Raw genomic sequence first — 72089 nt, forward strand, 5'->3', positions numbered from 1 at the left:
TCAAGCTGGGTTTTGCACTGACAGTGGAAAAACAAAATACATGGTAATGACACTTTGCAATGATGCACAATGAGAACCTCTTGATGTTAATAATTAAGAGTTTGAAAGAGTGGCAAGCTTCAAATACATGGGATCTATTATCACCAAACAAAGAGATGCAAGCATGTATAAGCTGTGCTTACAGAAGCTATTGAAGCCAACAACATCTAATATGAGCAGGCGTCTTGGCAAGAAGAAGTGTGAACATTATATACAAAACTATTTTTTGTCCCAATGTCACCCAAAGATAAAATTCTTGCTTGTTGGTAATGCAAAGTATTGAGAAAATTCTACAAACATATACAGGAAAATTGTGTACTGTGATCTGTGATGTCAAACAAATGTTGAACTTTTATCACTTATGTAAGTATCTCCCTGTCCCTCTCCCAGACAAGACACGTCTACCTCCTCCATCATCTCTGAAGTAAACAGTGGACAGTTACAGCACATTGTATTGCCTACTAGAGATGGGCCAAACTGTTCTGCCAGCAAATAGTTTGTGGCGAACAAGCGGTGGTCGCGTTCACCCCCTTAGGCACACACAGGGCTCGATTCACAAAGCGGTGATAACCCAGTTATCACGCCTAAAAGACTTTAGGCGTGATGACCTTTTCACCACTGAGTTATCACCGATTTTTCCTGCTCTTCGCGCGAAGTTACCGCGCGTAAGCGCGTTCACGCGTACGCGCGTGAGAGCGCGCGCAAAGTCCCATAGGGCTTAATGGGAGCTTCGCGCGAAGCGTCGGGTGTTGCGCGCGCACTTCGCGCGAGTTTCTTCTTATCATGCCTAAAGTGACTTTAGGCGTGATAAGGGCCTTTTCACCATGGTGCTAACACTTTGCACCGCTTGGTGAATCGAGCCCACAGTGTTCGATTCGCCCCTAGACATTATTTTATTGTATTGCTCTTCTGTGGCCAGTGCACAAGTTAGCTGTTGGAGACAGGTCTGCTGGTCCTAGTAGTGCACCAACCATAACCCAATAATCCTTTACACCACTATTGGCATCTAGTATCCACTACTGCCTCCTGTATAAGGCCTCAGTGCAGAATCAGTGTTTTTTTGGTCACTTAACTGTCACTGAACTACCTCAGCTTGACAGAGGATGGGAAACTGCAATTGCCAGCATTACCATGATTGTGCGCACAAGCACGGCGCCCACTACACCACTACGCAAAGATTGCTGCCGAGAGGACTAACATTTATGTCTTGGGGGTGTCAACTAGTAAAAACAAAGATATACTCACTTGACGTAAGAACCTAAAGTGTTTGTGGTTATTTGCGGACTGTGGTGCATTAAACGCAGTGTTTCATCTGTCAGCGGGCATAACCCTTACACTACCTGATGGATGTGTACATATGCTGGACATTTTAATACACTTTATTCCACCAATTTACGAATGTAATGTGATTTCTGCCCTTTAGAGATGAAAACACGACTCTGCGTCAACTACATAACTTTTGGTGGGACTTTTGCCATGGACCCCCCTCCGGCATGCCACAGTCCAGGTGTTAGGCCCCTTGAAACAACTTTTCCATTACTTTTGTGGCCAGAAACAGTCCCTGTAGGTTTTACAATTCGCCTGCCCATTATAGTCTATGGCGAGTCGATGATTTGCCAGATTTGCAAACTTTTGCGGAAATTTGATGTTTGGCCTATTACTATTGGCCTCTTAGAGTGCATGATTAGTGATAGTGCGGGTATAGATTTCACTCATCAAAAACTGGAAAAAGGGAAACTGCCCATACAAAAAAGAATAAAAATAAAAATCAATTATTTATGTGGTGAAAGGCTTGTGTAAGCTTAAAGTAAGAGACTGAAAGAAGGAAGCCTGAGACCAATATGGTCAGCTGTGAATATTAGGAGAGCAGGCTTTTAGGGTAATGGTGGTGAAATGAAGTATAACTAGTAGTAATACATAACTGAGAACATTGTACAGTTAACATCACTGAATGTCTCTCTCTCAGCAAGGCTAACTATCTGTTATCTCTGTCACAGTGTGTGGACATGTTTGGGTTAGAGCCAATTAACCTTACAGTTTGGCTGGATAGTGTACTAGTTAAGGACACTGCCTTTGACATGTCTGACCAGGGTTTGAATCCTGGCTAGGGTCCGTATCTAAAACACTAAACACTGCAGGGTAGCTTCCTGAGCGCATCACAATGGCTGCAGCTCTTGAGCCCTGTACAAATGATTGTATTATTATTATTATTATTATTATATTCAGTATAACTACTTCTGTGGAGGAGGCACCCCACAAAAATATATATGTTACGGCCAGAACCCGAAGTTTGGCCAGAACTAGAAGTGGCCGGCCACTTCGGGTTCTGGCCGGCCAATGCGCGAACTGGCCGCTGCGCTGCGGCCAATGTGAGAAATGAAACAATTCCTGTAAGGTTTAATGTGATGTTGTGACCGCAGCGCAGCAGGGCAAATGTATCACATCTTTACTTTATTCAATGGCATTAAGCCGCCCGGCTTTTTCCTCTGCCTCTCTCTCCTCCCCCCCCCCCCGCCTCTCTCTCCCCTTCTCTTATGGGCACAGCCGGGCGGGGACACGCGTGTCCAGGAGAGTCGTTCCTCGCGGCAGGAGAGCAGAGCGGGGAGGCTGCAGACATTGCTTCTGCCAGCACCCGCTCTGCAAGAACGGCAGGATTCCCCTGCCGCGACGAACGACTCCGGAGGGACACGCGTGTCCCCGCCCGGCTGTGCCCATAAAGAGAAGGAGAGAGAGAGGCGGGGGGAGGAGAGAGAGGCAGAGGAAAAAGCCGGGCGGCTTAATGCCATTGAATAAAGTAAAGATGTGTGATACATTTTGCCCCGCTGCGCTGCGGCCACAACATCACATTAAACCTTACAGGAATTGTTTCATTTCTCACATTGGCCGCAGCGCAGCGGCCAGTTCGCGCATTGGCCGGCCAGAACCCGAAGTGGCCGGCCACTTCTAGTTCTGGCCAAACTTCGGGTTCTGGCCGTAACATATACAAAATATTTAAAAACTGTTTAAAATATAAGGTGATGCAGCGACTGAATAGTGTACTGGTTAAGGGCTTATGGTATCATTTCAGTTTCTGGATGTGTCTTTGATATTCAGATATGACTGTGCTCATTTAACTTTCATCTAAATATTGGCAGCAAAGATCATTTGGTCAACATAACTTATTTCATTTCAACAGTGGATATCTGTTTCTTGGAAGCAGTTCTCCCTGGTCTCCATCAGTGCACCAATTTCAAGTTATTTTGGATATTCCTTCAAAGTAATACCAGATAACATACAATTGCCCTTCTGCTCAAGCTGATATAAAAGTGGAACTTTCCAATCTGTATTACTACACAAAAATATGCAGTGGTCGATAGGTCAGATTGCAGTGGCCAACATGTAGTGATAGGTAGATTGTAGTGGGAGCAGATATTGATAGGTAGATTGTAGTAGTAGGCAGCGGGTTCAAACCCCAGCCAGAGCACTATCTGCACGCAGAGCCGGATTAAGGCTAAATGGGGCCCTAAGCAAAGTAACTGATTTGGGCCCCCCATCATGTCGTAATAGAATCAGAAGATGCAACTGCACAGCAACATGCTGCACACACCGGGGCAGCCGAGCTACTGGTTGCTATGGGCAACAGCCCACTTTTCTCTGTGGGTGCACAATGCAGGGAATAGCAGCGGCAAAATGCAGAGTGAGAGATGAATGGCTGGGACATTTGCACTCAGGGGCTGGGGCACCCCTGTGAAGAGGGCGCCAGATATCACAGCAGCAGCACTTTCCCCCTGCATCTCCAGCCTGGCAATAGCAGAAAGCTCTGGACACCACCAAACCGGAAGCCGTTCCCCAGACAGAATTACATAACCACCCTCGCCACCGAACAACCGATTTCCTCCCAAACTAGTCAGCCACCATGCAGCCTCCATACCAGTGAATACGATAGTCCAGTAGAGAAGGCATCCGCAGCGGGGGATAATGACAGCACCAGATGACTCACATTCACCTATTGCGATCCAAGCAATAGAGGTCCCGTCATCCAGAGCCCATCTGTCTCCTCAAGAGTGCTGCCGCTCTGTTACTACTACTATTACTACTTCCTACTTCCTGTCTGATCTGAGAATCAGGAAGTTCAGAGCAAGCGGCTGCACTGTAGAAGAGACAGATGGGTTTCAGATGACGGGATCTCTATTGCTTGGATCATGGATAGGTGAGTGAGCGTTTGCCATCTGCTGCTATCATTCTTGCTGCAGCTGTGGTTCTCTGTGGGAAGGGAAGGCGGAGTGGGCAGCGGCAGAGCGCACAGTAGCAGGAGGAGGACCTAGGAGGAGAGTCTGGCTCTGAAGACAATCAGCAGCACACGGCATCATTTGACAAGACAAATAACATTTATATCGTGTTTTTCTCCTGGCGGACTCAAAGCGCCAGAGCTGCAGCCACTAGGACGTGCCCTATAGGCAGTAGCAGTGTTAGAGAGACTTTCCTAAGGTCTCCTACTGAATAGGTGCTAACTTACTGAACAGGCAGAGCCGAGATTCGAACCCTGGTCTCCTGTGTCCGAGGCAGAGCCCTTAAAGGGACTCCGAGCAGTGCCTGTGGGTATGCCTTTAAGCATACCCACAACTAATTAATTACATCCTCACACCTACCAGCATGATGTTTGTAATTATATCCCCCTGGGTTCCTTATATTTCATTGCATTGTGCTGAATCAAGCTGCCGACTTTGGACAAAAGTCGTCCTGTGGCTGCAATTTCAATCGCGAAAATAGCAAAAACTAAAAGGCATAGAGCAGCCGTTTATATCTCATTGGAAAGAGGAGAAAGAGAGCTTTAAAATGATATCCATCTTTCCATAGTTACTGCATTGCTCAGAGTCCCTTTAACCATTATACCAACCAGCCACCGCTGACAGGATGGCGAGGGCTGGTTTATGTGCTGATGGGGCCCCTTTGACTCTGAATGGCGCCCCAAGCGACTGCTTTTGATGCCTGGTTGGTAATCCGGCCCTGATCTGCAGGGAGTTTATATGTTATCCCTGTGTCTGCTTGGGTTTCCTTTGGGTACTCCGGTTTCCTCCCATGCCCCAAAAACATACAGATACGTTTATTGGCTTCTCCCTAAATTCGCCCTAGACTATGATACATACACTACACAATACATACATAGACATATGACTATGGTAGAGAATAAATTGCGAGCCCCTCTGAGGGACAGTTAAGTGATACAGAAGACAAGATATACTAAGATGTTGGTGCTGTATAAATACTAAATAATAATAAAATTGTAATGGCCAGCAGGCAGGGATAGGCATATTGTAATGATCACCATGTACAATATGAAGAACAGAGAGAAAAGAGGTTGTGGAAAAATTGTCTGTACCACCAATGTTAAAAAGTCAGTGTCCTTTATTAAACAATGATCTTTATAACAAGTCATAACACAAAGTAACACAAATAATTTCAAATAGTGTGCTACGCACCAAACAAGCGGACTCCCCATACACATAGCTCTGCAGGGGAAATCAAACAAAAGCTGCCTCACCTGCCAAATGAAGTAGTCCCATGGTGGTCATGTGGACACGTGGACCCTGCCATGTGTGGCAGTGTTCTGTCTGCCTCCCTCCACCCTTACTTGCAACTGCTCTGATGTAGTCCTGAGATTCTGCCCAGGGGTATGTTACATTTTACAATTTTCACTGTGCATTATCAATTAAAGTAAACCTTAACCATGAGGGGAAAAAAGTTTCACTTACCTGGGGCTTCCACCAGCTCCCTGGAAACATACTGTGCTCGGGCCGTCTCTGCACAATCCTACGGTCCCTCACAGCCAGCTAGTTTAATTTTTGATGAATGGCCAGTGTGCCTGCACAACCCTGGCCTCATGCATCCCTCGATCGCGCTCCCGTTGCTGTGGCCATCCTGCTCATGTGCAGGTGTACTGCGCACGCGCAGGACTGCCACAGTGACGGGAGTGCGATTGACAGACACACTGGCCCCGCAGACCTTTTTTTTTTTCGTCTCGGTTAAGGTTCAGTTTAACCACTTCAGTCAACAGTGTTGTTCACTTTATGCATCCAAGCAACTTTCACCTCCCATTCATTTACCAATAACTTTATCAGTACTTATCACAATGAAATGATCTATATCTTGTTTTTCCGCCGCCATTAAGGCTTTCTTTGGGTGATACATTTTGATTTAGAATAAAATAATTAACAGGAAGATTAAGAAAGAAAGAAAAAAAATTCATTATTTCCAGTTAATACACCATTTAAATTATGTCCCTACCACAATTTATGGCGCCAATATTTTATTTGAAGATAAACGGTGCATTTTTTCAATTTGCGTCCATCAGTAATTACAAGCTTATAATTTTAAAAAAATATATATTAATATACTCTCGTGACATGCATATTTAAAAAGTTCAGATCTTAGGTAACTATTTATGGTTTTTTTTTGTTTGTTCGTTTTTTTATTGTAATTTTTTTTTACAATTACAAATTTTATTTGGGTAATTTTAGGTGTGGGAGTTAAACAGTTCATTTTAAATGTAATATAATCTGTTTATTTAATATAAAATGTATGTGGGCGTAGTTTTACTATTTGGCCACAAGATGGCCACAGTCAAAAAGTCCTGGAAGCGAACAATCTCGCTTTCAGGAACTAGAAAGAGGAAAGAAAACTTTTTTTTTAATGCAGAAAGACCATAGCCTCTGATAAGAGATAGAGATGGCCCGAACCTCAGATTTTCGGTTCGCGCCAGGTTTGCGAACTTCCGCAAAAGTCCGGTTTGCGTGAACTTTCGCGAACCGCAATAGACTTGGGGAGGCGAACTTTGAAAACTAGAAACACTTATGCTGGCCACAAAAGTGATGGAAAAGATGTTTCAAGGGGTCTAACATCTGAGTTTTTGCGTGGAGGAGTGGGATAGATGCCAAAAGTCCCAAGGTAAAATCTGGATTTGACGCAAAGCAGCATTTAGGGGCAGAAATCACATTGAATGCTAAATTGCAGGCCTAAAGTGCTTTAAAACATCTTGCATGTGTATAAATCAATCAGGGAGTGTAATTAGAGTACTGCTTCACACTGACAGACCAAACTCACTGCGTAACGCACCGCAAACAGCTGTTTGTGTAGTAACGGCCGTGCTGGACTGGTGCGTACCATGGCGAGAGTGTGGCCTTAAAAATTCAGGAATCCACCTGGAGTCCTGGACCCTGTTGGTAGTAGCGGAAAAGGCAGTCAAGCGGCGTGCGGGCAGAGGTGCTGTGTGGGGAGCGACTTAGTCTTGGGGCAGGCAGTCACACGGCGTGCAGGCAGAGATGCAGTGTGTGGGGACTGACTCAGTCTTGGGGCGGGCAGTAGGCCTCCGGGATCCATGCCCCATTCATTTTGATAAAGGTGAGGTACTGAACGCTTTTGTGACTTAGGCGACTTCTCTTCTCAGTGACAATGCCTCCAGCTGTGCTGAAGGTCTTTTCTGACAGGACGCTTGAGGCAGGGCAAGACAGAAGTTGAATAGCAAATTGGGACAGCTCTGGCCACAGGTCAAGCCTGTGCACCCAGTAGTCCAAGGGTTCATCGCTGCTCACAGTGTCTACATCCACACTTAAGGGCAGGTAGTTGGTTACCTGCCGGTCCAGGCATTGGTGGAGGGTGGATCTGGAAGGGCTAAGGTGAGGCGTTGGACTAAAGAATTTCCGCATATCCGACATCACCATGAGATCGCTGGAGCGTCCTGTCCTTGCCTGCGTGGACACGGGAGAAGGATTACTGGCAGTGGTACCTTTATTGCGTTGTGCTGTGATATCACCCTTAAATGCATTGTAAAGCACAGTTGCCAGCTTGTTCTGCAAGTGCTGCATCCTTTCGGCTTTCTGGTGATTTAGAAACATCTCGGCCACTTTGTGCCTATACCGAGGGTCTAGTAGCGTGGTCACCCAGTAATTGTCATTACTCTTGAGTTTTTTTATACGGGGGTCCGTCAACAGGCTGGACAGCATGAAAGATGCCATCTGCACAAAGTTGGATGCAGACGTACTATCCATCTCCTCTTGCTCTTCCTCAGTGATGTCAGGTAAGTCCTCCTACTCCCCCCAGCCACGAACAATACCACGGGAACGTCGAGAAGCACAAGCCCCCTGCGACGCCTGCTGTGGTTGTTCTTCTGCTGCCGCTTCTTCCTCCTCCAAAGAAACACCTTCCTCATCATCCGAGTCTGACTCCTCTTCCCCACACAACTCTTCCTCCTCCTCACCCCTCTGTGCTGCCGCAGGTGTTGAGGAAACATCGGATTCTGATGTAAATTGCTCCCACAACTGTTCCTGCCGTAACTGTTCCTGTTCATGCTCCTCCACAGCTTGATCCACCACTCTAAGCATGGCACGCTCCAGGAAGTAAGCGTACAGGATCAAGTCGCTGATGGTGCCTTCACTGCGACTCACCAGGTTGGTAACCTCCTCAAACGGCCGCATGAGCCTGCATGCATTTCGTATCAATGTCCAGTTGTTGGGCCACAACATCCCCATCTCCCCAGATTGTGTCCTTTTACTGTAATTGTAGAGGTACTGGGTGACGGGTTTCTCCTGTTCTAGCAGGCGAGAGAACATGACTAGGGTCAAATTCCAGCGAGTCGGGCTATCACATATCAAGCATCTCACCAGCAAGTTGTTTCTCCGCTGAATGTCCGCAAAGCGTGCTATGGCCGTGTAAGACTGCCTGAAATGCCCACAAAACTTCCTGGCCTGCTTCTAGCCTGGATATTTTGACGCAAATCTTTGAATGACTAGATTCAGCACATGTGCCATGCAAGGTACATGTGTCAGCTTTCCCAAATTCAAAGCGGAGATGAGATTGCTGCCGTTGTCACACACCATGTTGCCAATCTCCAGCTGGTGCGGGGTCAGCCACTGCTCCACCTGTTTGTTAAGAGCAGCCAGGAGAGCTGCTCCAGTATGACTCTCCGCTTTGAGGCAAAACATGTCTAAGATGGCGTGACATCATCGTACCTGGCATGCAGCATAGGCCCTGGGAAGCTGGGTCTGTGTAGCTGAGGAGGAGATCGCAGCACCAGTAGAGCTGAACTGCCTCTCAGCCAAGGAGGAGGCGGAGGACGACAGTGAAAAGGATGTAGCAGGAGGAGAGGAGGTGGCAGGAGGCCTGCCTGCAAGCCGTGGAGGTGTCACAAGTTGGTCCGCTGCACAGCCATGTACTCCCTGCTTGCCATCGGTCACCAGGTTGACCCAATGGGCTGTGTAAGTTATGTACCTGCCCTGACCGTGCTTGGCAGACCAGGCAACGCTGTGTGCCAGAGATGACACCACTTGCCTCTTAACTTCACGGTACAGTTTGGGTATCACCTTTTTAGAGAAATAATTGCAGCCTGGTATCTTCCACTGCGGTGTCCCAATGGCCACAAATTTGCGGAAGGCCTCAGAGTCCACCAGCTTGTATGGCAACATCTGGCAAGCTAACAGTTAAGCCACGCCAGCTGTCAGACGCCGGGCAAGGGGGTGACTGTCAGAAATTGGCTTCTTCCGCTCAAAGGTTTACTTCACAGACACCTGGCTGCTGTGGGCAGAGGAGCAGGAACCGCTCAAGGGCAGAGGCAGAGTGGAGGAGGGTGGCTGTGAAGGTGCAAGGGAGAAAGCGGCTGAAGACGCTGCACCTGAAGGAGGAAGAGGAGAAGGAGGGTGGCTTTTCTTTTGTGTGCTGCTTTTGCTCAGGTGTTCTTCCCATTGCAGTTTGTGCCTTTTCTGCATGTGCCTTCGTAAGGCACTTGTCCTTACGTGAGTGATGGCCTTTCCACAGCTCAATTTTTGGAGGCAGAGAGAACAGATGGCATTGCTCGAATCTGAGGCAGACACATTAAAACATGTTCAAACCGCTGAGCCCCCCTGGGGTGATGGCACTATGGTGGCATCAGCAGCTGACGTTGAAGGGCAGGTTGGCTGGCTGTACATAGGTGGCGATACATGCTGCCGAACACTGCCACAAGCTGTTTCTGACAATGAGCTCCCCCTGCTTCTTTCAGCAACTTGTCTCCTCCTCCTCCTCTCTGACTCCCCCTCTGAACTGTCCCCCTGTTCATCTCCTCTATTGGGAACATACGTGGGATCCGTATCATCATCATCATAATCATCCTGCCCAGCTTCGCTTGCCTCAGACACCTCCAAAACTGCACCAACAGCAGGTACTTCATCATCTTCACACGTTACGTCCATAGTGTCGCCGCCTAACTCAGACATATGAGGTGGTGCAACCTCCTTAGCGACTTCATCTGGTTGTAACAATAATCGCCGTGAATTAGTTAATTCCCCACCAATTAACTCCTGCGAAGTGTCAAATGCAACGGATGCGGTGCTTGTAGTAGCGCTGGTGGCTGCGAAAGATGAGTTGTTCTGTGTTAAATAGTCAACCACGTCCTGACAATCTTGGGAGTTGATGGGACGTGCCTTCTTCTGAGCACTGTACTTTAGGCCAGAGCCGCATGAAATCACATCAACACAACCTCGCACAGACCTGCTGGGTGGCCTTCCTCTGAGTCTGCCTCTACCTCTTCCTCTACTTGTTTTGTCCGTTTTGTCCATATCGGGGGATATGAAGCGAAAGGTATGCACTGACTTGACTAATACAATGTGCAGTCACACAGGTGCAGTTAACAGGTATGCACGGAGTGGTATATCACACTGCGTGCACTCACGTAGGTAGGTGGGTGCAGTGAACACAACAGGTAGGTATATGCAGTGATGAGGTGGGAGCACTGAACACAACAGGTAGGTTTATGCAGTGATGGGTATTACAATGTGCACCTGTCACACACAGACTGGTAGCAGACAGGCACAGTGACACTGCGTGAGCTCAAATTGCGTAAGTAGGTGGGTGCACTGTGAACAAAAGGTAGGTAGGTACAGTATATGCAGTACTGGGTATTACAATGTGCACCTGTCACACACAGACAGGTAGCGGACAGGCACAGTGACACTGCATGCGCTCAACTCGTGTAGGTAGGTGGGTGCACTGTGAACAAAAGCACCTGCTAGACTTACCAGTAGCGGTGTTTCTATCCTGAAGCTGGGACACGTCCTTCAGGAGTTTGGGCACGCCCAGACACCTGCTGAAACACATCAGAAAAGGATTAAATGCTCCCGCCCTCCCTCTAACCTCCAGTGTATAAAAAGTTGAAGACCGGACACACCAGGAAAGAAGAGAGGAGCGAAGCACCTCCTAGTGACCTCTAACAGGAACAGACGCCAGGAAAGTGCGCAGAAGGGTAGGGTAGCGGACAGTGTCCCAGCTTCAGGATAGAAACACCGCTACCGGTAAGTCTAGCAGGTGCTTTCTCCATCCCTCAGCTGGGACACGTCCTTCAGGAGAGATGGAAAAGTAAATGACCCACCTAGGGAGGGACTACAGCCTGTAGCACTTTCCTGCCAAACGACAAATCCTGTTGCGACAGCACATCCACTCTATAGTGTTTGACAAAGGTGGACGGACTTGCCCAGGTCGCCGCCTGACATATCTGCTGAACTGTAGCCCCCGCTCTTTCCGCCCATGATGTAGAAATGGCACGAGTTGAGTGGGCGTTAATACCCGTTGGTGGAGTGGAGTCTGAAATCTTCTAGGCCAAAGAAATCACCTCACAGATCCATTTAGCTATAGTCTGTCTAGATGCTTGGAGCCCACAATTTTTGGAACCATATAAAATGAATAAATGAGATGTCTTCCTAAACTCCCTAGTTCTTGTCAAATAGGCCAAAATAGCACGTCTTACATCTAAACAGTGAAACTCAGACTCTTTAGCACAAGAAGGTTTGTCACAAAAAGACGGAAGAATAATACTTTGTGATCTGTGAAAATCCGACGAGACTTTCGGTAAATAATTCGGATCAAGCCGGAGAACCACTTTGTCCGGAAAAATCGTCAAAAACGGATCCTTAATAGACAAGGCCTGAAGATCTCCCAGTCTTCTGGCCGACGTAATTGCAACTAAAAAGATAACTTTAAGCGTCAAAAATTTTAGATCGATTTCCTCAATGGGTTCAAAAGGGCTTTTGGTCAATATATTGAGGACCAGGGAAAGATCCCATTGTGGAACAATTTTTTGTTTGATAGGAGTGGATTTTTGTACTGCTCGAAAAAAATCTCTGATTAACCTTTCTTGTGCCCGAGGTCTATCTAGTAGAATAGACAACGCAGAACACTGCACTCTGAGCGTACTGAGGGACAATTTCATCTCCAGACCCTCCTGGAGAAAGTCCAGAATAGTACCAAGCTCAGATCGAATTCTATTATGCGACACGCACCATGAATCAAACACCTTCCACACCTTCCTATAAATTTTGTGCGTGATAGGTTTCCTACACTTCAATAATGTATCAATCACTTTCTCAGATATCCCCTTATTCCTAAGAATTAGCCTCTCAGGATCCAGGCCGAAAGATTGAACAGCTCCGGCCTGGGATGAAATACGGGCCCCTGTCGCAACAGATCCGACCTCAACGGGAGTGGTAATGGAGACTGAACTGACAGACTCAAGAGTGTGGCAAACCAAACCCTCTTGGGCCAGGCAGGTGCGATCAGAATCAAGTTTGCCTTCTCCTTTTGCACCTTCTCTAAGACTCGTGGAATTAACTTTAAGGGCGGAAAGGCATAGCCTAGATTGAATGTCCATGGTACTGACAGTGCGTCCAATCCCAGAGAGTTCGGACTGCTGTGGAGAGAGAAAAACTGAGCTATCTTTGCATTGATTGGAGAGGCGAAAAGATCGATCTCTGGAAAACCTAGTTTTCCTGTTATCCAGAGGAAAACCTCCTGATTCAATTCCCATTCCGACTGATCGAGTTCGTGGCGGCTCAAATAATCCGCCTCCACATTTAAGGATCCCTTTATGTGAATCGCTTCGACCGACAACAGATTTGCTTCTGCCCAGCAAAAAATCTCTGTGGACAAGAGGTACAGACTCACTGATCTGGTGCCCCCTTGCTTGTTGAGATACGCCACCGCGGAAACGTTGTCGGAAAACACCAGAACATGCCTGTTCCGTAAAATTTCCTGAAAAGCAAAAAAGGCCTCCAGCACTGCCCGAAGCTCTCTGAGATTGGACGGGCTTCTTGCCAGCTTTTTGGACCATGTCCCCTGTGCCTGGTAACCTAGGGTCGTGGCCCCCCAACCCCACGAACTTGCATCTGTGTGAACTCTGACTGGGTCTTCCTGTCTCCACACTCTGCCCTGAACTAGACTGGAAATGTCCAGCCACCAATGTAAGCTTTGCTTTACTTGACCCGGGATCTGCACTATCTTCTCTAGAGATTCCTGAGTCTTGTCCCAGATTGCTAGTAGCCACCTTTGCAGGCCCCGACTGTGGAACTGTGCCCAAGAGACCGCCGGGAGTGCTGCTGTCATCAAACCCAAAACTTTCATTATGTTTCTGATGGATGTTTCTTGTGACAGTAAAAGGTCTCTCAATACTGACTGTAATTTTTCTATCTTTACTGTGGGAAGGAAAATCCTGCCTGTTATCGAATCGATTACATAGCCCAAAAACACAATTGTCTGGGTTGGTGTCAAGTGGGATTTCTGAGTTTATTATCCATCCCAAATGTGTTAGAGTTTGGATTACTTGGTCTCTGTGCTGTATTAACGTCTGCTCTGTTTTGGCAAAAATTAGCAGGTCGTCTAAATAAGGAATTATCTCTATTCCTTGAAGCCTTAGAAACTTCATTACCTCGGCTAGCACTTTCGTGAAAATTCGAGGGGCTGTCGCAATTCCGAAGGGGAGTGCTTGAAACTGGTAATGGCGACACTGTCCCTGTGATTGAATTGCGAATCTCAGAAACCTCTGATGCGACTGGGCGATGGGGATGTGTAAATATGCGTCCTGTAAATCTATTGACACAAAGAACTCCTTCCCCTGCAGTAGGGCCTTTACTGAGGAGATGTTCTCCATTCTGAACCTCCTGTAGGTTAAATAAGGGTTTAGAGACTTCAGATTCAGAATGAATCTGAAATCCCCTGTACTCTTTGTCACCAAGAACACGTGGGAATAATACCCCTGGTACTCTTCCTTTTGGGGTACCGTAAGTATTACCTGCTTTGCAATTAATTTTGAAATTTCTGCTTGAAGACCGTCTGCCCTCCTCTGTTCTCGAGGAAGACTGTTCACATAGACCCTGGTGGGGGGTGGAACAAAAAATTGCGGACGATAACCGTCCCTTATAATTTTTAAAATAAAAGGATCTGGATTTATTTGACACCACTGGGAAACAAAATAAAGAAGCCTCCCCCCCACTGGCCGAGAGTCACTTATTTTCCTTGGGGTTGTTGGGTTTAGCAAGGGCAAATCCCCCTTTCCCCTTGCCTGCTGGAAAAGACCATTTCCTTTGTTGTGACTGAGATTTGGGCTGATCCTCGCCCCTTTGTCCAGGCCTTTTGAAAATTCCCTGTTTTTTAAATTGAAAAGGTTTACGTTTACTGGGGAATTGCTTACCCCTTTCAGCTGAACGGGAAAGAATATTCTCTAATTCACTCCCGAAAAGCAAATTCCCCTCAAAGGGAACCAAACATAATTTATTTTTAGATGTCAAGTCCCCCTCCCAGGTCTTGAGCCAAAGCGCTCTCCTGGCAGAATTGATAAGAGCTGTAGTGCGGGCCGAAACTCTAATAATTTCCACCGCCGCGTCTGCCAGAAAAGCCACCGACCTCAAAACCACCGGTAGAGACTTGACATATGTATTTAAGGCTTTACCTGAAGTAATATGTGAAATCAAATTCTCCATCCATACTTTTAAATTTCTGGATATACAAGTAGCTGCCACACTCGGTAAGAAGGCAAACGAGACAGATTCCCAAGCCTTCTTGAGTAATAAATCAATTCTTTTATCCATAACATCTTTAAGAACCCCAGCGTCCTCAAAGGAGAGGTCCGCATTTTTTGAATGTTTAGACAACGAAGCATCAATCTTTGGACATTTTGTAAATTTTTCCATGTCTGACTGAGCAAACGGATATTTCCTTTTCGCTAACTTTGGGATAAACAACCGTCGCTCCGGCTCCTGCCATTGCGATGCAATAATGTCTTTAAGAGCCTGGTGAAAAGGAAAAACTCTACCCGTTTGCTGCGCCAGACCGGAATAAACCTGATCCTGAACTGAAAGTTCCTTTTGAACCTCCATAATTTGTTCAGTGGTGTATACAGCCTTAAGTAGTTCATTAACCTCGTCTGTATTACACAAAAATCTTGCTGGCTTTTTACACTCTTCATCCGAGTCCTCCTCTGATTGATCATTTTCCCCCTCCTCAAGCTCAGAGAAATTACCCCTGCTCTCTAAATCCTCCCTCTCTTCCTCCTCCTCTTCATCCTCCCTCAGAGCCCCCCCAAAATCAACTGGTAACTGAGAAGGGCCTGCAGGAGGGTCTGATTCGCCCAAATCACCTGTGGTAGGAGGAGGAATGGACACAATAGGAGCAGAGGAAGGGCCAGCTTCAGAGACCCCCGTGGAACCCGACAAAATAGACTCTTTAAATTTGCTTAAAGTCTCAGTCATATCCTTATTGACTGAACGCATTACATTTTTAAATATAGCTGATGACTCTGAGGCTATAACTGCATCAATACATTTCTGACATAGACTCTTCCTATAACTGGAAGACAATTTTGACAGACATTGGCAACATCTCTTAGATCTAGGCCTATCGCTAGAGCCACCAGATTTAGACTCCACCTTGGCCTGCAAAAAATAACAGAGACAAAGAAACTCCATTCAATACTTAACTCCATGGAAAGTTTCATAAAGGGAGAAGAAATCTCCCATTCACCCCACCATCTGATTGTTTGGCTGTGGAGGCTGAGGATGCGGACGCCGACGTTGCTGCAGTTAGTGTCGTAGCTGTCGGTGCACTGCTTAAGGACGCGGAGGCCGCTGAAGCGTTTGCCGAATCCATTATGCCCCATGGCGGACTCTCCCCGGCGTCCTTTCATATGCGCATGTCATTGACGTCACTGCCGGTTGCTTCCCTCTCCCCGGAAGTGCGTCATGCGCCTCACCACTGCGTCCTCCGTCAAAAGCCGGCTTCGGACAGACGCGCAGGAGGAAGGAAACTGGCCCACCCTGTTCCACCCGAGGGTGTCCAGTACAATGGCGGCGGCGGCAGCACATTCTTCCGGACTCCTCCAGTCCCCGGCTCACTAAGGTACTACCGCCTAGGATAAAGAAACTCACCCTCCGGTGAGAAAAAAAATAAGAAATAGGAGCTACCTTTCCGTGTGTTTCCGGGCGGAAACACAAATACACTGGAGGTTAGAGGGAGGGCGGGAGCATTTAATCATTTTCTGATGTGTTTCAGCAGGTGTCTGGGCGTGCCCAAACTCCTGAAGGATGTGTCCCAGCTGAGGGATGGAGAAAGGTAGGTAGGTACAGTATATGCAGTACTGGGTATTACAATGTGCACCTGTCTCTCTCACACACACACACACACACACACACACACACACACACACACACACACACACACACACACACACACACACACAGTCACTGAATGTGCTGGGCCTGGCAGTGGCACACACACAGTATGTATTATCAAGGCTGTCTATGCAACACAAGTGTCAGTGGGACACACAGAAAAAAAAATAGATAAAAAAAAATAGATCACAAGAACAAGATTAGCTCTCAAAAGAGCTGTTGTGGGGTGCTATTTTAGCAATAAGAATCAGCAAGGAGCAAGCTAACAAGCCTACAAGAGATTATCTAATCTTTCCCTATGAGAGTCTGCAGCAGCAGCTGTCCCTTCTCTATTTACTGCAGGCACACGGGTGAGTATAATGGCCGGCGATGCCTGCCTTTTATAAGGGGGGGGGGGGGAAGAGGCTCCAGGAGGGAGTATAGCCTGATTGGCTACAATGTGTCTGCTGACTGTGATGTAGAGGGTCAAAGTTGACCCTAATGGTGCATTATGAGGGCGAACCGAGCTTCCAGAAAAGTTTGCGGTCACTGGTGAACGCGAACCACCGGAAGTTTGCCGGGAACCGTTCGCCGGCGAACCGTTCGGGCCATCTCTATTAGGCTGGTTAAATAACATGAAATATTTTAAGAGAGACGTGTAGGTCAAACTGTAAGCTGCCGTTACCTCAGGCAGTCGGTAATCTCGATGCATTTTCACACATGATAATTATCAAAATATGATCATGCATTTTCACCCTATGTCAAAAATAATTTTGTTAGAAACTGAAATAGGACGTGCTGCTGTGGACGGAATATCCTGTTGAACTAAACAGATTATCAGTCAGAAATCTGCAAAAAATGTCTGTGCCATCTGGACTGCAGACAAAGCCTTCTCTAAAGCGCTATGTGCCTCTAGCTCTGCTATGAAGTGAAACTTGATGCTTACTTCTTTCCCCTTCATCATTAAGGGACTCTTATTTACATTTTTGATGTATTTTACTGTATGTGTGAACTAGTGAATAGGTGGGCTGGAATGATTCACAAGTTTTTGTGAATGATTTATAAACCATACTTTTATAATATGCAAACTAACAGGACTAATAGCTATGGCATACAAAGACTTTGCAGCTGTGGAATGTTGACAGATCAGGGCTACATAGTCTCTGGTAAACATCTGTAGCTAGGGGGCTATTTTTTGCAGTTTCTTAGTGACGTTTTGACTTATCTGACAGAAATAGAAAACAGTATCTGTGTTTCTGCCCCAACATGGAAATGTTTTAATGCACAGTCCTGCTATGGGTTGGCCTTGGTAACCTAGAGACAAAACCAATCAATAGACTTAAAAAATGCAAAATAGGGCACAACACACTTGGAGAGGTAAAATGATTTGAATATAAAAAACAGTGTCCAACTGCAACGATCGGTGTAACACAGAGAGGGTCTGATTATTGGTGATCTGCAGTATCACCAAGAATACAGATATATACCCGATTATTGATGATCTGCAGTATCACCGATAATCAGATACATCACTAACCTCTGGACACCGGAGAGATATGAGTGTTTTGGTGCAACAGTAAATACTTTGAAAGCAATAACTGGAGAACAGGTATCAGAGCAGTAGGCTATACTGCAAAAGAGAACAAGTGCCTTCCAGTAACCTGAGAATCTCCCGAAGGGAGGAGCCAGGCCAGGAGATGGAAGGACCAGAGCGTTAGTGACACCAAAAGGAGAGTGTCACTAATGATCCGTGAACTATCTCTAAGGTAGGGAGATAGCTCTCGAGGTCGGGCAAGCCAGGTCGGCAACACACGGACAAATAAGTACAAAGACAGGAGACAGATTCAGTAATCCTAAGACATGCAAAGTTTGGCAACAGAATATCAGATATATCGAAGTACCAAATCAGTAATCAGAAGAGTGATCAGGAAAGGTCATAACAGATAATAAACAATGCCTAGTCTTGGTGTGAGCTCCGTGATCATCAACACCCTGGAACTAGTCTGAAGTATAACAGAATGATAATATAATTCCCTAGTCTGGGTGTGAGGTCCTTGACCATCAACACCCTGGAACTAGTCTGAAATATAACAGAATGATAATACAGTTCCCTAGTCTGGGTGTGAGGTCCGTGAACATCAACACCCTGGAACTAGTCTGAAGTATAACAGAATGGTAATACAAATTCCCTAATCTGGGTGTGAGGTCCTTGATCATCAACACCCTGGAACTAGTCTGAATATAACAACTGGTAACACAGAATCTAACAAAAGGTCTGAGTGCTTCCACGTAGTGATCGCAACGGCAGACAACCAGTGAATGACCAGCACCCAGTATATATAGCACAGCGCTCTTCAGCACCTCCCCTAAGTGCTGGACCAATGGGAACTGGTAGAATCGTCAGCTTACCGGCTTGGTCAGCTGATTCCCTTCTGGCTGTCATAAAAGTTCTGCCTCTCAGCGCGCGCATCCTTCTGAACCTGTGTGGACTATCAGTCTCAGCCACACCAGCCATGTGTTGTGTACCACCCGCCGCGCTGGGCGCGGAACCAGCCGCACCGCTATCAGGGCATGCGGCGGTTTCTCCGCGTTCAGCCATAATGGTAGATGTAGGCCTACGGGTGCAAACCGCCGCGTTGGACGCGGAATCAGCCGCCTTGTTCTGAACACACGCGGCGGCTTTTCCGCGTTTTCTCACACCAACTAATTAACCAAAACATTTATTCAAGCGCCTATATTGATTTTCATAGCTTAAAGTCGATTTCCTCAGGTGCAGTGCCTGTTAGGTGATCTCATGGGCCAGTGCACACCGAAAACCTCTAGCAGATCTGCAAAACGCTAGAAGTTTTTGAAACAGATTTTCAGAGTGATTCTAGGCATGTTTAGAGAGGTTTTCTAAAGATGCCTAGTGTTTTTTGGAGCGTTTTTGTGTAGCAGATTTCATATATTGTTAGAGTAAAGCTGTTACTGAAAAGCTTCTGTACAAAAACATCTGGAAACCCACTCTGATGTAGCATTTTTCAGAGCGGTTTTCCACTTTCCTATACTAACATTGAGGCAAAAATGCCTCAGAAATCTAAAAAATGCTGCAGCCCCCGAGTTTACGTTTGTGGAAAAAACGAACTGCTCTGGTGTGCACCAGCCCATTGAAATACATTACCCAAGCAGTTTTCAAACACCTAGCGTTTTTAAAAACGCTCCAGAACCGCTCTGGTGTGCACCAGCCTATATTGTGTGTGAGCTCCCCTCAAACAGGCATATTGTAAGTCTTTGCTTCTATGAGTGATCTGCTTTGTGAGTACTGTATAACCTTCTGAATTTTTAGTTTCCAGATACTCAATTAATATCACTCAAGTAATATCACGAGAGCCTCCCTGGCTACCTCCATCTTGTTCCTTAAAAGACACCTGAAGTGAGAGGGATATGAAAGCTGCCATATTTATTTCCTTTAAAACAATATCAGTTGCCTGGCAGTCCTACAGATCATTGTGGCTTCAGTAGTGTCTGTATTGCACTCCTGAAACAAGCATGCAGCTAATCTTGTACAATAAGATACAGTGGTGCCAGCAGAGTAAAAATCAAGTTTAAAAGGTATAAAATGAGGGGCAAGGGTGGACTTACCTCCACAACAAAAACACAACTATTGTATACAAGAAAAACGGTATTTATTTTTACTCCAAAAACAGTTTGCAACGCGTTTTACGGGTCTCAAGCCCGCTTCCTCAGGCAAAAATACACAAGGAGCAACTGCATTTGAAACAATATAAAAACATACTAAACATTTGACAAAATATATTTTCATTATGATGATCCAATCTGTTAAAACATTTTTCAATTCAAAAATTATGCAATGTAAAACCGTGCAACACGAATGTAAACAACACAAGTCCAAATATGTAGATGTGCAATATAAAGGCTTGTGCGGTCCAAATTCATGCCACACAACAAGCCATAGCATTGCACCACCTAACATAATACAATACAAATTTATGCAACACAAAATCTATAGAGATGGCTCGAATCTCCGATTTTAGGTTTGCGAACATCTGCAAAAGTTTGGGTTTAAGCGAACTTTCAAACCCGGCATAGACTTTGATGGGGAGGCGAACTTAAAAAAACATTTATGCTGGCCACAAAAGTGATGGAAAAGATGTTTCAATGGGTCTAACACCTGGAGGGAGGCATGGCGGAGTGGGATACACGCCAAAAGTCCCGGGGGAAAATCCGGATTTTAAGCACAGCAGGGTTTAAGGGCAGAAATCACATTTTATTGCTAAATTGGAGGTCTAAAGTGCTTTAAAACATCTTGCATGTGTATACATCAATCAGGTAGTGTAATTAGTGTACTGCTTCACAATGACAGACCAAACTCACTGTGTAATGCACCACAAACAGCTGTTTGTGTAGTGATGGCCATGCTGGACTGGTGCGCACCATGGCGAGATTGCAGGCGTTTTCCAGCCCATATGGTCGCCGGGCTGAGGTATCTCAATGACAGAACAACAGTGACTGTCCAGCTGATCGAATTTGGTCTGTTCACAATGAAGCAACGACCTTATTATCTTGGGTATGCCCCCCCCCCCGACACACTCATATAGCCGGCGGTCATTGTGATACACAAGCCCCTTCACCGTGGCAAGGTAACGATCACAAAGGGGAATTGTCACATGTACATGCCTTTTGTTTTGTTGTTGCAGCTGCACTGCAGCCAGAAAAAATTCAGCGGCTTTAAAAATTCAGGAATCCGCCTGGAGTCCTGGACCCTGTTGGTGGTGGCGGAGAAGGCAGTCAAGCAGTCTGCAGGCAGAGATGCTGTGTGGGGACCGACTTAGTCTTGGGGCAGTCAGTCACATGGTGTGCAGGCAGAGATGCTGTGTGCAGGGACTGACTTAGTCTTCAGGCGGGCAGTAACCCTCCGGGATCCATGCCTCAGTCATTTTGATAAACGTGAGGTAATGAACACTTTTTTGACCTAGGCGACTTTTCTTCTCAGTGACAATGCCTCCAGCTGCACTTAAGGTCCTTTCTGACAGGAAGCTTGAGGCACTGACTTGACTTATACAAAGTGCAGTCACACAGGTGCAGTGAAAGGTATGCAGTGACTGGTATTACAATACAATATGCAGCTGTCACACAGGTGCAGTGAACAGGTATGCACGGACTGTTATATAAAACAGCGTGCGGTCACACAGGTGCAGTGAACAGGTATGCAGTGACATGTATTACAAATGTGCAGCTGTCACACACACAGGTACCCTGAACAGCTATGCAGTGACTAGTATGACAAATGTGCAGCTGTCACACACACAGGTACCGTGAACAGGTGCAGTGAATGGTATATAATACTGCGTGCCTCTGTCACGCAGGTGCAGTAAACATGAACAGGTATGCAGTGACTGATATTACAAATGCGCAGCTGTCACACACACATGTACCGTGAACAGGTGCAGTGACTGGTATATAATATAACACTGCGTGCGGTCACGTAGGTGCACTGAACAGGTATGCAGTGACTGGCATCAATACAATGTGCAGCTGTCACACACACAGGTACCGTGAACAGGTGCAGTGACTGGTATGTAACACTGTGTGCTTCTGTCATGCCACTGCAGTAAACATGAACAGGTATGCAGTGATTGGCATTACAAATGTGCAGCTGTCACACATACAGGTACCGTGAACAGGTGCAGTGACTGGTATATAACACTGCATTCTTCTGTTACGCAGCTGCAGTAAACATGAACAGGTATGCAGTAATTGGTATTAAAAATGTGCAGCTGTCACGCATGTGCAGTGAAAAGGTAGGCACTGAATGTGCTGGGCCGGGCCGTGGCACAGTAGGAATTAACAAGGGGCCAAGGGCCAGCTGCGACTGACTGACAGGGCTGTATATGCAAGTGTCAGTGGGACACACACAAAAAAAAAATAGATCACAAGAACAACATTAGCTCTCAAAAGAGCTGTTGATAGGTGCTTTTTAAGCAATAAGTATCAGCAAGGAGCAAACTAACAAGCCTAACAAGAGCCTAATGTCTCTGCAGCAACCTCTCCCTTCTCTAAATATTGCAGCCATACGAGTGAGGGAAATGGCCAATGCTGCCTGACTTTTATAAGGGGGGGGGGGGGGCTCCAGGAGGGAGTGTAGCCTGATTAGCTACCATGTGTCTGTTGACTGTGATGTAGATGGTCAAAGTTGAGCCTTATGATGTAGTATAGGGAGCGGATCGAACTCGCATATAGTTCACTGTGAACGCGAACCACTGAAGTTTGCGCAAATTGGTTCGCGGTCGAACCATTTGGGCCATCTCTAAAAATCTATAGTCAAAAATAATTTCTACGTGGGCCAGTAGATTAACCTACGTATTAAAAGCTCATGCTGTGACTACAAACGCTAATATATTCATATATCTGAATGGAGATAAGGGGCCTGATTCACAAAGCGGTGATAACTCAGTTATCACGCCTAAAAGACTTTAGGCGTGATAACCTTTGCACCACTGAGTTAGCACCGCTTTGTGCTGGTTATCGTGCGCAAAGTCCCATGCGCAAAGTTTTTGTGATATACACACAGTGTATATACACACAGTGCTACCTACATTCACAGATATACTCACAGTGCTATATACATTCTCAACAATTCCAATGATGATACAATCTGGTAAAACATTTTTTAATTCAAATCAAAATTATGCAGTGTAAAATGAATCTAAGCAACACAAGTCTAAATATATAGATGTGCAATATAGAGAATTGTGCAGTCCAAATCCATGCCACACAACAAGCTATAGCATTGCACCACCTAACATAACACAATACAAATGTATGCAACACAAGATCTATAGCCTTGCAACAAATTATCATTCAAGCTCAACTCATGCTATGATCGAAAACACGAATATACTCATATCTGAGTAGAGATAAGGAATAGTAGTGATAGTGGTGATGCAGGGTTTTAAGATTACCATTGTGATTTACTCACAGTGCTACCTACATTCTCAACAACGATTCCAACAGTAAAGTTACATAATACTTATAGTAGCCATATCAAGTTCCATTGAGTTACACACAGTGCTGTACATAGTTCTACATACCCTCACACATGCATGGTTGCCATCTTACCTTTCAAGTTGTGCATGCTAGTGAAGCACCTCTGTGCTGAGTGGGCACTCTGATCAGTCTGATATACTATACTGGAGTGACTAAAGCCATATAATTGGGAGGCAGAACTATGTGGAGGGGGAGGGTGGCGAAGAGCGGAAGTTGTCATCGCTCTTGCTGTATGAAATCGCTGCCTATTGGCCCCGGCCAGTGCTTTGTCATGGTGTGGGCGAAGAGGGTTAGTCGCCATGTCAGTAATGGGCAAAAAAGACATGCATTTGCTGCATTAAGGGAGGCAGAGGGAGAAGATAGTTTAAATAAATAATATGTGGTATGCATATGTAGGTGATAAGTAATAAGTAAAAATGCATAATTTTTAATTAGGGCTAGAAATCATCATCTACTATAGAGAGGCAGAAGCAGATGCAGAGAGAGGGAGAGGACTACCAGTGCCCTCTGGGGGCTGTTATTCTGAAGAGCAAGAAATAATGAATTTAGTCTGTGTGTACCAGTGGTGCTCACCGCCAGGTCGTGATCACGCTTACGCGCGGATTCACGACCATTTTGACGCATTCCGCCTCGGACACGCTAAGCCGTGAATAGATTTTCAACCACGAAAATCTGCTTCGGCTTCGCGTGAATGCGGACATAAATCCGCATTCACGCTCGTGAAACCCGGCGCTGAAGTCGTGGTTAGCGGAAATGCGTCAAACTATGCGGAAGTGACACATTGCAGGCCAATCAGAGGGCCCCAGCCAGGCCCTAGCAACCAATCACAGGAGGGGAGCTATGCCCTCCCCTCCTGAATATAAAGCGGCGGCCATGATGGAAAAGCTCTGTCCTTGCTAGACTGTGGTGCTGAGAGGATTATCTCCAGGCCATTGTTGTTTGAGCAAGTGCATTTATTGTGTTAAAAACAAAGCGTTTTTTTTGCTAACACTGCTCTTATACTGTACACAGTTAGCTAGTCAGTGAGTGATTGCTGTAGTTAGTTGTAGTCAGTGTAGTGTAGTGGGAGTGTGGGAGTCTAGTGATTATTTAACTGTGTGTAGTGCAGGCAGGTTCAGTGCTGCAGTGTAGTCAGTGTAGTGGGAGTGGGGATTATCTGTGTGTAGTGCAGGCAGGCAGGTTAGTGCAGCTGCAGTGTTCACTTGTATATTCCAGTGACAGTTATACACTTGTACTATTTGCAGGCAGCCAGTCACACCGCCGGTGCCGCCACTCTCTGCCAGCGCTGTTCATTCATTCTGTCAGTGACCTTGTGCCGTGCCCAGTGCCCACTGCTCGCTCGCTTGTATATAAGCATCTCATTACACACTTGTATATTATTTCAGTGACAGTTATACACTTCACTTGTACTATTTGCAGGCAGCCAGTCACACCGCCGGCACCGCCACTCTCTGCCAGCGCTGTTCATTCATTCTGTCAGTGACCTTGTGCCGTGCCCAGTGCCCACTGCTCGCTCGCTGGCATATAAGCATCTCATTACACAGTGTGACATCCTTGTGTGCCCACTGCATCCTTCAGTGACCTAGTTGTATATCCAGTGCCCACTGCTGTGCCCACTGCATCCTTCAGTGACCTTGTACTGTGCCCACTGCATCCTTCAGTGACCTAGTTGTATATCCAGTGCCCACTGCTTTGCCCACTGCATCCTTCAGTGACCTTGTACTGTGCCCACTGCATCCTTCAGTGACCTAGTTGTATATCCAGTGCCCACTGCTGTGCCCACTGCATCCTTCAGTGACCTTGTACTGTGACCACTGCATCCTTCAGTTACCTAGTTGTATATCCAGTGCCCACTGCTGTGCCCACTGCATCCTTCAGTGACCTTGTACTGTGCCCACTGCATCCTTCAGTGACCTAGTTGTATATCCAGTGCCCACTGCTGTGCCCACTACATCCTTCAGTGACCTAGTTGTATATCCAGTGCCCACTGCTGTGCCCATTGCATCCTTCAGTGACCTTGTACTGTGCCCACTGCATCCTTCAGTGACCTTGTACTGTGCACACTGCATCCTTCAGTGACCTAGTTGTATATCCAGTGCCCACTGCTGTGCCCACTGCATCCTTCAGTGACCTTGTACTGTGCCCACTGCATCCTTCAGTGACCTAGTTGTATATCCAGTGCCCACTGCTGAGCCCACTGCATCCTTCAGTGACCTAGTTGTATATCCAGTGCCCACTGCTGTGCCCACTGCATCCTTCAGTGACCTAGTTGTATATCCAGTGCCCACTGCTGTGCCCACTGCATCCTTCAGTGACCTTGTACTGTGCCCACTGCATCCTTCAGTGACCTAGTTGTATATCCAGTGCCCACTGCTGTGCCCACTGCATCCTTCAGTGACCTAGTTGTATATCCAGTGCCCACTGCTGTGCCCACTGCATCCTTCAGTGACCTAGTTGTATATCCAGTGCCCACTGCTGTGCCCACTGCATCCTTCAGTGACCTTGTACTGTGCCCACTGCGCTGAGGGGTGGATCGGGACACCCTCTGACATCAGGACGGGAGAAGCCCTAAAGAAAATCCTGTTCAGAACGGGATTTCCTGATGGGCCTGATCGCCGTAGGCGATCGGAGTAGGTGGGGGGATGCCACTGCTTAGCGTCTATCATGTAGCTGGCGCTAGGCTAGCTACATGATTTTAAAAAAACCTAAATAATAGTGCTGCGCTGCCTCCCTGGCAGATTTAATTGACCGCCAGGGAGGTTAAAACAGAAGGAAATTTGCAATAATTCAGCTATAAGTAAACATTTGTGGTTACCCTCAATGCACTACTACTGAATATGCAAATTATCCAGCTGAGATACTCTTGGTCACCAATTAGGGAATATACAGCCAGCGGAATACTAGTTTCCTCTAGTGGCTGACTAATAACATCAGTATGCTTACAGGTATTTTGTAACCAAGCCTAAATGATTTCAGATTGCATTCCTATTTAAATTACTTTTTTTGGTTATGATACCATATGGTAAATAATAATAATTATAAAACATATTATTATTATTAATGTATAAAGCGCCAATATATTCTGTGGCACTGTACAAAGTAAGAAACAAACATGTGGTACGTAATAATATAGACAATGGTGTACACCAATATACAAGATACATAATTAGTGACAAAATACAAAAATGACACAAAATACAGAATACAAAATACAGAATTGGTAATGACAGTGATAAAAGTAACATGATGAATAAAATGTATAAAGATTTCCAAGACACAAAAAGGGGAGAGAGCACTGCCCTTGCGAGCTTACATTCTAAAGGCGAGCTTACAATCTAAAACATAAAGACATAATAGCCTTAAAATAATAAAAAATTATAAGCATAGCTGAAAGGAGTGCATCGTCCACAATCATAGTGATGCATATGTAAATTAAATTAAGAAAGAGTGACTTAGTGAGTATAATATTTGTGTGTTAGGAAATGGGAAGGGGGGAAAGGAAAGAAGACTAAAGAGTGGGGTGGGGGGGGGGGGAGACCGTCTCGCGAGTTAGAAAGTTTTTTCTAGTTGTTCATTGAGTCCCATAGGTACTAGGGTTTTCAGTGTTTGGATCCAATATATTTTTCGATTTTTTAATTTTTGGAAGTTATTAGTAGAAAAGGGGTTCAGGTCCTCTATCGCAGTGAAGGATACTTCTGCTGGGTTACTATTATGGATAGTATGGAAATGCCAGTACAAGATATGAGTGGGGAGTCCCTTTACTAAGGTCATTTTACAGTATGTTCTCCTATTCTTTCTCGCAGTTGTTGAGTTGTGCGCCCCACATATTGTATCTTACATGGACATGTAGCTACATATATGACATTTCTGGATTCACAGTCTATGGGCTTGATTCACAAAGCCGCGCTAACTGTTTAGTACGGGTGTGCTAAACAGTTAGCACGTGAAGTGCAGTTAGCGGAATTTTGCGCGCGCAAATTGCCTGGCAATTTGCACGCGCAAAAGTCCGCGAACGGCACTTCACGTGCTACCTGTTTAGCACACCTGTGCTAAACAGTTAGCACGGCTTTGTGAATCAAGCTCTATGTGTCTGTGTATGTTCAATAGGGTATGTTGTGTTGTTGGAATAAGCTCCGATGTGATCAGTGGAAGTCATGAAATTGCAAGCCAGACAACGACTTTTGTTGCGGGCGAAGGAGCCTGCTGTTTGTTTATGTGGATCCTGAGCTTTGTTAGTTTTCATCCTGCTTGGGGCAAGTAAATTCCGCAAATTTGGTTTATGTGGATCCTGAGCTTTGTTAGTTTTCATCCTGCTTGGGGCAAGTAAATTCCGCAAATTTGGTGCATTTCGGAACGGCATAATAATTTCTTAGTAGTTTCTTTGGTATCAAATCTCGAAGATAAGGGTCCTGTTGCAGGATGTCCCATCTCTTTGTTAATATGTTTTTTTAAGGCCATGTGCTAGGCACTATATCTGGTTATACTGTAAACCTTAATGTGGTGTCGGACATAGTTCGGGGTCGGTGTTGTGAGAGGGGTTAATGCGGGCCATCTTAGCTTTGTGTCTGGAATCATGTATTAATTTCTTAGGGTATTTTCTATCGTGAAATTTTTCAACAAGGGTTTTTGATTAATATAAGGGAAGACGCCGAGAGCCCAGTATAGTGTAGTATGTACTGTAAATTAGGTATGGAAGGTAAGTATAGGTAGGTTATACTCACAAACAAGGGTTACCGTCCAGGTAACCACTATGAAGGCAGGTGAGAAGATTAGACCTGTCCCTACTCAGGTTTAAGAAGTCGCTCTCTGTAGATCGGGAAAAAGGAAGAATTCCCCTTGGAAACAACTGCAATAGTAGTACAGAGGCGCCAACAGGGTAAAAACAATATTTATTTAAAATGGATAAAATGAAGTAGGTAGCGGTGGACTTACCCCTCCAAAACAGACACAAAAAAAATTGCAGTTTTAAGCAAAAATCCGTTTATTTACATACTCCGAACAAGGTGCAGCGTGTTTCGTGAGTATATCCCACTTCTTCAGGCAATAAATAGGAACATATCACCAATGCGGTCCGGTACAAAGCCTGGCGCCACTGACATTTTTTAGTTTCAGATACTGAATTAATATCACTCAACTAATATCACAATCAGAGCCTCCCTGGCTACCTCCGTCTTGTTCCTTAAAAGACCTTAAAAGACACCTGAAATGAGAGGGATATGAAAGCTGCCATATTTATTTCCTTTAAAAAAATACCAGTTGCCTGGCAGTCCTAAAGATAGTGACTTCAGTAGTGTCTGAATTGCACACCTGAAACAAGCATGCAGCTAATCTTGTCAGGCTTTATGTTTGTTCAGGGTCTATAGCTAGAAGCATTAGATGCAGAAGATCAACAGCACAGCCAGGTAATCTGCATTAATTAAAATTACTTAAATATGTCAGCCTCCATATCCCTTTCAGTTCAGGTGTGTTTTAAAGATTCCTCTAATTACATTATAGACTTACAGAACTTTATGGGCCCCATTCTGGAAAAACCTGCTGGGCCCACGCTATGCATTCCCCTCTGCCCTCACACAACAAATCCCAATCTGATAGGTAGATTGTAGTAGTAGGAAGGTAATGATCATTGGAAAGAGGAGAAAGAGAGCTTTACAATGATATGCATCTTTCCATAGTTTCTGCACTGCTCGGATTCCCTTTAAAAAGTGCTCTTCAATTTATTTATTAATGACCTAGTAGATGCAGTAGTGAGCAATGTTGCTATTTTTGCAGATGATACAAAATTGTGCAGAATCATTAACTCTCAGGAAGATAGTGTCATATTGCAACAGGATCTGGATAGGATGGCTATATGGGCACATACATGGCAGATGAAATTCAATGTTGACAAATGTAAGGTCATGCATTTTGGACGTACTAATGGTCTAGCACCATACAAAATAAATGGGATACAGTTGGGGACATCAAACTTGGAGAAGGACTTAGGAGTACTCATTGACAACAAGTTAAATAATCGTACTCAATGCCAAGCAGCTGCAGCTAAAGCTAACAAAATTTTGGGATGCATTAAAAGGGAAATAAAAACTCGAGATGCTAGCATAATATTGCCCCTGTTTAACTCTCTAGTAAGGCCACATCTGGAATATGGAATTCAGTTCTGGGCACCACATTACAAAAAAGATATTGCAGTTTTAGAGCAGGTGCAGAGACGAGCAACAAAATTGATGCGTGGGATGGAAGGTCTCACTTATCGAGAAAGGTTAGATAAACTGGGTTTATTTAGTCTAGAGAAAAGACGCCTTAGAGGGGATCTAATTAACATGTATAAATACATCAGAGGGCAATATAATACCTTGGCGGATGAGCTTTTTGTCCCTAGGCCTTCTCAAAGGACTAGAGGACATGATCTGCGCATGGAGGAAAAATGTTTTAGCCATTTATTTAGGAAAGGGTTCTTTACAGTAAGAGTGATTAAGATGTGGAATGCATTGCCACAGGAAGTCGTTATGGCAAACTCTATACCTGCATTTAAAGGGGGCTTAGATGCTTTCCTTGCGTTGAAAGACATCCATGGCTACAATTACTAGGTAATGCCTAATGATGTTGATCCAGGGATTTTATCTGATTGCCATCTGGAGTCGGGAAGGAATTTTTCCCTTTAGGGGCTAATTGGACCATGCCTTGTAAGGGTTTTTTCGCCTTCCTCTGGATCAACAGGGATATGTGAGGGAGCAGGCTGGTGTTGTACTTTATACTGGTTGAACTCGATGGACGTATGTCTTTTTTCAACCAAAATAACTATGTAACTATGTAACTATGTAACAAGATCGACACCGGGTGTCCACACTTAGTTCTTGCATATCTAAGGTTGAACAATATTAAGGTGATTGCTTATCTAGATGACTTGTTCTACTAGGGTTCATTTTCTATATCAGTTTCCAAACAGATTCAGATTTAAGTTGAGTGTATCTACAGTACTGGTAGTTAACAGGCAAACTTTATTCACCAATGTTTTTTTCCCTTCAGGGAGCCTCCATTATTTCTGTAAGAAAGACTATGTCACTGTTAGGTCTAATGACATCCTCACCCCTGGCAGTCCACTGAGGTCAATAACATTTAAGACAGCTCCAGCTGTGGATACTGAAGTCCTGGAACAAAAAGAAGTGAGTACTTTAGACAAAAAAACCCTGTTAATTCCTTACTTTATAAAGATGTCTCTATCATGGTGGTCAAATCCTGTGCACCTCACTCAGGGTTGGTTATGGGACTTTCCTACCCAAATAATGATAATCATCATCACCATCATCATCATCATCAGCAGCAGCAGCACAATGGATGTCAGTTCATGGGTATAGGGGCTCACATGGACAATTCCCTTATACATGGCATATGGAGCAAAGGTTTCACTTAGGTACACTCCAATATCATAGAACTGGAGGTGGTATGGAGAGCTCCTCTGCATTTTCAGAATGCTATTTGCAAATTACAGTGAGAACAGACAACAGTACTGTAGTGGCCTACCTGAATCATCAAGGGGGCACCAGGAGTCTGCAGCTTTGCTGTCAGGTGACACAAACCCTTTGTTGGTCAGACGAGAACTTGGCCTCCGTAACAGCTGTGCATTTCAGGGATACATTGAACATCCTAGTAGACTTTCTAAGCAGGACAGAACTGAATCAGGATGAATGGTCACTGAATTGGGAGGTACTTCAAAGCTTAGTCAACAGGTAGGGGTATGATACGATAGACCCATTTACCAACAAAATAAATGCTGAATATTTTGCTCTCTTTGCCCATCACATAACCCTTGTCTTCCTTCTAACCTGGGACTATTCTCTTCTGTATGTATTTCTGCCTCTGAATCTCATTATCAATGCTCCTCTAAGCATAATTTGCAGAGACAAATCAAAGCAGTCATGATAGTTCCTTACTGCCCCAAGAGATCTTGTTTTTTTCTTCTAAGGAAGTTAGCAGTAGCAGACTCTGTCAGACAACCTTTTCAACCAGATACCTTCCTTCAAAGTTCATCTTATCACCCAAATCTACAAATGCTCCATTTGTCAGCATGGAGGTTGAATGGGGATTACTAAGATGTAAAGGTTTTTCCAGATGTTTATCAGAGACTCTTTTTCAAAACAAAAATTGTAGCCAGTATTGACCTGAAGAAGCGGGCTGAGACCTGTGAAACGCTTTGTCCTTTTAATCATACTGAATAAATAATGTGATCTTTTTACATTTGCCCTGTGATTTGGTTTCTTCCATCTGAAGTTGTAAATACACCTCCCTCCACCTTATTATTATTTTTTGTTTCAGTACATTACCTGTTGTTGGGCACCTCCACCCCCCAGTACTATACTACTAAACTACATCTCCTTTGGTGGTGTTTACCTTCCGGGTGTGGTGTTATCTACAACCAAGAATGACCAACCTGGAGTGCGATCATCCAGTTCCAGTAGGACCTGGAATAACTGAGAAAATGGTTATTTCCCCGTTGGCGATATAGTTTGTGTTGACACCGCTCTACCCACCAATCACTGGAGTGTGCACGATCAGGTCAGCAAGGCCCACAATGTATAGCAAGAAGGTCTGCACCAATCCAGGATTCCAATCATAGCTATGATTAAGAGCTGAGATAGCTCGAAACATGTTAGCATTTTGATGCATGTGCAAAATCTTATATTGGATACGTCCTAAATAAAGCTACTGTAACGATTGTGGAACTTTTTCCGTGATCAGCGCACAACGCTGACACGGCGGAAATCCTCCACAAGCGTATATTTGCAGGCACCCAGCAAAAGGTGCTACGCACCTGTAGAGGGAAATTCCTGTCGGCAGATGGAGCTGGGGAGTGCAGAGGAACCAATCCTCTGTACCTCCACAAGTGCCAGACAGGAATTGTACGAAGCGCAGAACGCAATCGCAAGAGAGGCGATTGCGAATGAGATTGAGCAAAGGGATAGGTTGTATGTGTGTGCGCCAATCCAGTCGCCACCCCGCGACCGCGCACACACAACAGCAGATACGAAATAGGAACGCGATCGCGAGAGGTGCGATCGCCAGACGTGACACAAGGCAGATCAGAATAGAATACGAGGGTAGCAAAGGCACAGCAAATACAATAAGGAGATACGGAAAATAACAACGCTAGCTAACCGTGAACACCGCACTCATTCGCAACAGTGCACGCGGTTATGCTCGATCTCCACGTGATAAGCACAATAGAGACAAGCACGCCTAACTAACCATTAACAGACAAACATGAAACAGAGGACGCGAGCGCTTGCTTAACGGTTACCTCACCGAGCCTGCAGCAAGCGTAGCGGACAAGACAGACACACGAAAACAGGGACAAACGAGAGATAGGATCCAAAGCACTAGCGAAAAGTAGCTAGCGCGATCCCAGAAGACAGAACAGAAGGATCCCCAGCGCTAGCGAAAAGTAGCTAGCGCGATCCCAGGAGACAGAACAGAAGAGATAGCTGGTAGCAACCACTGCACCAGCTATACTCCAAGAACAGAGATCAGAACCATTTCCTGTCGACCACCATTGGGGCAGGACAATGGCAACAGGCAAGACAAGACAGAACAGGCAATACAGATAATACAACCTGACTGGGCTAGAAGGGGAGCCTAAAGCAACCCCCAGGAATTAACTATACTAGATAGCAATGGCTGACACTCCAGCAGTGTCCATCAGGAACAGACCATGGAAAGGAAATGTCCAGCAAAGCATTCTGGGAACCATAAAGCTCTTATAGTGCCAGTCATCAAAGAAGGCAGGTAGGGGATTTGCATAACGAATGTATGCAAATTCCCCAGCAAGAGAACAGACCAGAAACTTGCAATGGAAAGACAGGTCTCTGTTCCAGAGACCTGCAGCCCACAGACTAGAGGAATGGACAAACAGCTGTCTGCCTGTGCAGCCAGCTGAGCGGATCATCACAGCTACTGTTTGGAATCCTGGATTGGTGCGGACCTTCTTGCTGTGCCCGTTGGCGATATACAGTGGTTGCAGGGACTACAACCCTCCTTAGTGAGTATAAATAATCTTATACTACAATATACTGGTCATATCTAATACCCCATAAAAATGCACCATTTGGCTCCTGGTCTCTCCTTGTCATACAGGTGACCATGATATGCCCACAGTGACCACCTTTTCTGCTATATAAGATCAAACCAAGAGTTAGATCTACTGTTCCACCTTGGGACCTGAATTTAGTTCTACAAGTTTTAGTAGAAATTCCGTGAATAAACTGTTAAAATAATTTCTAATGTAAACCTCTTAACTTAAACTGGATGTTTATTTGCATCCATTTTGAGTCATTTTAAAACAATCAGAATATATACGGTCCTGTCTAGCAGTGCAGGAGTGCGTGCGCGCCTGTCACTCGTTCATGGCAGGACTTAAACATTGAAAATTGGGGAATAGGAACTTGTGTTCCCTAAGCCAACTAAAGTACCTGGAAACGACTGAACATGACTCCAATCAGGAAGCCCTGTTCCTTCATAAAACTGAAAAAGCAATCAAAAACCTTGTGGTAAGTAACTAGAGTAGTGTATATCGCCATGTTGTGGCCAAAAATGTAAAATTAAAATAAATAAAAAAAATGTATTTACAATGTAAATAGTTAGTAAAATAAGACGTGTAACAAAAAAAAAGGGGGGAAAAAGTGACATCATTAGAAAAAATAATGAGTGTTTTCATCTGGATCACGTTGATAGTGGATGGATGTTCATACACTGTAATGCTGCTGGCCATACCCACATCGATTTATTAGTTTGATTCTGAGCAGATTTGATCACTTTCATCAAATCTTCCAGAAAAATCGATTGCACCATCATGTCAGGTCAAATTTCAATAAATGTTTGCCTAAAATCAGAATATTTACATCAATCCGGGCGGTACGGGAATGGTGGTTGATCGATGGGCCATAGTGTTGCACTGCTTTGAACATTTCCTGCTGAAATCAATTGAGAAACTACTGTATGTGTTGTGCTTGGAAGGAATCAAACACAATCAATCAGATTCTTTTTAGAGTGTGATCGATGGGTTTGCTGCATTGGGGCATTGATGCATGTATGGAAACCTTTAGTTGCAGAAAAGCCTAAACAGATCTCGTTATAAAAATTGAAAATAATGACAGAAAGACTAATGCTAGGTACACACCATACAATTTTCTGTTAGATTCTTCTGTTAGATTTACCTACAACATGGAAAAAAGCTATGTTGCAGGTCAATCTAAGAGAAAATCGAACAGAAAAGTGTATGGTGTGTACCTAGCATTACAGTCACCAAGTACTGTCCATCTTCTCCTGGAAGGGTCATGCATTTCACAATTCTGTTTCTATAAAGTACAATAACAGGAAACCATATTTTAGATTAGTGTACAAGAGCCATTTACTATAGGAGCTTTCAAGCCTCTTCCAGCAGATTTCCCAGATGAAATTTACATTTGTAATTGCCAAGTGTGCACATGCTCAGTGAGTAAGACTGTCTAACTGTGTAGAGACATCCATCAACTATCCCACAGTACTGGAGACTGGAGCTCTCATATGAAATGGTTTCACTCATCTCCCTGGGTATAGTTTTTCATATAGAATTTCTTTATCTAATGCCAAAACTTGTCTGATTTCTGCTTCGTACATTCTCCTTGTCTGAATTTCTGTCTATAAATATTCACAGCTCCGTACTTCGTCCTACGCACCAGAAATGCTCACAAATTCTTCTGTAAGAAACTGGCACAAATAAGTATGGTGAAAAGTAAAGAAAATAAGACCGTTTCATCTCTATCATGATAGTCTACTTGTATGTGAACGGTTCGCCGGTGAACGTGAACTTTTAGAGAGTTAGACCCGCCCCCTATACCACATAATTGGGATAAACTTTGATCCTCTGCATCACAGTCAGCAGACACATGGCAGCCAATCAGGCTGCACTCCCTCCTGGAGCCCCTTCCCCCTTATAAAAGGCAGCAGCGTCAGTTATGTTCTCACTCTGTGTGCTGCTGTTTCAGTGAGAGAAGGGAGAGGTTGCTGCAGAGATAGGGAAAGCTTAGTGAGGGCTGGAAGCCACTAGAGCGATTTTTTGAGCGTTTAGGGAGCACTTTGAATCGCTAGAGCTTTCCCTAACCGCTCTGCCAATGTAAATAAATGTAACAAATTCCACAGTAGCGATTGCGATTAGCAAAATCGCAATCGCAGGACATGGAGCATTTTGAAAGCGTTTGCGCTTCAATGTAATGTACTGAAGCGCTGGCAAATTGCTCATGAATCGCTACACATAGTGATTTTAGTGCGATTACAAACTGTAAATAAAACTATGATACATTGAAAGGATCAATCAGAATTAAAATCACTAACCGCAAATCGCTACACAATCACTGGCAAAAGCTTACACTTTTTAAAATCGATCCTAAATCGCTTACAAATCGCTTATTAAAAATGCTAGTGATTGTGCTAGCGATTTGCGATTTGTAGTGGGTTCCAGGCCTTAGGTCTTGTTAGCTTGCTCTTTGCTGATATTTGTTGCTGAAAAGCACCACCAAAACAGCTATTTTGAAAGCTAATGTTCTTATGATGTTTTTTTGTGTGTGTGTGTGTGTGTGTGTGTGTGTGTGTGGCCCACTGACACTGCATACACAGCCCTGTCTGTCGCAGCTGGCACTTACTAATTGCTATACTGTGCCAGGCCCAGCACATTCAGCACACCTTTTCACTGCACCTGTGCGACTGCATATTTTATCATACCACCAGCAGTTACTGCATACCTTTCCACTGCACCTGTATGACTGCACATTGTATTATAGCAGCAGTCACTGCATACCTTTTCACTGCACCTGTGTGACTGCACATTGTATTATAACAGCAGTCACTGCATACCTTTTCTCTGCATCTGTGTAAGTGCACATTGTATCATACCACCAGAAGTCACTGCATACCTTTTCACTGCACCTGTGTGACTGCACATTGTATTAAAGCAGCAGTTACTGCATACCTTTCCACTGCACCTGTATGACTGCACATTGTATTATAGCAGCAGTCAGTGCATACATTTCACTGCACCTGTGTGACTGCACATTGTATTATAGCAGCAGTCACTGCATACCTTTTCACTGCACCTGTGTGACTGCACATTGTATTATAGCAGCAGTCACTGCATACCTTTTCACTACACCTGTGTGACTGCAAATTGTATTATAGCAGCAGTCAGTGCATACCTTTCACTGCACCTGTGTGACTTCACATTGTATTATAACAGCAGTCAGTTCATACCTTTCACTTCATCTGATGTGACTGCACACTGTATTAGTCCAGTCAGTGCATACCTTTCACTGCATCTGTGACTGCACATTGTATTATACCTGGTTGTCAGTGTATACCTTTCAGACTTGCCCTCCATAACAGATTCTCGTTAAAGGATTTCAAGTGTATTTGTCTCATCATTATACAGCAGGGCCTCAAAAGAGTCCTCCTGTATTGTTATTTTTCGTCACTACCTCTCTGAGTCGGGACTTGCTTACTGTGCCTGCTGCCTTCCTTGGATGTGTGGTGGTAGCCGTTTCTCAGGCTCCCATTCTGGAAAGGAATTGAACCCTGATTCCCATACCTTTCACTGCATCTGTGGGACTGCACACTGTTTTATACACCAGTAAGTGCATACCTTTCACTGCATCTGTGTGACTGCACACTATATTATACCAGCGGTTCCTGCTCCTCTGCCCACAGCAGCCAGGTGTCCATTAAGGAAATATTTGAGTGGAAGAAGCCAATGTCTGCCAGTCACCTCCTTGCCCGGCATCTGACAGCTGGCTTGGTGGAACTGTTACCATACCAGCTGGTGGACTCTGAGGCCTTCCAAAAATTTGCGGTGATTTGGATACCGCAGTGGAAGATACTAGGCAGCAATTATTTTTCTAAAAAGGCGATACCCAAACAAGATGTTGAAAGGCAAGTGGTGTCATCTCTGGCACACAGCGTTGGGTCAAGGGTCCATTTGACCACAGTGTGGTGGTAGCCATTTCTCAGGCTCCCACTCCGGACCGCTGGACTACTGGGTGCGCAGGCTTGACCTGTCGCCTGAGCTGTCGCAATTTGCCATCCAACTTCTGACTTGCCCTGCCTCAAGCGTCCTGTCAGAAAGGACTTTCAGTGCAGCTGGAGGCATTGTCAGTCAGAAGAGAAGTCACCTAGGTCAAAAAAGTGTTCAGTACCTCACCTTTATCAAAGTGAATGAGGCATGGATCCCGGAGGGCTACTGCCTGCCCGAAGACTAAGTCAGTCCCCACACAGCATCTCTGCCTGCAGGCCGCTTGACTGCCTTCTCCAATGCTACCAACAGGGTCCAGGACTCCAGGTGGATTCCTGAATTTTTAAGGCTGCTAACAAAAAGAATAATAATTTTTCTGGTGCATGTACATGCCTGTCTAATTTTTCTGGCTGCACTGCAGCTGCAACAACAAAACAAAAGGCATGTACATGTGCCAATTCCCCTTCATGATTGTTACCTTGCCATGGTGAAGGGGCTTGTGTATCACAATGAAGCAATTACCTATATGAGTGTGTTGGGGGGCACACCCAAGAAAATAAGGTCGTTACTTCATTGTTCACAGACCAAATTCAATCAGCTGGACAGTCACTGTTGTTCTGTCATTGAGCTACCTCAGCCCGACCTGGGCTGGAAAGCTGCCATCACCTGCACTCTCGCCAACCTGCGCATCAGCACGGCCATCTGTTTGTGGTGCGTTACACAGTGAGTTTGGTCTGTCAGTGTGAAGCAGTACACTACTTACACTACCTGATCCATGTATACACACGCAAGATATTTTCAAGCACTTTAGGCCTCCAATTTAGGAATGCAATGTGATTTTGCTTTTCAGGGATTATAACCCTGCTGTGTGTCAAATTCGGAATTTTCCTCGGGACTTTTGGCGTGTATCCCACTCCGACATGCCCCCCTCCAGGTGTTAGACCCCTTGAATCTTTTCTATCACTTCTGTGGCCAGAAACAGTGTTTTTAGTTTTTCAAGTTCGCCTGCCCATTGAAGTCTATTGCGTTTCGCAAAGTTCGCGGGTTCGCAAACTTTTTCCGTGAGTTCGTGTTTGCGGTTTGCGAACCGAAAATCACTGGTTCATGCCATCTCTACTTGTGTTTATTAAGTAAATGCAGAAATGTATTACAATGTATTTGCTTAGTGACAGTATTAAAGGGAACTTAAACTGAAAAGGATGTGTATTTTTCCTTTTAAAATAATACCAGTTGCCTGACTCTCCTGTTGATCCTTTGTTTCTAATACATTTAGCCACAGCCCCTGAACAAGCATGCAGATCAGGTGCTCTGACTGAAGTCAGACTGGATTAGCTGCATGCTTGTTTCAGGTGTGTGATTCAGCCACTACTACAGCCAAAGAGATCAGCACGACTGCCAGGCAACTGGTATTGTTTAAAAGGAAACATCCATATCCCTCTCAATTAAGGTTCCCTTTAAAGTCGGTTCAAACCCTGCAATGTCTTCCTATTAACCACTTAAGGACCGAGGTGATAGAGATCTACGCCCTGTTTTGATGGGTTCCTGGCTGGCAGGGCGTAGATCTCTATCACCGGCGCCGCCGCTCCCCCGCCGCGATCGCGCGCACCGAACCGGCTGCACTTAGCTGTCTTATGACAGCTAAGGCTTCCGGGTATCGGCAGGAGCCGTCACTGATTGGCTCCCTGCCGTGTGATCGCTGTGAGCCAATCACAGCGATCACCCTCCGAAAGGCAACATAGTTGCCGTTCCGCCTCCCTCTCCGCCTCCCTCTCCCTGTCACTGTGGATCTTGTGTGACAGGGAGAGACGCACAGCCTGCAGCCGTGACAGGCTGTGCGATTTTAGTGTAAAAAAATCCAGATCTCCCCCCATGTATCCCTTGACCCCCTCCCAACCACCTATATATAGATATATATATATCTATATATAGATCTATATATATAGATCTATATATATATATATAGATCTATATATATATATATATATATATAGATCTATATATATATATATATATATATATATATATATATATATATATATATATATATATATATATATATATATAGATCTATATATATATATATATATATATATATATATATATAGATCTATATATATATATAGATCTATATATATATATAGATCTATATATATATATATACATATATATATATATAGATCTATATATATATATATATATATATATATATATATATATATATATATAGATCTATATATATTTTACTGGATTGTGATTTTAACCACTTGCCCGACCGCAACTACCTAGGGGCGGCGGCAAAGTGGAGCCCGCAACGACCGCAATACGCCGATCGGCGGCGGCTCGTTGCGGACTAGCTGGCCGGGGATCGCACGCTGGATGTGCCCACCTGCGACGTCAACCCTCCAGCCAATTAGCAGCGGCGGCGGGTTGTTAACCCCCGATCTGCCGCATGTAAAGCGGATAATACGCTTTGTAATGTATACAAAGCGTATTATACAGGCTGCCTCCTGCCCTGGTGGCCCCAGTGATTGAGGGACCACCAGGGCAGGTTGCAGCCCTCCTAGTAAGTACCCAAGCACACTGATCCTGCCCCCTGATCACCCACTGCACCCATCAGACCCCCACTGCCCACCCCTCAGACACCTGTTTGCACCCAATCACCCCCCTAATCACCCATTAATCACTCCCTGTCACTATCTCAACACTATTTTTTAGATTAGGTTCTAAACTGCCCCCTGGGGGCTCCTGAACACCCCCCCCCCACACACACACACCCTCAGATCCTCCCTAGACCCTCCCCCCTGTGTACTGTATACATCTATTCTTCCCTATAATCACCCACTGATCACCTGTCAATCACCCATCAATCACCCCCTGTCACCACCTGTCACTGCCACCCATCAGATCAGACCCTAACCTGCCTTTTGTGGGCACCTGATCACCTACCCACACCCTCAGATTGCGTGCAGACCCACCCTCAGATCACCTCCGAAAGTGCATTGTTTACATCTGTTCTCCCCTCTAATCATCCACTGATCACCCATCAATCACCCCGTCACCAACTGTCACTGCTACCCATCAGATCAGACACTAATCTGCCCCTTGCGGGCACCCAATCACCCGCCCACACCCTCAATTACCCCCCCAGACCCCCTCTGATCAACTCGCCAGTGCATTGCTTGCATATATTCTCCTCTGTAATCACCTACTGATCACCTATCAACCACCCCGTCACCCCCTGTCACTGCTACCCATCAGATCAGGCCCTAATATGCCCCCTGCGGGCTTCTGATCACCCGGCCAAACCCTCACCCGCCCCACCGCAGTGACAGAAATTTTTTTTCTGATCACTGCTGGTACGACTTAATTGCCATGTCCAGGTCACGATTTGAGAACATTCCTGCACTTCAGTGCCAATACAACCTGTCATCTAAGAAGCCACCCTGCTTATGACCGGTTCCACAAAATTCGGCCCCTCATAGACCACCTGTCATCAAAATTTGCAGATGCTTATACCCCTGAACAGTCATTTTGAGGCATTAGGTTTCCAGACTACTCCTCGTGGTTTTGGGCCCCTAAAATGCCAGGGCAGTATAGGAACCCCACAAGTGACCCCATTTTAGAAAGAAGACACCCCAAGGTATTCCTTTAGGTGTATGACGAGTTCATAGAAGATTTTATTTTTTGTCAAAAGTTAGCGGAAATTGATTTGTATTGTTTTTTTTCACAAAGTGTCAATTTCCACTAACTTGTGACAAAAAATAAAATCTTCTATGAACTCACCATACACCTAACGGAATACCTTGGGGTGTCTTCTTTCTAAAATGGGGTCACTTGTGGGGTTTCTATACTGCCCTGGCATTTTAGGGGCCCTAAACCGTAAGGAGTAGTCTAGAAACCAAATGCCTCAAAATGACCTGTGAATAGGATGTTGGGCCCCTTAGCGCACCTAGGCTGCAAAAAAGTGTCACACATGTGATATCGCCGTACTCAGGAGAAGTAGTATAATGTGTTTTGGGGTGTATTTTTACACATACCCATGCTGGGTGGGAGAAATATCTCTGTAAAGGGACAATTGTGTGTAAAAAAAAATCAAAACATTTTAATTTACAGAGATATTTCTCCCACCCAGCATGGGTATGTGTAAAAATACACCCCAAAACACATTATACTACTTCTCCTGAGTACGGCGATACCACATGTGTGACACTTTTTTGCAACCTAGGTGCGCTAAGAGGCCCAACGTCCTATGAGTACCTTTAGAATTTCACAGGTCATTTTGAGGCATTTGGTTTCTAGACTACTCCTCACGGTTTAGGGCCCCTAAAATGCCAGGGCATTATAGGAACCCCACAAGTGACCCCATTTTAGAAAGAAGACACCCCAAGGTATTCAATTAGGTGTATGGGGAATTCATAGAAGATTTTATTTTTTGTCACAAGTTAGTGGAAAATGACACTTTGTGAAAAAAACAATAAAAATCAATTTCCGCTAACTTGTGAAAAAAAAATGAAATCTTCTATGAACTCCCCATACTACTAACGGAATACCTTGGGGTGTCTTCTTTCTAAAATGGGTTCACTTGTAGGGTTCCTATACTGTCCTGGCATTTTAGGGGCCCTAAACCGTGAGGAGTAGTCTAGAAAATAAATGCCTTAAAATGACCTGTGAAAATCCTAAAGGTACTCGTAGGACTTTGGGCCCCTTAGCGCAGTTAGGGTGCAAAAAAGTGTCACACATGTGGTATCGCCGTACTCAGGAGAAGTAGTATAATGTGTTTTGGGGTGTATTTTTACACATACCCATGCTGGGTGGGAGAAATATCTCTGTAAATGGACAATTGTGTGTAAAAAAATCAAAAGTAATCTCATTTACAGAGATATTTCTCCCACCCATCATGGGTATGTGTAAAAATACACCCCAAAACACATTATACTATTTCTCCTGAGTAAGGCGATACCACATGTGTGACATTTCTTTTGCAGCCTAGGTGCGCTAAGGGGCCCAAAGTCCTATGAGCACCTTTAGGCTTTACAGGGGTGCTTACAATTTAGCACCCCCCAAAATGCCAGGACAGTAAACACACCCCACAAATGACCCCATTTTGGAAACTAGACACTTCAAGGTATTCAGAGAGGGGCATGGTGCGTCCGTGGCAGATTTCATTTTTTTTGTCACCAGTTAGCAGAAATGGAAACTTTTTTTAATTTATTTTTTTTGTCACAAAGTGTCATTTTCCGCTAACTTGTGACAAAAGATAAAATCTTCTATGAACTCACCATGCCTCTTAGTGAATACTTTGGGGTGTCTTCTTTCCAAAATGGGGTCATTTGGGGGGTATTTATACTATCCTGGAATTCTAGCACCTCATGAAACCTGACAGGTGCTCAGAAATGAGAGAGATGCTTCAAAATGGGAAAATTCAATTTTTGCACCATAGTTTGTAAACGCTATAACTTTTACCCAAACCAATAAATATACACTGAATGGGTTTTTTTTAATCAAAAACATGTTTGTCCACATTTTTCGCGCTGCATGTATACAGAAATTTTACTTTAATTGAAAAATGTCAGCACAGAAAGTTAAAAAAACCATTTTTTTGCCAAAATTCATGTCTTTTTTGATGAATATAATAAAAAGTAAAAATCTCTGCAGCAATCAAATAGCACCAAAAGAAAGCTGTATTAGAGACAAGAAAAGGAGGTAAAATTCATTTAGATGGTAGCTTGTATGACTGAGCAATAAACCATTAAAGCTGCAGTGGTCTGAATGGAAAAAAGGCTCTGGTCCTTAAGGGGTGAAAAGACTGCGGTCCTTAAGTGGTTAAGGGCAACAACAGGGACAGACAGTACCATATCATAGTAATCAACTGTTTACCTTTGATAGCAAAAAATGAAAAATAACAGGACTCCATTGGAACAAACATGCAAGATTTTCTTCAATCAAAGGTTAAGATTTGATTTGTGTGAACTGATTCTAACTAATTTATTTTTTCTGTCTTATGTGCGTCGGTTTAGGCCCGTATTTAAAGCACACTTTCAGGTTTTCACCCTTATTCCTCTCTTTTCTAGCATATTATTAGACATTTCAGCTCATAATGTTAGCTAAGAGAGATTTTAAACTTCAGGGAGAACATGTCCCTCGTTCATAAAAGACCCTCTGACCGCTTGACAGAGTTGATATCTGAAGAGGGGACACCACAGAGGTATTCTTAGCACATACTGATTAATGCAATTATTATGCACAATTGTTAGTTCTGTTCTATTAAGAAAGAGATGACTTATACTTTGAGTACCTAAATAAACACTTAGCATAATGAGGAGCCCTGAATAGCATAACAGTGCCCTGATCATCCTTGAGATGTTTCTGCAGCTGAATTGGAATCCACCTGTGGTAAATTCAGTTGGCTGGACATGATTTGAAAAGGCACACACTTGTTTATATAAGGTCCTACAGTTGACAGTTCATCTCAGAGCACAAACCAAGCATGAAGTCAAAGGAATTGTCTGTAGACCTCCAAGACAGGACTGTCGTGAGGCCAATCTTGGAAAGTTACAGAAAATGTTCTGCTGCTTTGAAGGTCCCAATGAGTACAGTGGCCTCCATTATCCATAAGTGGAGGAAGTTCAAACCACCTGGACTCTTCCTAGAGCTGGCCAGCCATCTAAACTTAGCGATCGGAGTAAAAGGACATTAGGCTCGATTCACATTGGAGCGCATCCGCTCCTGCGCTGCCGTTCCGTTCCATTAGCGGAGTGGGAGCGCAAGGTCCCAACATGTCGGGAACATCCTCTCCAATGAGTGGAATGCAGGGAACGGAATGGAGCAGAACGGAGCAATGTGAACTTTCCCCTTCGGGAAAGCATTGCTGCCGCTGCTGTGTTCCGTTAATCGGAGCGGAACATAAGCTAAATTAACTCAATGTGAACCGAGCCTTAGTCAGTTGACCAAAAGCCCAATGGTCACTCTGTCAGAGCTCCAGAGGTCCACTGTGGAGAGAGGAGAACCTTCCAGTAGGACAACCATCTCTGCAGCAATCCACCAACCAGGCCTGTATGGTTGAGTAGCCAGATGGAAGCAGGGTTGCTCGTAAACTACGCCAGCGCGAATCTACGCGTCGTAGTACGCAACTACGCATCGTAGTTCACAGGCGAAGTTTAAGAACTACACGTACTTATTTCCGCGTAGTCATAGCACCGCTATGCGAAGCTTCGCCCGCTACGCGTAATTGATGTATGTATTGCGACGTCAACTACGCGTGCGGTAACTGCATCTATATGGATCATTGCGCATGCGCAGAAATATTATTGGACTCTCAAACCATGAGAAACACATTTCTCTAGCCTGGTGAGACAAAGATTGAACTCTTTGGTGTGAATGCCAGGCATCAAGTTTGGAGCAAACCAGGCACCGCTCTTCACCAGGCCAATACTATCCCCACAGTGAAGCATGGTGGTGGCAGCATCATGCTATGGGGATGTATTTCAGGGGCAGGACCTGGGTGACTAGTCAGGATAATGGGAAAGATGACTGCAGCAATGTACAGAGACATCCAGGATGAAAAACCTGCTCCAGAGCGCTCAAGAACTCATACTGGGGCAATGGTTCATCTTTAGGCACGAAAATGACCCTAAGTGCACAGCCAAGATGTCAAAGGAGTGGCTTCAGGACAACTCTGTGAAGTCTTTGATAGGCCCAGCCAGAATTGAGACTTGAATCCGATTGCACATCTCTGGAGAGATCTTAAAATGGCTGTCCAACCTGATGGAGCTTGAAAGGTATTGCAAAGAAAAATGGGTGAAACTACTGTAGCTACGATAGGTGTGCCAAGCTTGTAGCATCATTTTCAAAAAGACTTGAGGCTGTAATTGCTGCCAATTTGCCTAAGATATATTGACAAAGTATTGAGCAAAGGCTGTGAATACTTATGTACATGAGAGTTGATTTTTTTTCTTTTTTTTTTAATAAAATAGCCAAAAACTCAAGTAAAAATGTTTCACGTTGTAATGGGATGTTGTGTGTAGAATTCTTAGTAAAAATATCAGGCACAACTGCCTTGTCTTTCAGTCAATTATTAAGGCAAGTAGTTTCTAGCCTTTTAGTTTTAAACTGTTTTTTTTATTTTTTTGTGAGAGCCTTCTCACACGAGTTTCAGTTTGTTTGTTTTTTTCTTTATTGCCTTGCTCTCCCTGCAGGTTTTTTGTTGTTGTATTGTATACCATTTATTTGAAATCACTACCATGGATGCTGACATTGTACAAATCACTAATATAACACAACATGGGATCTTTCTTTATCATTAACCTCCCTGGCGGTAACCCCGTGTGTGACACGGGGTAAGCCGCCGGAGGGTGCCGCTCAGGCCCTGCTGGGCCGATTTTCATAATTTTTTTTTTGCTGGACGCAGCTAGCACTTTGCTAGCTGCGCCAGCACTCTGATCGCCGCCGGCCCCCGCCCGATCGCCGCTATTTGCTGCGGCGCGCGGCCCCCCCCCCCCCAGACCCCAGCGCTGCCTGGCCAATCAGTGCCAGGCAGCGCCGAGGGGTGGCCCGGGACTCCCAATGACGTCCCGACGTCAGTGACGTCGGTGACGTCATCCCGCCCCGTCGCCATGGCGACGGGGGAAGCCCTCCAGGAAATCCCGTTCTATGAACGGGATTTCCTGATCGGAGATCGCCGAAGGCGATCGAAGCGGGCGGGGGGATGCCGCTCAGCAGCGGCTATCATGTAGCGAGCCCTCGGCTCGCTACATGATTAAAAAAAATTTTTTTTTTAAAAAAACTGCTGCGCTCCCTCCTGGCGGTATTTTTCATACCGCCAAGGAGGTTAAACACTATGAAGGAACTTTGTGCAGTCTGGGGCTAGTAAAGTAGATGTAGAAGGGGTGATGAGTGCTTTAGTTCTCTCAAAAATCATTTTGCAAACTACTCTACATTAGAATTCTTTCACAGATTTCTTCTGGAAGGTGATAATGTGTTATGCTGTCACCCTTCCACGGTCTGCTATTTTTGGCACAGTATGTGATTATAGTGATCCAGATTAAAAAAGTTTAGTCCCATTATTGAGCCAAAAGTCATCGTTACTTGTTCTACGTGCAAACAAATTATGATTAAAGGAATACCAAACAAAGAGAAGCAAGTAAAAGTAGACTTGGACTATTTACTTCAGTAATTATGAGTCTACAGAACTAAACTATATATTAACTCTTGTATATGTGTATGGCTGGAACATGTCATGTGTTAGATTACCCCTCAAAAAAATCCATTCTTTAAAGTCGGACATAAAATATTGTGTGCCTGTATATCATGTCCAGGCACTGCAGTAATACCCTGGAGTGGGAATGAATATGTCTTGGATATCTCATTTCTGCAACATGCTACCTTTATTATTCATCCTGTACATTGCTCCAGACAACAGAAATGAGTAATAAAACTTGCACTAGTCTGCTCATTTTCCTATACACTGGAAACCTCAGGCCACCTTAGTCATCTTTTATATGGTGAGATTTTGACTGATGCAAAATGTTTCTGTTCCCCTGCAGTATTAATTTCTATCAACTTTTACTAAAAACTCAATACATCTGTTGTCTTCAGCCACTTTGGGACACATCCTTCTCTGACAAATGTTCCTTTTCCCTCAGCGTTTCCTTCCTGTACTTTGTTGACTCATAAATAAGAAATTCAGCATTGCCTTATATTATGGAAATGGTGGTGTTCTGAGCAAACCTGCTTTCCGTATTGCTATTATAGGTATAGCTACCAACTAGCATGCAAACATCCAGATAAGTTAGGTCCATGCAGACAGAAATGTATCAAATATTAATGTATTGTATATAGGAGATGCAACACTGGGGAAGACAAATGGCTTTATAAGAAACTGCTACTAGAATAGCATATAATGCAAAAAGTTTTGAATTGGGATGATACCATTTACTGGCTAACTTTAAGATTAGTATAGTAGAAACAGTAGTGTTGTACTGTGTTAGCGATCAGTTCATCAGGATGATCGTATCATGCTGATTTAAAACATATTGCTTTTAAGATTATTATTATTAATTTATAAAGCACCAACATATTCCGTTGTACTGTACAAAGTAGGAAAACAAACAAGAGGTACATAATGATGCAGTCAGTGATATACATCAAATATGGACACTGGTACAAAATACAGAACTGGTGGTTACAGTGACTGACGTAGTATGATGAATAAAATGATATAACAGAGTGCAAGCTATGAAATGAACAACAACAAAATCCAAGACACATAAGGGTGAGAGAGTCCTGCCCTTGCAGAGGTGGGGAAGTCTTCGGTATACATACAGGCACAGTGCCTGTTACGGTTATCTAGTAAGGAGTAAAACCTGAGAGGTTGAAGGGGTTGAAGATTAGTATGATACTATTTACCAGCTAACTTTAAAGATTCAAAGAATAAGCTATAAGTACAGTGAGCCTTCTTCAGGCTCCCATCTCTTCAGGCCAGGGTCACACTTAGTAGAATCGCATGAGTTTTTCAATGTGTTCTATAGGGAAAACTCCTATGATTCTGCTAAGTGTGACCCTAGCCTCAAACTTTACTGATATATAGCAGTAGTGGGAAGAAGTACAAAGAGCTGACATAGGCAGCAATACAGTGATGGCAATTAAAAGTATATGACAATGAAGTTGATGATAGCTAAGCTTCTGCTTACAGTACTTAATTAAAGCTGTTGGAAAATACACAAAAAAATATTTTTGGTGCTACAACCCATATATAACACATTTACAAGTATACTGTTATAAACAGGATGAGCTTCTAACAAGGCAAAGCCACAGGAAGCTGAACAAATCTGAACTCAAAAAGAGGGGATCCAGGCTTGGTTTCTCTGTGGCACTGTTCCATTGACAGCCCACACTGTGACGCCACCACACAAATGCAATGTGGTTATCTAGAGGAGTACAGGGCCACAATTCTGCTACATGAAAGAAAAACTGGCCACATTTTATTCTGTGGAAAGTTCCACTTTTTGTGCCACTTGGAGACAGGAGGTCATCCATTTAAATTGTGTCCTTGGCAGTCTGAGCTTGTACAGTATACTTAGAGCAAATGCCGTGGATGTGTAAACTAGTAAAGCTTGACTTAATCATTTTAGAATCATGTAATTTTTCTTCCTCGCATCCTAACTGAGGGCACCATTACAAATAAATATATACTGAATGTTTCAACAATTTTTGCCCCTTCTTTTCTCAGTTAATACTAGCAGAATGGTGAAAAGGAGTCTTGTCAGAGGGCTGAAGGAAAAAAAATTCTTAAGAGCTAAGGCAGAGGACAGAATAGCAGCACTCCCTCCCTTCCATAGTTACAGTGATAAATACGTCAATGCTTTTTGATCCTGGATATTTGGACATCAGTTTTCATGATTTCTGCAGGTCTGCCAGACTGTTGTAGTAGCATTAAATGTATCTTTATAGATTGGGAGAAAGCGATCTGGAGAATACATACTATAGATCATTTGGATCGCAGTAATGGATGTAGCAGGAAAAGCCAAGCTGAACAGTTCAGATTTCTTGGGCAAAGATTAAATAACTCATGACCCCAATTACCACAGGAAGCAGAGGAGCTCTGATGCCTCGATTGGATATTTGGGGGGAATATATGCTACGTTTTCTAACTAGTTGGCAGTCAGTAAGGTTTTTACTGTTCCAGCAATCATCAGGTTAAATCATTCCTATTAAAGCAAGATTATGGGATTGGATGGGAGTGGAAGGCTACATCAGCTCAGGGAATGGAATTTCGACAAAGAAGGGCCTCATTACTAAGGCAGGGAATGCTGCCAACTCCAAATGCTTGGACGCAGCTGAGAGAAAGCAGTGTGATCACCTCAGCGGAATCTGTGTTATTGCATAAAAAAATATATCAAATCCAAACCATATGGTGTCCACCTCTGTCCCCTAGCTCCTACACACAGATCTCATTTCTATGCTCCTTCCTGGTGCTCTCATGTCCCACTCATCTGCTCTCTGACTTCTTAACAGTTCTGTTCCTCTATCTATTTTCCCCAAACAATCACTGTTTTGCCTCTACTTTAAGCGTTATTGCTATACTAGCCGACCCGCGGCATAGCATACGCCGCATAAGAGGGTAGAGGGCAGGAAGGGGGTATTGGGCACAGTGGCGGGGAGGAGGGTTGGACCCCCCCTCAACTGGGTCCAACATGTGTGCTCTACCTCCAGCTTAAGCTCAGCAGGAACCCCCATCCCCCCTCACCTGGGTCCCCCATGTGCACTCCCCCTCCTGCTTAAGCACAGTAGCAGCCGCCACTATTAGTAAGAGGCAGTGGTCAGGGATGACTCACCTCTTCAGTGTTCCATCGTGCGTTCCATTGTTGTCACTTCCTGCAATGCTGCACACTGTATTGGTGTAATTTGCCTTTTTAAAACAGAAGGAAATCCGCAATAATTCAGCTAAAAGTGAACATTTGTGGTTCTCACAATGCACTGCTACTAAATATGCAAATTACCCCTTTTCCCCGTTGGTAAACCAAGCAAGCATCTAGAGCCGCTGGTGTATAGCAAGCATATAGCTTTAAATTTTACACAGTCATATCAAACCCACATGTAGACGCCTATTTCAGACTTTTGGTCCTCATCAGTACATGGCAGGGATTGATATGGCTGTATGAGATAGGGCTTGGACCAGTACAACAGAGTACCAAAGCAGCTCAGGGTGACCCAAACCACTCGGAATGTATAGGGGGATAAAAGGGACCAAAAAGACCTCCTACTAAAAAAAGCAAAGTTTGGTGTAATTTGCCTTCCTAAAACAGAAGGAAATCTGCAATAATTCCGCTATAAGTGAACATTTGTGGTTACCCACAAAGCACTGCTAATAAATTTGCAAATAATTCCTTTTCACTCTTAGTAAGCCAAGCAAGCATCCAAAACCACTGGTGTATAGCAAGCCTATAGCTTTAAATTTTATAAAGCCATATCAAACCCACATGTGACAGCCTGTTTCAGAATTTTGGTCCTCATCATCTGTACATGGCAAGGATTGATATGGCTGCATGAGATAGGGCTTGGACCAGTACAACAGAGTAACCAAGCAGCTCAGGGTGACCCAAACCACTCGGAATGTATAGGTGGTTAAAAGGGACCAAAAAGACCTTCTACTAAAAAAAATCAACGCTTGGTGTAATTTGCCTTCTTAAAACAGAAGAAAATCTGCAATAATTCAGCTATAAGTGAACATTTGAGATTACCCACAATGCACCGCTACTAAATATGCAAATTATTCCTTTTCACCCTTGGTAAGGCAAGCAAGCCTATAGCTTTAAGTTTTACACAGTCATATCAAACCCACTTGTGACAGCCTATTTCAGACATTTGGTCCTCATCAGTGCATAGCAGGATTTGATATGGCTGTATGAGATAGGGCTTGGACCAGTACAACAGACTAACCAAGCAGCTCAGGGTGACCCAAACTACTAAGAATGTATAGGAGGATAAAAGAGACCAAAAAGCCCTCCTACTATAAAAAGCAAAGCTTTGTGTAATTTTCCTTCTTAAAACAGAAGCAAATCTGCAATAATTCAGCTATAAGTGAACATTTGTGGTTACCCACAATGCACTGCTACTGAATATGCAACTTATCCCTCTTTGCCCTTGGTTTGATATGACACTACTTCTTCTTCTTGCTTGGACCAGCCCCTTCTTCTTGCTTGGGCCAGCCCTGGGGGCAGGGCGCTACTTCTTCTTCTTGCTTGAAGGTTGATGCACTTACTCTATTATATATATAAATTATAAAGCATCATGATGAAGCAAAGAAGGACATATTGCAGGATTTCTTGACAATAGGCTGTAAGCACAATGTAAATTTATCTCACAGCACACACATACTGTATGGGCCTGAGCACACTAATGCACTTTTGCCCGCTTTTTTCAATCTGTAACTTTGATGTGTTGCTGAAAAGTGAACAAACGCACTCTAGTGTGTTCAGGCCCTTATTGATACCTGCAAAGTCCAAGAGTGACTAGAGTCCAAGACACACCAGAGTGAGTTTGTAGGAGTATTTAATTCTTAATGCAAGTCGATACATCGTTTGATAACTGTTTGTAAAGATATTTATATATATCTTTATATCTGCACTTTCTGATGAAGCGGACCCTGGGTAGCCCCGAAACAATTTTCAAATGATGTGTTGACTTGCATTTAGGAAAAAATACTCAGTCAAACTTACTTTAGTGTGCTAACCAAACCTTGGACTTTGCTACTTGTACTATGTGTTTTGCTTGGCACCTTGGTTATGCACTCAACCTGCATACGGAAAGGAGAAGTGCCTTGCTCACCTGAGCAATGGCTGTCATTCACTTGAGCTATTTTGCTACCTGCCAAGCGATGCTGGAGCAAGGTATGTACTGGGGAACTGTTATTCAGCTCCATAGCTGTTATTCAGCATCATAGCACTGCTACCTTGCTCCACACTTGCCCCTAACCACCGCTTCAGTGTCAGGTACCTGGCACATTCCCAACATCTGCCCCTCACCGTTGTTACAGTGCAAGATTCCTGCAACTCACCTGAAATCTTCCCCTACATGCCAAGCTCCCTTAGCACCATCACTCTGACCCCCCGAGACCCCCCAAGACCTCTACCCCCAATGTTTTCTGCCACTTCTTACTGTAATATTGAAAACAGGAGCGCTGGCAAAAATCATCTTTGAAGCTCCCACTGAGGCTCCCCATTGTTCTACTAAGTGGACCCTCATTAATGGACCATTCCATTTACATAAGCTCCAGGCTACCATGTGTAACCATTCCCCTATTCCATGTACACCAGCTTGCCATCTCCTATGTATAGTCCCTCCTTCCTTGTTAAGTCTCTCTTGCAATGGCTAACATGTGTACAAGATCTCCCTTCCCCGAGCTGCCTTTCTAATCAAACTGCATTCCACTTATTCAAGAGCATCTCTACCGCTAACCACCAATCAGCATACCCCAGTGTCCTGAGTAGAATTACTGCCCTATTGAGAGGTTTGTCCTCACTTTCTGTCCCAGTGACTCAAAGTAGTCACTCGAAACGGGAAGTAAGAGAAAAAAATTACAACACAGATTGCAGAGGGCAATCAAAACCTTTAACAGCTATTCCTACCTTTCTCCACTGTGCTCAATGCTGAAAATAAGCATTTTGCCTGCAGTTGCATTTTAACAGAAGTGATTTTTTTAGTTCAGATATTAAAATTCAGAATATTGATCACTGATTTTGCCATAATATACAGTTAATCATTTTCAGTTGAGCAGTAGAACACTGATCTGACATGCAATGCAGTAAATGAAAGCTTTTGCAGCTCATAAAACAGATTCACTCATGTACACAGCTCTACATTTACACCATGCAAGGTTATTCACTGTTTCAGCGCATAACTGTTACACAGGATGTCTGGCAGCACTAGACATCTGGGGCATTAAGCACCCATATGGTTACGCAACACCTGGATTCAGTGGGAGCATCTGGCATTATATTATACGTGATATTTCAAATGACTTTTTATCACCTTTTGTTACATCATCCAGCTGCTTCTTATTAATTTCTTGTTTTGGAAAATGTGCAATCATTGTGTTTATCCTGAGAAACTGCTACCAAATGTGTTATTTCTAAATCTGGGTTGCAAACCATTTAGTATGTAAATCCTTCTGATGCCACAACTAGCCTAGAACCATTACAGTACACACTGTCACTGTTCCCTAGATCTGCCAGCTCTTCCTATCCTTCCTTCTTTATATTTCTTCATCTGACAGTTTGATAACTGAATGCCTACGGAGCTAGGTTTTCATCTGTTAGTCGACATTAGTATGTGAATGTGTTGGCTGGCTGTGCCAAGCAAGAGCTGAGCTGACTCAGATGTTATCACATGAAGCCTTTCCGCATGGATGCACATATGTGTTACCCGCTGATTAGCTGTTCTTATAACCAGGCTGATCTGAGCCCCTCACATGGCATAGGCAGCTGGAGCTGACAGCAGGGTAGGGCCTCTGCAAGTGAGATTATAGTTCCAATGGGAGGGGTGCAGGAAGTGTGGAAATGGGAAATATCAGGAAAACCAATTCCCAGCCACTTTCACTTTATTTTGCTGTGCAGGCTAAACAAGAAAAAAAGTGATAAAGAGAATTGTTTCCTAAAAATAAAATAAAGAGTCCCTTATACTGCATTTATATGCCATACACACATCCTCAAGACAGGAGTGCTGGGAAGTGAATTCTGTTTTATTAGACTGATAAGACCTTCATTAGTCTGTCCAGAGATGCACAGCCGTACAGCCATAACTGTTTTGTTTTCAATGTGATGCTTTATCATCTGCTTGCATATTGTTTTGTTTAGGGAAAATATTTTATCAGCCTATGTAGTAATACATTTATTCTGTATTTAAATTAGGCATGTGCATTAGCATAATGTAACCTTAGATGGAATACCTTATTTATGGCCATGAGTTGTTATGGAAACCTGTACTCAATGAAATGAGGAGGCTGCCATCTTAATTTCCTTTTAGGAATAAAATGCCAGTTGCGCGGTTGTTATCGCTTAGCTTTCTGAGTTAGCTTAGTTACAGTAGTCAGATCACAAGATCACCTGATACACACTGATCATTGCTTTCAGACATTAGGGGAAGACATTCAGCATGATATCCAAGCAAGTTGGCATTTATAGAGGAGGGCATACCAACGGGCGAGTGCGGCTGATCACACGGCTTTGATTCTGAGGGGTAGGTCCCGGAGGGATGACAATGAGGGTATACGGTTTTGTACCAAATACTCTGCTCAACATAAAGAGATTATGCGTATCTTTGAATGCCATTGGTACATTTTGATAAATGATCCCAAAATTAACCCTCTGGTGCCATCTGAGCCCAAAATTGCCTTTAAGAGGGTGCCTTCCTTCCGTGACCTTACAGTCAGGAGCCATTTACGTGGGATTGAATCTACACGCCCTCATTGCAGAGGGACTGGCACATACAGCTGTGGTGGATGTGGTATATGTCGATTTTTATCCGTGGGGAGGGAGGTTGTACTCCCCAATGGACATCATTGGCGATTGGAACATTTTGTCAATTGCAACACCCTATTTGTGGTGTACCTCCTTTCTTGCCGATGTGGGGCCTTCTACATTGGCAAAACGGGACGGGATTTGAAGAGTAGGATTGGTGAACATCTCACCAATCTTAGAAGTATTACATCGACCACGCCTGTGGCCAGACATTTTAAATCGATGCATGGGGGCGATTATCGTGGCCTACGAGTTATTGGCCTCGACCGCATACATACAACGATTAGGGGAGGGAACTACGATCAGTTACTTCTCCAAAAAGAGTCCCGATGGATTTTCGAATTAAGAGCTACTGACCCTCCGTGTCTAAATGACTCAATTGGATACTCAGCATTTTTACCCACTTAATCGAGGTCCATGTGTATTGCGGGCCCCTCATTCATCTCCCTTCCCTGTGTCCCAGCTCCCCCGGTTGCGCCCCTCCCGGTCAGCTCTGTGCACCCTGTGTCTGTGGGCGGGTCGCTCTGATCGGGCTGTGGTCTGGGTCCTCCCCCTGTGGCATGGTTGCATACGACGCGCTTAATTCAATGAAATTGATGTCCCCCCTTCTTTTCTAGATCGCTGTTTGATATGGGACAGTACACCCAATACTGGTCATCTTGATTGATGTCCTATAATTGTATATTAATAAGCCTTTTTGTCCAAGCGTCTGCTCCACCTATTTATGAGAATATTCTTGACATTATACGTATTGCTTGAGTTCAGTGAGCAATCGATATACTCTGATTGATTGAGATGTGTGTGTTTGAGTATGGTCTGCCTGTACCCTCCCAGTTTGAGCCATCCATTATCATGCACTATATGCCATCAGTGTGTGACCAGCCTCACACACCGGAGCTGTTTACCTTGGTTCAGCTCCGCCTCTGTGTCTGATTGGCTCTGGCTCGTCTGGGATGAGGATGACGTGTACGCCTGCCGCTCTGACGGCGGCGTGACGCGTATTTAGGCAGCGCATAGAGATGAGGTTAGCCGCGCCTCCATTTGAGAAAGCCGGAAGTGGCCGGCGAAACATGTTAGGGCGTTTGGCGTGACACAGGCCACCGCATATGCCGCTCAGCCAGGCCTATCCCTTGATGCTCTCTGCCATTCCTCTACGACTGCTGTGAACCATCTTATGGTCCTGCTACTTCCAGCATCAGCCGCTACAAGCATTGGCAGGGGACCACACCTGGAAATCCGCCTCAGCATCATTGGACCTGTCTGGACTCTTTTTTGTTCCTCCCCTAGCTGCGAGCTGCGGCGGTGGGTTGAGGGACTCTGAGCACAAGCATCCTTCTCGGATTACCGTCGCCCGGAGTGGGTACAGTATACGGTTTCATATGCAGTTATTACACCTGTGAACTGTCCTGATGTGTAATTTACATGCGGATTTGCTGCTGTAATCTGCCATGCTCGCTCAAGCTTTTATCTACCTTTGGACCTGAACTATATGTCTGGGTCATTTGCCGTATCCTTTTGCTTGCAACTAACACGGTGCATGTGCTGCCCTTACGCTATTGCTGCAACTTTACTTATGCTAATCATCTTTGAGCAAGCTCTCATCTGTCTGGCATATCTATCTGGCCAAATTGAAAGCCTTTTATGGGATCCCTAACCACATTAGGTGGTTCTAACTAGGAGTTGTGGTGTGTGGCTATGTAAGGGGGTTGATGTGTGGTAGCTTTCTGGCGGGCGGTGTATGTGTGGGTCTTTTTATGATTTACCCATTTGATAATAATTAATAAAGGTTTTGTATTTTTATATATTCTGATGTTTATAGTGAACTTATTACACATGCCTCCCAACCCCCCATTTCCCTTGATTTTTACGTGATTGGCATTTATAGAGGGAATGAAAGTGGCATAAAACATTAAACAACCCTCCCTTTTCTTCAATGCTTTCATGACCCATATTCAGAAGGTAAGTGTGACTGCAGATTACCTTGAGGGTGGCTGTCAAGGTGCAATGTATAGGTGAACACCTGCCATGCCAATACAGCCACTGCAGAATCTATGTGTCGATACATCCTGTTTTTTTTACAGAATACAATATGGTCAAATTGAGTTTGTTTGCACTTGTCTCTGCCAACAACTTGTTCCGTCTTGGTAAAATGTTAATCCACTGAGCTGAATTTTTCCATCTAATTGTTTTGTTGTTGTCCTAAGAAAGTTCAGAACTGGAGATCACCTCTTTCTAATAAATAGGCAAATAGGCATACGCATGGACCTTAAACTGAACCTCCAGACTAAAAATCTACTCAGCAGCACTGAAAAGGCTTCGTGTTTTTTTAACAGTTTCACAGCATCAGAACTTTGTTTTTCTTTCCCAAGCCTCATTTTTAGCTGCACAGAAACTAAGCTCTGCCCCATCAAAGAAATCTGCCTGGGTATTTTTCCCCTGACGCTGTAAAAAGCATGATGGGATTTCTGATGTTGTTCTTGTTGCCTAGTGCGCACAGCTGGGAGGGGTGATCAGGACACAGGACAGTTGGAACTGTGTCTCATGCTCCTTGTCACCTCCTTTCAACCAAATAGATGTCTGCCCCCATGAAATCACAAACATTTGCCAGTTCTTTTAAAACAGGGTGGGTAAGAGATTATATTACCTATCTATTTTAATTAACGTAACTAATGTAACTTAAAGAGAACCCGAGGTGGGCAGATGGTGGGGGGCAGATTGGACACCGAGGCATGTTCTCTGCCTTATGACATGCCTCTGTGTCCCAAGATGCCACTGTCTGCCCCCCCACCGCCGCACTATAGCCCCTCGAGATTAGCGACAATATTTGTCGCTATCTCTGAGGTAAACCTTGAGGAGAGGAATTCCCTGTTTAAAACGCCTGTCATGAGCTTACCTACAGGGTTTTCCAGAGCTGCCCCTGCTCTCTCGCTGACTGCACCCCCTGCCGCTCCACCACCTCCCTGCATGCAACATCGTAGCCTATAGGTCAAAAAAGTGAAAGTGGGCCATTGCGGCCCACAGGAGTGGCGGGGAGCGGCGTTTTTTGCGGCTACCTGATCTGCTCAGCCCTGTGGATCAGGTACCCTACTTTTTTTTATGAGCCCACCTCGGGCTCTCTGTAATGACAGTATTTTGTTTAGGCTGAGGTTCCTCTTTAACTGAACCCTTGGTACCTCCCTTCAGAAATGATGTTGACCATTAAAACATGCAATTTTTTGTGCATAAACTTGAACTGCAAAATGAATCTCAGAGAGATTTTCCCCACAAAGTAGTAGTTAAATGATATGTAGACCTGTGATTAATTGTTAATGTGTCAGGATCTGAGGGTTACCTAACTGTAATCATTTCTAAAGTTATGGAAATATTGTTTTTAAAAAAAATACTTTTTTGGATATGTTTACAATCATTTATGTTTGAAATATGATATGCTTAATTGTCAATTTGCTATTACTGGTAATATAATTATTAGATTTTTATAGAAAACGAAATACCCATTGGAAGAAAACATCTGTGTTATGCTAGATAGGATAGATTTTTGTTTAAAAATAATCTTTGCATTGTACAATGTTGAGCTAGATCTCAGAAAACAGCTTGATGGGAAAGAGCAGGAGCTGACCATCTTTCTGCTAAATGCAGACTGTCTTCGGCTGAGCAAGCAGCACTGACTTGCTTCCCATGGGTGATAGGACCAATAGCCTATGCTGTGTGTCAGGTCAGCCTTGTAGAACTCCCTCAAAGGTCCTGTCATGTTTTCCTTCTCACTGAGCAAATGTTCATGATCTGCAAGTTTTGTCAGTCAGCTCTGCATTCAGGTTTTAAGGTTTCTCAGATTAAAATAAGTGAGAACCACATATTCTGTATCTCTTACATGTGTTTTATTAGTGTACAATAGAAAAATATATTTTTGCTTAATTATTTCTAACTGTTTTTCCATCATCACCGCCATTAGTTGATGAGCACTGTGTATTTTTTTTTTTCTTTGGTGTGTCCAATTCCATCTATATTGGAAAGTGAATATCTGCACGTCTCCCCTGTGTCTTTGTTACTATGTCACACAGCAGGGAAGGGATTAGTATTTTTATAAATAGAGTCTTTGTGATTATGGCAGGTACGTAAGTACCAAGCCAACAAACCACTTAATTACAGCTTATCAGCTGTTTTGGTCGAGTTGGTAAGGACAATCAAACAGTGACCTGCACTGAGCCGAAGCTCATCTTCCAGAAGAAAAAAAGATATTTTCCATATGAGCAACAGTAAAAAGGACATTATTGCACTGCCCTATATTCTGTCTCCAATAAGAGTCCGGCATGCAAAGTGTATTAATATGGGTGCATTAAAGATGCCAGAGCCTGAAGCCACGTGCAGAGACGATGCACCCATTCGAGCCTGATATTATTGCCCATTGGCTCAGAAGAAATCCCTCCTGACAAGAGCACCGCACGAACAAAGCAAAGTGAAACTGACCTCATCACCACCAATCATATCAGATTGTTTAGTATACTGGGAAAGTTTAGCCTGCCAATGACCTACTTATTTGCTTAAAGGGCACATCTTCCTCATTCTTTTTCATTTTTTCCTTCTTTTTAAGTCTTTTAAACATTTCACTGCAACATGCCTTTCTCATCCTCTGAATACCTTTGTTTCCAAAAATATCACCAGCCTAATTGTACTTAAACACACAAGTAAGTTATATTTTTAATGTACGGGTTAAAAGGTGTCTGTGCAGTTTTCATGTGTCTTGATATGGAGTGATTGTGCAGATGACATGGCTTCATTGAGCAGATGTATCACTATTCAATCATGTGATTACCAGGCAGTTGATGGTAGGAAAATATCAATTTTGTACAATATTCGGAAACCTTTGTCTTCAAGGGTAGTGCTGGACCTCCGATGATGCAGCTTTAAGCAAGTGCTTCAGGCGGTGTTTACCTCAGAGCTGCACCGGGGGTGCGGGCTTGTGGGGAAGAGGGCAACATCATTTTCCCTCCCTCTCCATGGGCCCCCCTTCTATGCCCCGATGCAGAGCTAGCAGCGTACACAGGGGTGTGGTTTGTAAATAACTCACCTCACCTGCGTGCTCCATGTGATGCGTCCACTCTTGCAGCCGGCTCCTCTCTGCTTCCTGTTTCCCTGCATGACATGTGATTACACGCATCATACAGTGATTGGGTGGCCGGAGAAGAGGCGGCAGCCAGATCGGATGCATCACATGGAGCGAGCAGGTGAGGTGTTATTTTCAAAACTACACTGCTGCACGTGCCACTAGCTCTGCATCGGGGCACAGGAGTGAGGCCCATGGAGAGGAAGGGTGGAATTATGTCGGCTTCCCTCCCCGCAGTGTTATCCACCTCCTCCCACCCACCTCCTCCCACCCAGTAACTACCTATGCTGGTGGCACCTACACTTGGCTAACTATACTGGGGGCACCTATGCCTGGCTACCTATACTGGGGGCACCTATACCTGGCTTCCTATACTGGGGGCACCTATACCTGGCTTTCTATACTGGTGGCACTTAAACCTGGTTAACTATACTGGGGGCACCTATACCTGGCTAGCTATACTGCAGGCACCATTACTTGACTAGCAATACTGGGGGCACCTATTCTTTGCTACTTATAATGTGGGCACCTTTACCTGGCTTTCTATACTGAGGACACCTATACCTGGCTACCTATACGGATGCACCTGTACCTGGCTTTCCTATACTGGAGGCACTTAAACCTGGTTAACTATACTGGAGTGCCTATACTTGGCTTCCTATGCTGAAGGAACCTCTACCGGAGTTCCTATACTGGGGACACCTATACCTGGATACCTATACTGGGGGCACCTATACTTCTCTTCTTAAGCTGGGGCAGCTTTTCCTGGCTTTCTGTACTGGAGGCGCCTGTACCTGGCTTCCTATACAGGGGCACCTATCCCTGGCTTCCTATACTGGGGGGTACCTATACTTAGCTACCTACCTACCTATACTGAGGGCATTTTTGTTTAGTTTTTTTGTTACACCACAGCTATAATTATCGGGTGCAAATTATCGGGTGTTGTGCGAGCATTCCAAATCGGGGTAGGGCTGGTGCACCCTCACAAGTTTGCTTCAGGCAGCAAAAGGTCTAGAACCGGCCCTGCTCAAGGGCTTTCCAGTGCTAAAGAGAACACATTTTCCGCAGAAGGATGTAAAAGAGGTCACAGAAGTTCATAAGGCTTTAGCAGCTACTTCCAGGTTTTTCCTTAATAACTACAAACTGGACAACAGATGTCAGTGGAGTCTTCAGTTAAAGTAAAATAAAATGTTCAGTTGGTATCAGTGTACATGTGCTGTGTAAGAACCCATAAAGCATAATGGGATCACAACTTGTAGATACTTTACAGGACCACTACCGTGAAAAAAATGTAAAATGTAAAATGCATGTACATATACAAATAAGAAGTACATTTTTCCCAGAGTAAAATTATCCATAAATGACTTTTCTGCTATGTTGCTGTACCTTTCAGTAGGTAGTAGAAATCTGACAGAACTCAGACTAGTCTTTCTGTTCATAGGGGATTCTCAGCATGGCCTTTATTCTTTATAAAGACACTCCCTGAAAAGGATTCATACAGAGATGCTGGCCACGCTCCTTGCTCGTTTCACGCTTTGTTGGCAGTTTGACGGAGCACCCACCATTCACTAAGTGCTTTTGAAAAAAAAGAAAAAAAGAGAACCCCCCTATTAGAAGATGGGTTACTCCATGTCAGTTCGGTCAGATTTCCACTACCTACTATAAGTGACAGCAGCATAGGAGAAAAGTAATTTTTGGCTCATTTTACTCTGGAAGATATGTCCTTCTTATTTGAATGTGTTTACATGTATTTTAAATGGTACAATTTTTGTGATATTGGTCCTTTAAGCAATACATCATTGAGATTTTAGGGATCACATTCAGAAGCCGGTCCTGGCTGATTGTTAGTTTAACCACTTCAGTACCAATATATAAAACCCAGTGCCAAAACATTGTAGCTAGGTCTCCATTGCTAATTTTAGCTATACTTTTATCTTTACCCTGTCTCTAAAATATATACACACAAGCAGCACACGTTCATTTTACCAGACATTATGCAAGCTTTGTAATACACATAAAGTAGTTTGCAATATACACAACATGGACATTGCTAGCATAATGCAACAAGAGCAATGAGTATCATACAAGCAACACTAGGGGCCATATGCAATTCACTTTTTCACCTGAGTTTTCTCCTAGGTGATATTTTTAAACTTGTCAATAAAATGCATTTTAAGCCACCAAAAAGCAAGGAAATACTCAAAATAATTTTAATAGTACTTTCTCACCTACTTTTTGGTACTTTTTTAGTTGAAAAGTGCTGAGAAGTTATTTTAAATCGAAGATGAAACATTATCTCCTTGGAGAAAAGTCAGGTGAAAAGGTGAATTGCATATGGCCCAAAGTGTATAACGCTGGTTAAACTACCTGTGCAATATATGCCAATTAGAATACAAGAAGAAAAAAAGTGAGTGCACACCAGTAGCTATGCCTGACACTGTATTACCATACTTCAAAGTGGTGCATCATCCGGATGAAGAAAGATATCTATATTAGAGATGGCCCGAACGGTTTGCCAGCGAACGGTTCCCGGCGAACTTCTGGTAGTTCGCGATCACCATCTAAGGCGAATTTTTCATGAAATTTGGTTCGCCCCCATAATGCACCATTAGGGTCAACTTTGACCCTCTACATCACAGTCAGCAGGCACATTGTAGCCAATCAGGCGACATTCCCTCCTGGAGCCACCCCCCCCCCCTTATAAAAGGCAGGAACCGCCGGCCATTACATTCACTCGTGTGCCTGCACTAATTAGAGAAGGGACAGCTGCTGTAGACTCTCTCATAGGGAAAGATTAGTTAGGCTCTTGTAGGCTTCTTAGCTTGCTCCTTGCTGATTTCTTATTGCTAAAATAGCACCCCACAACAGCTCTTTTGAGAGCTTATCTTGTTCTTGTGATCTATTTTTTTTTCTGTGTTTCCCACTGACACTTGTGTTGCATAGACAGCCTTGCTAATTCATACTGTGTGCCACTGCCAGCCAGGCCCAGCACATTCAGTGACTACCTGTGTGTGTGACAGGTGCGCATTGTAATACCCAGCACTGTATATACCTACCTGTTGTGTTCAGTGCACCCACCTACCTACGTGAGTGCACGCAGTGTCACTGTGCCTGTCCGCTACCTGTCTGTGTGTGACAGGTGCACATTGTAATACCCATCACTGCATACCTCCTACCTGTTGTGTTCAGTGCACCCACCTCATCACTGCATATACATACCTGTTGTGTTCAGTGCACCCACCTACCTATGTGAGTGCACGCAGTTTGATATACCACTCCATGCATACCTGTTAACTGCACCTGTGTGACTGCACATTGTATTAGCCATTACCAGTGGTCACTCGCAATGGCAGACTTGCCCTCCATGAAAGATTCTCATTACATGTAATACAGTCTATCAGTGTCATCTACAGCAGGGCCTCGAAAGGCCTCCTGTATTGTTATTTGTGGTCACTACCTCGGGACGTGCATGCCATGCCTGCTACCTTTCTTGGATGTGTGGTAGCCGTTCCTGCTCCTTTGCCCACAGCATGCCTGCTGCCTTCCTTGGATGTGCGGTGGGGGTAGCCAGTTCTCATGCTCCCACTCCGGACCGGAATCGAACCATGATTCCCCGGTTATTACCCGTGGTCACTCGCAATGGCAGACTTGCCCTACATAACAGATTCTCGTTACAGGCAGTGAACAGCCAGCAGAAAAAGTAATTTAAATAAATAGATGTAAGCTTTAACTATGTTAGAGAAAGAACCATTGAAAGTTGATAAGGCAGTCAGACATTACCTGACATCACTGAGTGTGAAAGAGCAATCTGGCCATGGTGCGCACCAGTCCAGCATGTCCGTCACTTCACAAACAGCTGTTTGCGGTGCGTTACCCAGTGAGTTTGGCGTGTCAGTGTGAAGCCATCAAGTTTGCGTTTGTTCGCGAACATGAACCACCGAAGTTTGCTCAAATAAGTTCGCGGTCGAACCGTTCGGGCCATCTCTAGTTGTGGCATGCATAAGCAGACTGACGAGAATCCCAGTGAAGTACTTCCTGCCCAACAGGGAATACATCACTGTGCAGAGGGCGGCACTATGCATATAACCCTGTTGGCACACTCTGCCGCAGAGTCATATGTTTGTAATTTTCTGCATTGCGCTGGGATGCTGCAGGAGCATTGCATCCCTTCAGCAACGCAAAAAAATAACTATAAAATTGGCCTCAAAGGTTCTACAAAAATTGATCCAAAAAGTAAGTGAACGTCCAAGAAGAACATCCAGAGACCTGCAAACATCTCTAACCTCAGTCAAAGGGCACCTTAACCGAGAGGGATATGGATGTTTCCTGTTAAATAATACCAGTTGCTTGGAAGTCCTGCTGATTTCTTTAGCTGCAGTAGTGGCTGAATCACAGACCTGAAACAAGCATGCAGCTAATCCAGTCTGACTTCAGCCAGAGCACCTGATCTGCATGCTTGTTGAGAGGCTGTTGATAAAAGTATTAGAGACACAGGATCAGCAGGAGAGTCAGGCAACTGGTATTAAAAAATGAAAAATCCATATCCATATCCAAAATCCATTTAGGTTCCCTTTAACCTTCCTGGCGGTAAGCCCGAGCTGACTCAGCCCCTGGTGGGGCGATTTGGCCCATTTAAAGTGCTGTACGCGCAGCTAGCACTTTTCTAGCCGCGCGTACAGCTTAATCGCTTGATCGCCCGCACGCAGCGGCAGAAGAGGGCCCCCCCGCCAGAACCCTGCGCTGCCCGGACCAATGAGTTCCAGGCAGCGCTATGGGCTGGATCGGAGGCGGCTGACGTCAGGACGTCGGCTGACGTCCATGACGTCATTCCGATCATCGCCATGAAGAAGAAGCCAAACAGGGGAGCGCGTTATATACGCGTTCCCCTGTTTGCTATTGAAGCCGGCGACGATCGCACTAGAGGGACACATGCGCCCTCTAGTGGTGTTTCATGTAGCTACCACTCTGGTAGCTTTACATGAAACAAAAAAAAAAATTAAAAAAAAAAAGGATTTCTGCCTGTTTGGCAGAAAAATTAAACCGCCAGAAGGTTAAAGAAAGTTTTTGCCTTCCTCTGGATCAACAGGGATATGTGAGGGAGCAGGCTGGTGTTGTACTTTGTTTTCTGGTTGAACTTGGTGAACGTATGTCTTTTTTGAACCCAAATAACTATGTAACTATGTGTGCATACCTATTAGTATGCTGGCGGTGAGCTAGCTGCAGGGTGAGCTGAATGACGGCTTTCACTGCTACCGCTCTAATCCCCAGCACGTTAACCACTTGCCGACCGCCCACAGCCGATGGGCTGTGGCAAAGTGGACGCCGAAAGGACCGCAATACGCCCAAGGGTGTTGCGTCCTTTCGGCATGCCGGGGGAGCGATTGCGTCATTGATGACATGCGCTTCCACGCCAACTGGCTTCGCCCACCCGCAACGACAACCCGCCAGCCCTTTCGGAAGCGCCGGCGGGTTGTTAACCCCACGATCGCCGCTACAAAGTGTATAATACACTTTGTAATGTATACAAAGTGTATTATACAGGCTGCCTCCTGCCCTGGTGGTCCCAGTGCCCGAGGGACCACCAGGGCAGGCTGCAGCCACCCTAGTCTGCACCCAAACACACTGATCTGCCCCCCCCCTGCCCCCTGATCGCCCCCATCACTCCTCAGACCCCCCCCTGCCCACCCCCCAGACCACTGTTTGTACCCAATCACCCCCCTAGTCACCCATCAATCACTCCCTGTCACTATCTGTCAACGCTATTTTTTTTTATTCCCTAAACTGCCCCCTGGGGACTCTTGATCACCCCTCCACCCCTCAGATCCTCCCCAGACCCCCCACCCAGACCCCCCATCCTGTGTACTGTAAGCATCTATCCCCCCTGATCACCTGTCAATCACCTGTCAATCACCTGTCGATCACCTGTCAATCACACATTAATCACCCCCTGTCACTGCCACCCATTAATTAGCCCCTAACCTGCCCCTTGCAGGCAATCTGATCACCCACCCACACCATCAGATCGCCTGCAGACCCGACGTCAGATCACCTCCCAAGTGCATTGTTTACATCTGTTCTCTCCTCTAAACACCCACTAATTACCCATCAATCACCCCCCATCACCACCTGTCACTGTTACCCATCAGATTAGACCCTAACCTGCCCCTTGCGGGCACCCAATCACCCGCCCACACGCTCAGATTGCCCTCAGACCCCCCCTTATCAATTCGCCAGTGCATTATTTACATCTGTTCTTCCCTGTAATAACCCACTGATCACCTGTCAATCACCTATCAATCACCCATCAATCACCCCCTGTCACTGCCACCCATCAATCACCCCCTGTCACTGCCACCCATCAATCAGCCCCTAACCTGCCCCTTGCGGGCAATCTGATAACCCACACCATCACATCGCTTGCAGACCCGCCATCAGATCACCTGCCAAGTGCATTGTTTACATCGGTTCTCTCCTTTAAACACCCACTAATTACCCATCAATCACCCCCTGTCACCACCTGTCACTGTTACCCATCAGATTAGACCCCTATCTGCCCCTAGGGCACCCAATCACCCACCCACACCCTCAGAACGCCCTCAGACCCCAGCCCTGATCACCTCGCCAGTGCATTGCTTGCATCTATTCCCCCCACTAATCACACCTTGAGACACCCATCAATCACCTCCTATCACCACCTGTCACCCCCTAGCATACCTACCCATCAGATCAGGCCCTAATTTGCCCCGTGTGGGCTCCTGATCACTCGGCCAAACCCTCAGATCCCCCTTAGACCCCCTTCCGATCACCTCCCCAGTGCATTGATTGCATCTATTTTCCCCTCTAACCACCCCCTGAGACACCCATCAATCACCTCCTGTTACCCCCCTAGCACTCCTATCCATCAGATCAGGCCCAATACAACCTGTCATCTAAAAGGCCACCCTGCTTATGACCGGTTCCACAAAATTTGCCCCCTCATAGACCACCTGTCATCAAAATTTGCAGATGCTTATACCCCTGAACAGTCATTTTGAGGCATTTGGTTTCCAGACTACTCACGGTTTTGGGCCCATAAAATGCCAGGGCAGTATAGGAACCTCACAAGTGACCCCTTTTTAGAAAAAAGACACCCAAAGGTATTCTGTTAGGTGTATGACGAGTTCATAGAAGATTTAATTTTTTTGTCAAAAGTTAGCGGAAATTGTTTTTTATTGTTTTTTCACAAAGTGTCATTTTCCACTAACTTGTGACAAAAAATAAAATCTTCTATGAACTCACCATGCACCTATCAGAATACCTTGGGGTGACTTCTTTCTAAAATGGGGTCACTTGTGGGGTTCCTATACTGCCCTGGCATTTTAGGGGCCCTAAACCGTGAGTAGTCTAGAAATCAAATGCCTCAAAATAACCCGTGAATAGGACGTTGGGCCCTTTAGCGCACCTAGGCTGCAAAAAAGTGTCACACATGTGGTATCGCCGTACTCAGGAGAAGTAGTATAATGTGTTTTGTGGTGTATTTTTACACATACCCATGCTGGGTGGGAGAAATATCTCTGTAAATGACAATTTTTTGATTTTTTTACACACAATTGTCCATTTACAGATATATTTCTCCCACCTAGCATGGGTATGTGTAAAAATACACCCCAAAACACATTATACTACTTCTCCTGAGTACGGCGATACCACATGTGGGACACTTTTTTGCAGTCTATGTGCGCTAAGGGGCCCAAGATCCTATTCACAGGTCATTTTGAGGCATTTGCTTTCCAGACTACTCCTCACGTTTAGGGCCCCTAAAATGCCAGGGCAGTATAGGAACCCCACAAGTGACCCCATTTTAGAAAGAAGACACCCCAAGGTATTCCGTTAGTACTATGGTGAGTTCATAGAAGTTTTTATTTTTTTGTCACAAGTTAGTGGAAAATGACACTTTGTGAAAAAAAAATTGTGACAAAAAATAAAATCTTCTATGATCTCACCATGCTACTAATGGAATACCTTGGGGTGTCTTCTTTCTAAAATGGGGTCATAATGTGTTTTAGGGTGTATTTTTACACATACCCATGCTGGGTGGGAGAAATCTCTCTGTAAATAAACAATTGTGTGTAAAAAAAATCAAAAGATTGTCATTTACAGACATATTTCTCCCACCCAGCATGGGTATGTGTAAAAATACACCCCAAAACACATTATACTACTTCTCCTGAGTACGTCAATACCACATGTGTGGCACTCTTTTGCAGCCTAACTGCGCTAAGGGGCCCAAAGTCCAATGAGCACCTTTAGGCTTTACAGGGGTGCTTACAATTTAGCACCCCCCAAAATGCCAGGACAGTAAACACACCCCACAAATGACCTCATTTTGGAAAGTAGACACTTCAAGGTATTCAGAGAGGGGCATGGTGAGTCCGTGGCAGATTTCATTTTTTTTTTGTCACAAGTTAGCAGAAATGGAAACTTTTTTTTTTGTCTCAAAGTGTCATTTTTCGCTAACTTGTGACAAAAAAAATAAAATCTTCTATGAACTCACCATGCCTCTCAGTGAATACTTTGGGATGTCTTCTTTCCAAAATGGGGTCATTTGGGGGGTATTTATACTATCCTGGAATTTTAGCACCTTATGAAACATGACAGGTGGTCAGAAAAGTCGGAGATGCTTCAAAATGGGAAAATTCACTTTTTGCACCATAGTTTGTAAAAGCTATAACTTTTACCCAAACCAATAAATATACACTGAATGTTTTTTTTTTTTTTATCAAAGACATGTAGCACAATAAATTTGGACAAAAATGTATACAGAAATTTTACTCTATTTGACAAATGTTATCATTTACAAAATTCATGTCTTTTTTGATGAATATAATAAAAAGTAAAACTCGCAGCAGCAATCAAATAGCACCAAAAGAAAGCTGTATTAGTGACAAGAAAAGGAGGAAAAATTCATTTAAATAGTAGGTTGTATAACCGAGCAATAAACCGTGAAAGCTGCAGTGGTCTGAATGGAAAAAAAGGCTCTGGTCCTTAAGGGGTAGAAAGACTGTGGTCCTCAAGTGGTTAATGGAACAATTTTTTCCCCAAATGCGATCTTTCGACGCAACTGAATAATCGTAACTAATCTGAAGGCATGAACAACAATTATTTCTTCAAATTCGAACGTAAAATCCAACTTTTGGATTGATTTTATCCTATTTAGCAATCAACCCAAGAATCGTTTCTTATCAATTGCTTAAACGGTTAATTTTATATACAATGCAATCATTAAAAAGATGGCATTTGGTGAAAAATCGTACCGTTAATGGACACCTTTAAAGGTGCAACAACTGAACAATAAATGTAAGTAGACAGTCACTTTTTACATATAGACAATAATTTTGGTAATTTTATTTACATTGGTGAACAAGCCATTATACTATATACCATATAGATTAAGAGCTGATAGTTATGTTTGGCTATGTAGCCCAACCATTCTGTGGCTGCAATGTTGGCCTAGAATTGCATAATGTGTTCTGTGTTTAGATTAAAGTGAGAAACACTGACTTTATCTGCTATATAAACAGCAGGTAATTAATGTGAAGAGTTTTTGATGGACGATATAAAACGCAAGAGGCTGTTCCTTTTCATGTTACTACAGATGGAAACTTAATGAGTTACTTATGAGTCGCCGAAATGGGGGAAATGAAAGTAAGATGCCTGTCAAGCCTTAAATTCCAGCTTGTTTGAATTCTGTTTCCTTCTTATTAATTATCTAATCAATGTTATGACAATCTGTGGCAGAGAAGAAAGCTCGGTTTCAACATCAGTAGGACAGATTAAAGATTTTAAACATTCTTAAACATTGTAAAATAATTCTCTCTGAATAATAAAATGCTCAAGATATTCAGGTTTCTAACATGATTATGTTCATATTTACCATATGCATGTTTTACAGTTTTTATCTTCAGCACTGACACATGACTAAAAAGGGATTAGTGTGTTATTATCATTTTTGCGAATTTGCAATTGCCGTATCTAATGCAATTCAATGACATCACATCTGAAATGCTTTGAAGTATGATTTTTCAAATGCAATTTTACTGCAGAAAAAAAAACTCTCCAACTACATGTACGTTTTTTTGTTTTGTTTTGTTTTTTTGCTTTTTTTTGCAATTTGAAGGTCATTTAAGTCAATGGAAATGCAGAAAAATTGCATTTGTTGCATAAAAATAGCATCCGATTTTAAAGATAATAAAATACATTGTCCTGTAAATTAACTTTATTGATATGCACAGGAAAATCGCATTCCAAAAAATCACAATCAAACGAAAGAATGAAAGAATGAAATCACAAAAGCATGGGCGAAAAATCAAAGGGATAAGTGTGAAGACAGCCCTAGTTCACCGTTCACCGTGATAAGTTGCACTTTGTGACAGCAGGAATGCAACGTAACATTAGATACAAAGTCAGTGAAGGAAAACCCACAAGAGTGATTGCGATTAGGGAATTCGCAAATGGCGGGTCCTGCAGCATTTTTGGAGGGATTGTGCTCCAATCCAAAATATAGGAACACTGCAAAATTGCTTAAAAATTGCTGTTTAAATGCAATATTGCATCCATTTAATTAACTGAACTATCAAAAAAAAAAAATTTGCTTCGGAAATCACAGTACAAAACTCTAGCAAAAAAACACTGAGCAATTGCGATATGTAGTGAGCATCTGGCCCAAGGGATGGTTCACACGCCTCTGCACGGAAAACTTGAACATTTTTTTTGCACATGGCCTTTGGACACTATACTTGTTCACACCTAGGACGTTTTTACCTTTTTTTTTTTAGGCGCCCGCGAAATTTCAAAATCGCCGTAAAAGCGTTTGTGCAATGATTCCCTATGAGGGTGTTCACATCTGAGCGGTTCGATTCCGATCCGCTCACCAATTTTTGGGGAGATTTGCCTCAATGGGAGGTATAGGGAAATACGCAAAGCGCTTGTATAGCGATTTCCCGAGAGCTTTTAAGAATAAATACATTGTATTTATTCTTTTCAAAGAAGTCACTTCCTGACTTGCGTCAGGAAGTGAACAAACAAATCGCTCTACAAAAGTGCTTAGAAATGTGCTCTACAAAAAATCGAAAAAGTGCCTGGAGGCGTAAAAAAAAAATCATGCAAAAAATCGAAAATCACTGGCATTAGCGATTTCGATTTTAGATGTGAACAACCCCTTAATGTTTGTTTGCATGAAAATGTGCATGTTTCAAAGATCAGTGATTATCAGTGAACAAAACTGACATGTGGAATTATGCTGCACTGCTGTGAGTTTTTCCCCCACATGGGAAAATCCCAAGTGTGAATGATCTCATTGACTTACATTGATTTTACATTTAAAATCAAATTTGCATGTAGGAAACTGACAAGTTTGAACCGTATCTTAGGAAAAGTCTGCTTTTCTGCAACAACATGAGGGGAGTCTTCTACAGCCTTTTAGCATGGAAGTGCTGTCTGACTAGTGATGGGCATTACAGCATGTGATATAGTACTCATACAGCTGAAACTTGGTTATCAGTGATTATGCACAGCGCCGGACCTCCCATAATGCAGCCTGAAGCAGGCAGCCTGAAGCACCTGCTTCAGGCGGCATCAACCTGGGAGTGGTGGTTGGTGAGGAGTGGGGAGGAGGGCCGACATCATTCCTCCCTCCCTCTTCATGGGCCCCCCTCCTGTCCTCCCTGATGACCCCTGGCATAGCGGTGCGGTTTGTAATTAACTTACCTGCTTTCTCGCTCCATGCAATGCGTCCACTCCAGTAGCCGGGTGCATCGCATGGAGTGAGAGCGAGCAAGTGAGTTAATGACAAGCCGCACCACTGTGCCACTCTGCAGGGGAGTCAGTAAGGAGGGGGGGCCATGCAAAGGTAAAGATAAATGAAGTGGGCCCCCTCCTCAAAGTGTCACCTACTTCTTCCTACCCAGTGGCACCTACAACTGGCTACCTATATTGGGAAAACCTACAACTGCCTACCTATATTGGGAAAACCTATACCAGGCTACCTATATTAGGGACACTTATACCTGGCTACCTATACTGGGGATACTCATTCCTGGCTACCTATACTGGTTGCACCTTTACCTGGCTAACTATACTCGTGGCACCTATACCTGGCTAGCTATACTGGGGGCACCAATACTTGGCTAGCAATACTGGGGGCACCTATTCTTTGCTACTTATACTAGGGGCACCAATACCTGGCTTCCTATACTGGGGACACCTATACCTGGCTTCCTATACTGGGGGCACCTATACTTGGCTTCCTATGCTGGGGACACCTATACCTGGCTACCTATACTGGTGGCCCCTATACCTGGCTACCTATACAGGACTAATGTCGTGAGGTTTGATGGGCCTTTCACCACACTGGACTCCCCGTGTGATATAGACATCCTCTGTGGCCGGCAGGTTTCACACTACAT

Source organism: Hyperolius riggenbachi, chromosome 8 (genome assembly GCF_040937935.1).
Source record: "Hyperolius riggenbachi isolate aHypRig1 chromosome 8, aHypRig1.pri, whole genome shotgun sequence".
Taxonomy (NCBI): domain Eukaryota; kingdom Metazoa; phylum Chordata; class Amphibia; order Anura; family Hyperoliidae; genus Hyperolius; species Hyperolius riggenbachi.